Raw genomic sequence first — 72,089 nt, 5'->3', positions numbered from 1 at the left:
GATTTAAGGTAAATGGTGCGCCAAAGTCCTTATATATCTCTCGATTTGCACGAAATTTGGTACAACGTACTAAATTAGGTCTAGAATGATGTGTGCAAAGTTTCCTGCAAATCGGTCCTGATTTAAATTATAGCTCCCATATATATTTTCGTCCGATTTTATGTAAATGGTATACCAAAGTCCCTATATATATCTTACGATTTGCACGAAATTTGGCACAGCGTACTGAATTAGGTCTAGAATGATGTGTGTTAAGTTTCCTGAAAATCGGTCCAGATTTAGATATAGCTCCCATATAGCACAAATTTGGCCATCTGGTACCTCATACACAAATTGTCAATATTTCAAAAGCAAATTGGTATATTTGTTTGGTTCGATTCGAGCTTATTTTTAGTATCAAAAAGCACACATTAGGTGATCCGATAATTTCCATATCTCATCTATTGTTGGTAATGGGAGCAAAATGAGTACCTCTTCCGATTTTTTAAATACATTACTTGTAATACCATTCGTACACTTTTCCGTAACAAAAAGTAATTATTTTCTAAAAATTCTAACATTAAACATTTTCAAAACCTCCCCCCTGAAACAGCTATATAATTTCCCCATTTGTTGTTGTTGCTGCATTTATCCATCAAATCATGGCAGGCAGTCAGCCAGCCAGTCAACCAGCCATTGGTTTGGCTGGCATTGCCTGATTGTTCGTTTGTCAGTTTGTTGTTTTGTTTCCTTTGGTTGTCCTATTTTCAAATTACTGTGTGTATGTGTAATTGTAAACGTATGTGTGTGCCAATACTCTGGGTGTATGTATGTCTGCGTGTTATTTTGTCCTTGCTTCCAGTTCAGTTGTTGATGTTTACTTGCGCGTAGGTGTATCCCCATTTAGAACTGAAAAATTGAAATTATACTCGTAGTGTAAGGATATGTGAGGGAGCGAGCGTGTGTATGTGTGTGCGTATTTTGTGTTGTCCTTAATGGAATCGTTGTCTCTCTACGATATTGTGGAGCTAGCTGTTGTGGCTGCGGGTGCTACATGTTTATGCATTGGAATGTCGTATAAGGATGATTGCTTTAAATTTATTATTTATTGTGTCTGTGTAAACATGAACGATTGTGTCTGTATGTTTGGATGGATGTATATGTGTGTGTATACAGCTGTATTTATTTAATCATATTTTGCGATATGTGCACTTTCACTTACATACACATATAATATGAGTAAATCGATTTTCACAATTTATTGATGATGACGAGGGGGATTTGGCAGGACAATGTTTCGAAGGAAATATTTAATGGGGATTATATATTTTAAAACATATTTCTTAAAATACTTTTGAGAAGCCCTCAACCAAGGCGTGGATTTTTTAAAGAAGACATTTTGAGAACCCCTCATCCATGGCTCGGATTTTTTAAAGAAGACTTTTTGAGAAGCCCTCAACCAAGGCGTGGATTTTTTAAAGGATATTTTTGAGAAGCCTTCAACCAAGGCTTGGATTTTTTAAAGCATATTTTTGAGAAGCCCTCAACCAAGGCGTGAATTTTTAAAGAATATTTTTCAAGGGTCTTAACAAGGCTTGGAGTTTTTAAAGAATATTTTTCAAGGGTCTTAATAAGGCGTGGATTTTTTAAAGAATATTTTTCAGGGGTCTTAACAAGGCTTGGAGTTTTTAAAGAATATTTTCAAGGGTCTTAACAACGCTTGGAGTTTTTAAAGAATATTTTTTAAGGGTCTTAACAAGGCGTAGATTTTTTAAAGAATATTTTCAAGGGTCTTAAAATGGCGTGGATTTTCCAAAGAAGACTTTTTGAGAAGCCCTCAACCAAGGCGTGGATTTTTTAAAGAAGACTTTTTGAGAAGCCCTCAACCAAGGCGTGGATTTTTTAACGAAGACTTTTTGAGAAGCCCTCAACCAAGGCGTGGATTTTTTAAAGAAGACTTTTTGGGAAGCCCTCAACAAAGGCATGGATTTTTAAAGAAGACTTTTTGAGAAGCCCTCAACCAAGGCGTGGATTTTTTAAATAAGACTTTTTGAGAAGCCCTCAACCAAGGCGTGGATTTTTTAAATAAGACTTTTTGAGAAGCCCTCAACCAAGGCGTGGATTTTTTAAATAAGACTTTTTGAGAAGCCCTAAATAAGGCGTGGATTTTTTAAAGAAGATTTTTTGAGAAGCCCTAAATAAGGCGTGGATTCTTTAAAGAAGACTTTTTGATAAGCCCTCAACCAAGGCGTGGATTTTTAAAGAAGACTTTTTGAGAAGCCCTCAACCAAGGCGTGGATTTTTTAAATAAGACTTTTTGAGAAGCCCTCAACCAAGGCGTGGATTTTTTAAATAAGACTTTTTGAGAAGCCCTCAACCAAGGCATGGATTTTTTAAATAAGACTTTTTGAGAAGCCCTCAACCAAGGCGTGGATTCTTTAAAGAAGACTTTTTGATAAGCCCTCAACAAAGGCGTGGATTTTTTAAAGAAGACTTTTTGAGAAGCCCTAACTAAGGCGTGGATTTTTTAAAGAAGACTTTTTGAGAAGCCCTAAATAAGGCGTGGATTTTTTAAATAAGACTTTTTGAGAAGCCCTAAATAAGGCGTGGATTCTTTAAAGAAGACTTTTTGATAAGCCCTCAACCAAGGCGTGGATTTTTTAAAGAAGACTTTTTGAGAAGCCCTAAATAAGGCGTGGATTCGTTAAAAAAGACTTTTTGATAAGCCCTCAACCAAGGCGTGGATTCTTTAAAGAAGACTTTTTGAGAAGCCCTAAATAAGGCGTGGATTTTTTAAAGAAGACTTTTTGAGAAGCTCTCAAACAAGGCGTGGATTTCTCAAAGAAGACTTTTTGAGAAGCCCTCTAAAAAGGCGTGGATTTTTTAAAGAAGACTTTTTGAGAAGCCCTCTAAAAAGGCGTGGATTTTTTAAAGAAGACTTTTTAAGAAGCCCTCTAAAAAGGCGTGGATTTTTTAAAGAAGACTTTTTAAGAAGCCCTCTAAAAAGGCGTGGATTTTTTAAAGAAGACTTTTTAAGAAGCCCTCTAAAAAGGCGTGGATTTTTTAAAGAAGACTTTTTAAGAAGCCCTCTAAAAAGGCGTGGATTTATTAAAGAAGACTTTTTAAGAAGCCCTCTAAAAAGGCGTGGATTTTTTAAAGAAGACTTTTTAAGAAGCCCTCTAAAAAGGCGTGGATTTTTTAAAGAAGACTTTTTAAGAAGCCCTCTAAAAAGGCGTGGATTTTTTAAAGAAGACTTTTTAAGAAGCCCTCTAAAAAGGCGTGGATTTTTTAAAGAAGACTTTTTAAGAAGCCCTCTAAAAAGGCGTGGATTTTTTAAAGAATATTTGTCAATTGATTTTTTTTCCAGAATTATTCCTTTAAAATGAAATCCTCATTCTATTGTCTAATCAAAATTGCATATCAAGAGAAACATTGTTGTTTCAAAGAAAACAATCCACAATTGCCTGCAGCAAATATATTCATTGCTAAAGGATTTGATGTCCTTTTTTATTGGAACTTTTTATTGTTGCTATTTTACTACAAGTGTTTACACAAAAGTATTTGTTTAACAAAAGGACATTGTATGAATGTAAGGATGTGTGTGTGCGAAAATGTGCATTCAGATTTGTGTTTTGTTCTCTCACACATACTCGTATACAACATTGTTGCAATTGAACACAAGAATTGCTGACAAGTTTGAAATGTTTAGCAATGTATTTGGGGGTATGTCGGTGACAAATTTCTTATTTTGAGAATGTAATTCCGAAAAATTTCTTCATTAGATAGATGGAAGGAAGGATTTTAACAAAAAATGCTAATGATGAAATTTTGTGTATTTTTTCAAGGACCAATGAGGCCAAATGATAGGATTTTTTTAATATAATTTTTCAAGGCCTATCGTGGATTTTATAAAAATATTTTTTTCAAGGCCTATCTAAGGCGTGGATTTTTTAAAGACAATTTTTCATGGTCTATCCAAGGCGTGGATTTTTTAAAGACAATTTTTCAAGGTCTATCTAAGGCGTGGATTTTTTAAAGACAATTTTTCAAGGCCTATCTAAGGCGTGGATTTTTTAAAGACAATTTTTCAAGGTCTATCTAAGGCGTGGATTTATTAAATACAAATTTCCAAGGTCTATCTAAGGCGTGGATTTATTAAAGACAATTTTTCAAGGTCTATCTAAGGCGTCGATTTTTTAAAGACAATTTTTCAAGGTCTATCTAAGGCGTGGATTTTTTAAAGACAATTTTTCAAGGTCTATCTAAGGCGTGGATTTTTTAAAGACAATTTTTCAAGGTCTATCTAAGGCGTGGATTTTTTAAAGACAATTTTTCAAGGTCTATCTAAGGCGTGGATTTTTTAAAGACAATTTTTCAAGGTCTATCTAAGGCGTGGATTTTTTAAAGACAATTTTTCAAGGTCTATCTAAGGCGTGGATTTTTTAAAGACAATTTTTCAAGGTCTATCTAAGGCGTGGATTTTTTAAAGACAATTTTTCAAGGTCTATCTAAGGCGTGGATTTTTTAAAGACAATTTTTCAAGGTCTATCTAAGGCGTGGATTTTTTAAAGACAATTTTTCAAGGTCTATCTAAGGCGTGGATTTTTTAAAGACAATTTTTCAAGGTCTATCTAAGGCGTGGATTTTTTAAAGACAATTTTTCAAGGTCTATCTAAGGCGTGGATTTTTTAAAGACAATTTTTCAAGGTCTATCTAAGGCGTGGATTTTTTAAAGACAATTTTTCAAGGTCTATCTAAGGCGTGGATTTTTTAAAGACAATTTTTCAAGGTCTATCTAAGGCGTGGATTTTTTAAAGACAATTTTTCAAGGTCTATCTAAGGCGTGGATTTTTTTAAGACAATTTTTCAAGGTCTATCTAAGGCGTGGATTTTTTAAAGACAATTTTTCAAGGTCTATCTAAGGCGTGGATTTTTTTAAGACAATTTTTCAAGGTCTATCTAAGGCGTGGATTTTTTAAAGACAATTTTTCAAGGTCTATCTAAGGCGTGGATTTTTTTAAGACAATTTTTCAAGGTCTATCTAAGGCGTGGATTTTTTAAAGACAATTTTTCAAGGTCTATCTAAGGCGTGGATTTTTTAAAGACAATTTTTCAAGGTCTATCTAAGGCGTGGATTTTTTAAAGACAATTTTTCAAGGTCTATCTAAGGCGTGGATTTTTTAAAGACAATTTTTCAAGGTCTATCTAAGGCGTGGATTTTTTAAAGAAAATTTTTCAAGGTCTATCTAAGGCGTGGATTTTTTAAAGACAATTTTTCAAGGTCTATCTAAGGCGTGGATTTTTTAAAGACAATTTTTCAAGGTCTATCTAAGGCGTGGATTTTTTAAAGACAATTTTTCAAGGTCTATCTAAGGCGTGGATTTTTTAAAGACAATTTTTCAAGGTCTATCTAAGGCGTGGATTTTTTAAAGACAATTTTTCAAGGTCTATCTAAGGCGTGGATTTTTTAAAGACAATTTTTCAAGGTCTATCTAAGGCGTGGATTTTTTAAAGACAATTTTTCAAGGTCTATCTAAGGCGTGGATTTTTTAAAGACAATTTTTCAAGGTCTATCTAAGGCGTGGATTTTTTAAAGACAATTTTTCAAGGTCTATCTAAGGCGTGGATTTTTTTAAGACAATTTTTCAAGGTCTATCTAAGGCGTGGATTTTTTAAAGACAATTTTTCAAGGTCTATCTAAGGCGTGGATTTTTTAAAGACAATTTTTCAAGGTCTATCTAAGGCGTGGATTTTTTTAAAGACAATTTTTCAAGGTCTATCTAAGGCGTGGATTTTTTAAAGACAATTTTTCAAGGTCTATCTAAGGCGTGGATTTTTTTAAAGACAATTTTTCAATTGATAAATTTTTGGGTAGAATATTCCAGTATCCTGCACAATAAAACACCAGTGTCATGGGGACCAAATGTACGCTAACCATCTAACACACCCTTGGGACAAACACTTGAACATTTTCTTCTTGCTCTCTCTTTCCTCATGCGCCTTCACTGTCACTATCTATGCCTGTGTCTAGATACAGAGAAAATGTCCAACATAAATAATTTATTATATTCATTTTTAGTATGCTTGTTTTATACACACATATCTACACTTTCTAGTATAGTGGCTGTATGTGTGTTTATTTTCCAAAAAACAGTGTTTAGTTTTATTTTTCGGAAAATGGTCACTCTGTTGAATTCGTTGTAAACACGCAGGCACCGAAAAAATGTTTCCCCTAGTGCGTAGCAATGTCAAGTTCAAAGGCGTTTATTAGCCTGTCTGTCGGTCGGACGGCCTGTCTGAGAATAGGCTTTATATGTTGGCCATTTGTTTACATCAAACTGTTTGTTTGAGAGATATATTAATTTGTAGGAAAAAAACGAAAATATTATTGGTTGAAATATGTATATATGCATGTAACAATGTGCGCGTGTGTTTGTATATATTTTAAGCAGATAATAAAATTTGACAGAAATTGTTATTTTCTTTATCTTGTTGAAATATATGTATGTATGTATCGTTAACGAAAGTATATATATGTATATGTGACATAAGTCGGTATAAGATTCTGAAAGTCGTTGAACTTAAAAAAGTCTTCTTTAAAAAATCCACGCCTTGGTTGAGGGCTTCTCAAAAAATCTTCTTTAAAAAATCCACGCCTTGGTTGAGGGCTTCTCAAAAAATCTTCTTTAAAAAATCCACACCTTGGTTGAGGGCTTCTCAAAAAGTCTTCTTTAAAAAATCCACGCCTTGGTTGAGGGCTTCTCAAAAAGTCTTCTTTAAAAAGTCCACGCCTTGGTTGAGGGCTTCTCAAAAAGTCTTCTTTAAAAAATCCACGCCTTCGTTGAGGGCTTCTCAAAAAGTCTTCGTTAAAAAATCCACGCCTTGTTTGAGGGCTTCTCAAAAATTCTTCTATAATAAATCCACGCCTTGGTTGAGGGCTTCTCAAAAAGTCTTCTTTAAAAAATCCACGCTTTGTTTGAGGGCTTCTCAAAAAGTCTTCTATAATAAATCCACGCCTTGGTTGAGGGCTTCTCAAAAAGTCTTCTTTAAAAAATCCACGCTTTGGTTGAGGGCTTCTCAAAAAGTCTTCTTTAAAAAATCCACGCCTTGGTTGAAGGCTTCTCAAAAAGTCTTCTTTAAAAAATCCACGCCTTGGTTGAGGGCTTCTCAAAAAGTCTTCTTTAAAAAATCAACGCCTTGGTTGAGGGGTTCTCAAAAAGTCTTCTTAAAAAAATCCACGCCTTAGTTAGGGCTTCTCAAAAAATCTTCTTTAAAAAATCCACGCCTTGGTTGAGGGCTTCTCAAAAAGTCTTCTTTAAAAAATCCACGCCTTGGTTAGGTTGAGGGCTTCTCAAAAAGTCTTCTTTAAAAAATCCACGCCTTGGTTAGGTTGAGGGCTTCTCAAAAAGTCTTCTTTAAAAAATCCACGCCTTGGTTGAGGGCTTCTCAAAAAGTCTTCTTTAAAAAATCCACGCCTTGGTTGAGGGCTTCTCAAAACGTCTTCTTTAAAAAATCCACGCCTTGGTTGAGGGCTTCTCAAAAAGTCTTCTTTAAAAAATCCACGCCTTGGTCGAGGGCTTCTCAAAAAGTCTTCTTTAAAAAATCCACGCCTTGTTTCAGGGCTTCTCAAAAATATTCTTTAAAAAATCCACGCCTTTTTTCAGGGCTTCTCAAAAAGTCTTTTTTAAAAAATCCACGTCATTATTGAGGGCTTCTCAAAAAGTTTTTTTTTTTTAAAAATCCACGCCATTATTGAGGGCTTCTCAAAAAGTCTTCTTTAAAAAATCAACGCCTTGGTTGGGCCCTTGAAAAGATATTCTTTACAAAATCCACGCCTTGGTTGAGGGATTCTGCACAAATCTACTTATTGTTAGCTTCCTTTTTTAATTGCGGATTTTTGTATTTGTTATTGTTGTTATTCTCTATTTTCTCAGTGGGCCGTTAAATTATAAAAATTTGCATTTTAATTTAAGCAGAACAGAGGTATTGCTGCTTTGATTTCCTGCGAAGTGATTTCTGTTTTACATTCGGTTCTCTAGTGTTTTAAACTGCGTATCATAGGAGGAGGATGGCTGTTAGGATGACGATGATGATAATGTTGGCGCTGATGACGTCTTTCAGTTTGGAGGGAAACAAAGTGAAAACCATAGGCCTGTGTGCCAAATTTGTCTGTTGTTGTTGTTTCTTATTTAACATTTTTAAGACAATAATGCTGTTGTTGTAATTCTTCTTAATCTCAAAGGCCTTCTAGAGAATAGGAATACGACAAATAAATTAAAAATACAAACACAATACAAATAAACAAATACATGCACATATATGTGTGTGAATGAAGATAATGAAGGAGGCCTGCTTCTGTTTTGGGAGGCTGGCCCACTTGTTGTCACACATTTTAATCTTTGATACATTTTTTGGAATAATTTTATTGTTGTTGGAATTTTTTTTGGCACCCATTTCTAGACCTTAAAAAAGAGCAGAAGAAAAATAAAAAAATCTGTTGGGTGTGTGTGTTTACATTTTCAATTTTATTTTTTTATTCTCTTTTTTATTGGAAATACCGACAAAAAATATTTAACGCCTGAATTGCTTTTGATGAACTTGTTGGACTCGCCTAAATTATTTTTTTATTGACAATGATGACAATATAATTATTATATAACAATTATGGCCAGTCGACCCATTAAGGCAACAGTTGTTGTTTGGTCGCCAGCATCGAAAACCCAAACAACAAAAGATGTAATTAAGCGGCAATTGAATTGAGTAATAATGTTCCGGGCAACGAAATTTAATTGAACACAACAACAATAGTGTAATTTTTATAATTAAACGAACATGATGAAATGATAACGTAATAATATTTGAAATTGAAAATGAAATTATTCAGAATATTGAGAATAATTTTTAAATTTTTGTGAAGCCCTCAACCAAGAGATGGATTTTTTAAAGCAGACTTTCTGAGAAGCCCTCAACCTATCCAAGGCGTGGATTTTTTAAAATATCCACACCTTGAAAAATAGCTTTAACACCTATACAAGGCGTGGATTTTTTTAAATATCCACACCTTGAAAAAATAGCTTTAAAACCTATACAAGGCGTGGATTTTTTAAAATATCCACACCTTGAAAAAATATTTTTAAAAAAATCCACGCCTTGAAAAAATAGCTTTAAAACCTATACAAGGCGTGGATTTTTTAAAATATCCACACCTTGAAAAAATATTTTTAAAAAAATCCACGCCTAGAAAAAATAGCTTTAAAACCTATACAAGGCGTGGATTTTTTAAAATATCCACACCTTGAAAAAATATTTTTAAAAAAATCCACGCCTTGAAAAATAATTTTAAAAAATCCACGCCTTGAAAAATAATTTTAAAAAATCCACGCCTTGAAAAATAATTTTAAAAAATCCACGCCTTGAAAAATCTTCTTTAAAAAATCCACGCCTTGAAAAATCTTCTTTAAAAAATCCACGCCTTGAAAAATAATTTTAAAAAATCCACGCCTTGAAAAATAATTTTAAAAAATCCACGCCTTGAAAAATAATTTTAAAAAATCCACGCCTTGAAAAATAATTTTAAAAAATCCACGCCTTGAAAAATAATTTTAAAAAATCCACGCCTTGAAACAATATCTTTAAAAAATCCACGCCTTGAAACAATATCTTTAAAAAATCCACGCCTTGAAAAAATATTTTTAAAAAATCCACGCCTTGAAAAAATATTTTAAAAAAATCCACGCCTTGAAAAAATATCTTTAAAAAAATCCACGCCTTGAAAAAATATTTTTAAAAAATCCACGTCTTGAAAAAATATTTTTAAAAAAATCCACGCCTTGAAAAAATATTTTTAAAAAAATCCACGCCTTGAAAAAATATCTTTAAAAAATTCACGCCTTGAAAAAATATCTTTAAAAAATTCACGCCTTGAAAAAATATCTTTAAAAAATCCACGCCTTGAAAAAATATCTTTAAAAAAATCCACGCCTTGAAAAAATATCTTTAAAAAAATCCACGACTTGAAAAAATATCTTTAAAAAATCCACGCCTTGAAAAAATATCTTTAAAAAAATCCACGCCTTGAAAAAATATCTTTAAAAAAATCCACGCCTTTTTGGAGCCTTGAAAAAATATATTTTAAAAAATCTACGCCTTTTTGGAGCCTTGAAAAAATATATTTTAAAAAATCTACGCCTTTTTGGAGCTTTAAAAAATAGTCTTAAAATATTCACGCCTTTTTGGAGCCTAGAAGAAATATTCCTTAAAAAATGCAAGCCTTGAACAAATATTCTTTAAAAAATCAAAGCCTAGTAGGAGACTAGAAAAATATTCATTAAAAACCACGCCTTGTTGAGGCCTTGAAAAAATATTATAATCTTAAGTATTCTGGATAAGTTCGTGACCATTGTAATCGAATAACAGCTGTTAATTCCCCAATAAAGTCGAACTAATTATCCCCAATTAAAATCCATACAATACCATCAACACGCATATTTACATACACACAGAATGTGTGTGCGTGACTATGCATGTCTTCTTCCAATTACTCTAATTATTATATGACTGAAAAACTGACAAAACGAATTATGAGTATTTCATAACTTCGGCGTTCAATGTCATTGTCATTTTCGGAAGTCTGTTCATTCCGCAGGCAGTTTTAAAAGAACGAACACACACATTCCCACCCATCACACACATACACCCAGAATATGTACTTATAAATTACATTCTCAAGCTTCTGTCGGTATCCATTTAAAAGGATACCACAGTATCGTATAATAATTATTAATTGAATATAACTCATACGCCATATGGGGTCGAAGTAGAAGCATGGGCCCAAAACCACAAACTTTTTCAATGGCCCCCACATAAAAGGGTAAACTGCACAAAAATTTCAATTATGACCATTAAAAGTTTCATCTAATTAAGTCTTAGGTAAACAGCAAAGGCCTGATACGAAATTTTTAATTTGACATTTTCCACGTTCATTTCTTCTCCTTATTTCAATTATGCCACAGTCAAATAAGAACGAAAAACCCTACAGCAAAAAAGAAAGTAGTTAGAATTTTGTGTTAAGGTAAACAAAGGCTCAAAAACACACAGCCACTAAAATACTCGTGGTGTTAAAGTGTGGCAGAGAAAGAGTATCTCTAAGAAACCTGAGAGAGAGGCTGAGAGGTAGAGAACAGCAATACCACGAGAATTCCTTTACAATGTAGAACATTTTACGAAAAAAAATAGGTTATGTTAAAAGTAATTAAAGCAAACACACCCCCAATACCCCTGTCCTGACTGTCATTTTTCTTATTTGCATAGGAGGGGGAGGTATATATTCCCTCACTTTTGAGGGTGGGCAAATAAAGGAAGAAAACAAAACATTTTTTTTGTTGTTTGGAAAATTGTGTATATTCATGTCCTTTGACACATGACGGCTATGTAGATAACAAAGCTTTCACACAAATGGTTTTGGTGAGTTTGTATGAGAGAGCGAGTGGGAGAAAGAGAGAAAGTAACAGAACCAATGTTCTGTTAGAACACTAATGCACAAAATAGTACGATAGCGGTGATGGCTAACCATGTATTCTCTTTCTTTCTCTTTTCGTCAGTCGTTTTTGTTGATGTTCTCTCAGTTCCGCTCCCACACATTTACTCTTTATTTAATTCTGTTCAACTCTGTGTTAGAATGATAACACTGAGAGAATTATAAATTATGTTGTTTTTCTTGGTATAGTTTGTTGTTGTTGTTCTTTGCTAAAATCATATGTTGCTATGACTATGCTACACATGTGTGAATTCACTACAAAGCATGTTTATGTAGCTTTAAGACTACGGCTAAGGGATGATGATGAGCGTATAGGAATGTGAACAATTTGTTGGCACAATGCGTATGAATTTCACTCAGTAAATTTTTTTGGGGGTATCTATACACTGCTGAGAATTTGCGTGGGACCAGTGATTTTTTAAACACTATATATAAGCGAATATTTTTTGAACTACTATAAATAGGCTTTGATTTTTATACCCTTCTCCACACTGTGGTACAGGGTATTATGTCTTTGTGCATATGTTTGTAACAAGCAAGAGGAAACGAGTTAGACACATGGTTCCTTTTGAGAATATGCATAGAAAAAGTCGATTTATGCACGTCCGTTCGTCTTTCAGTCTGTTAAGGGCACCCCCCCCCCCCCAATTCTCAATTTTTTATTTTTAAGATTTTAAATGAGCTGGTAAATGAATACCAATGCATGTTAAGGTTTGTAACTTTTCACATATATATTTGAAGATTTAAAAAGGAAGAAAAATAATTTACAAATTTTTGTTGTTGTTTTTTGGGATCAAAGAAATGTCCTTATTTTTGATGGCGGGCATGACAACTCCTCACTGGAACATCGGAATCCGAAATTTCCAACGGTGTTAGAAAGAGTACATGTCTGGCTCTCGTATGAACTAGGATTATTGACTTCGCACAACAATTAACAAAATGGCGGAACTTTGAAAACATTTTTTTGAAAAATCGCCTATTTTTGACCACAAACTAAGTTATAGAGAAACGTCCCAAATTTTCAAATTGATTGGGTTATTAGTTTTTGAGTTATCGTGCCTGCCATTCGCAAAAACGATGTTTGGAGAAAAACGTGTTTAATGTTTGAGAAGCCCTCTTGCTGTCACCTGATGCTAACACAATAAATCGGCTATATCTTCAAAATTTTTTGAGATTTTCACTTGAAAATTTATAGGAACATTCTTGATTTAGTGTAGGTTCGAATTAAATCAAAAAAAAAATAAATTTTTTGAAACCGAAAATGGGTGGGGTCCCCTTAAATTGTAAACAAAGTAGAGTAACTTCGGGTAATGTGGACCAGGCGTCTAATGTGGACCACCCCCTATATCTAAGAAAATGCTTGAAATATGTCAAAGCCGCCTTGATAAATGTTTTCCTAATTAGTGAAAACAAACATCAAACTTGGTTTTTAATAAATAATTGCAAAGTTGAAAATTTAGTAGTATAAAATGTAGCTCTGATTGTAAAAGTGTGATTTGAACATTTTTTAGCACAATAGTCGAACGTTTCTTCAAAATAGTCGAACACTTGTTTTTTCTCGAATATAAAGTACTTATGTGGTTTTCTTGTCTTCTTTAACAAAAATCTACGTTTTAGCTGTAATTACAATCGGTGATTTTTTATTTTTATTCATGTTTGAAGCCGATAATTATTTTTAAATAAAAATATTCAATGTCGGATAAAATTGGATAAAATTTGGCATAGCTCATTATTTGGCCCAAGGACGAACCCTGTTGAAATTGGGAAAAATCGGTTCAAATTTACATATAGCTCCCAAAAATATTTTCGTCCGATTTCTGGCACAGCGTACTGAATTGAGTTTAGAATGTTGTGTGTGCAACGTTTCGTGAAAATCGGTCCAGATTTAGATATACCTCCCTTATATATTTTCATCCGATTTTATATAAATGGTGCACCAAAGACCCTATATATTCTTCGATTTGCACGAAATTTGGCATAACGTACTGAATTGAGTCTAGAATGATGTGTGTTAAGTTTCGTGAAAATCGGTTCAGATTTAGATATAGCTTCAATATATACTTTCGTCAGATTTTATGTAAATGGTGCACCAGAGACCCTATATATTCTTCGATTTGCACGAAATTTGGCATAGCATACTGAAATGAGCCTAGAATGATGTGTGCAAAGTTTCTTGAGAATCGGTCCAGATATAGATATAGCTCCTATATATATTTTCCTCCGATTTAAGGTAAATGGTGTGCCAAAGTCCCTATATATTCTTCGATTTGCACGAAATTTGGTATAGCGTACTGAATTGAGTCTAAAATGTTGTGTGAAACGTTTCGTGAAAATCGGTTCAGATTTAGATAGAGCTCCCATATATATTTTCGTCCGATTTTATGTAAATGGTGCACCAAAGACCCAATATATTATTCAATTTGAACGAAATTTGGCACAACGTACTGAATTGAGCCTAGAATGATGTGTGCTAAGTTTCGTAAAAATCGGTCCACATTTATATATTGTTCCCGTATATACTTTCGTCCGATTTTATGTAAATGCTACACCAATGTCCGTATATATTTTTCGATTAACACGAAATTTGGCATAGCGTACTGAATTAAGTGTAGAATTATGTGTGTTAAGTTTCGTGAAAATCGGTTCAGATTTAGATATAGCTCCTATATATATATATATAGAGTATATATATTCATCCAATTTAAAAAAATGGTGCACCAAAGTCCCTATATATATTTCGATTTATACGAAATTTGGCACAGCGTACTGAATTACGCCTAAAATGATGTGTTCTAAGTTTCGTGGAAATCGGTTCAGATATAGATATACCTCCCATATATACTTTCGTCCGATTTTATGTAAATGCTACACCAATGTCCCTATATATCCTTTGATTTGCACAAAATTTGGCATAGCGTAATGAATTAAGTCTAGAATGATGAGAGGTTAGTTTCAGGAAAATCGGTCCAGATTTAGATATAGCTCCCGTAATTATTTTCGTCCGATTTAAGGTAAATGGTGCGCCAAAGTCCCTAAATATCTTTTCATTTGAATATCGGTTCAAATTTAGATATAGCTCTCAAATATCTTATATATCTTTCGTTCAATTTCATGTCAATGTTCTTTCGAAAAGGCGGAGTCTGTTCGGAGATATAAGTACAATATACCCAAAGTGGTGAAGGGTATTATATAGTCGACCCAGTGCGACTTTACTTCTTTCCTTACTGGTTTTAATACCAGTGAGCGGAGCAGTATTTTCCGATTTTTATTCCGAGCCTGGGCAATATTTCGTGATATTTGCACCCTCTTGCCCGATTATAGGTAAACAGCACCTCTTCCTCACATTGACATATTTTCCGAATTTTACGAGTATTCAGTACAGCTATTGTCCAGATTCCCTTCTCCGTGGGTTGTGTTGTGATGTTCGGCTTTCATTTGTGGTCTATAGATCGACTCGAAAATAACACAAAAAATTAAGTTTTCGGTCCACTTCATTCCAAAATTATTATCTGATCTTCACCGAAAATTATAGGCGTTGTCCTTGACCATAACTAGAACCTCATGGAAAATTTCAAAGCGATCAGCGCTATAGTTCCGCTACAAGCAGAATTTCGTGAAGATTGGTCCATAACTGTGGCCTGTATCGTGTTTACAAATTATAATGGACAGACGGACGGACACACATGTCTAGATCGACTCAGCTAGTCGAGATATGACGATCGGTATACTTAAAGGTGGGTCTAGGACCAATATTTCGCGGAATTACAAACTTTTAGTGGTGTACAAAGCTATAATACCCTGACAACATAGTTGTGTAGGGTATAATTATTTTAACACTGTGCCCAACCATATTTTCCGCCGCTTTTGAAAAAATCAACAACAATTTTTCCAATTACCCAATAACAACTTATATTCTTACACAACAACAAAACAAGTATTGAAAATAACTTACCATATTCGAAATGCGAACAGTGTACACATACAATGAAATTGTTTTGAGTGTGTTACGCATAGTGTTGAGTGTTTTGTTTCGTATTCTGCTTCTTCTTCTTCTTTGCTGCTGTTTTTAGGGGTTAAAAACGTGGTCAGATACATTTTTATCTGAAACGAAAAAAAAAACAGAAAACTTTTATTGTGATGTTAATGTTTTTGCTAATGTTGCTGTTGTTTGTGTTGTTGTTCCTGCCACTATTACAGTTTCGAATTTTCATCAAACAAAAAAAATGTTTTTTTGCCATAGCAGAGAGAGTTTTAACAACCAAGTTGCTGTGGATTTCAGTCTGGCAGTCAGTCAGTGTTGGTCATTCATTGCGGGGTGTTGGATATTCACTTATCCAGTGTTTAGCAAAAATTGAAAATAAAACTAAATAAACAAAAAAAAAAATTGAAACAATAAAAAAATTAATTTGTTAATGAAACAATTGTTAAAAAATTTGATGATTAACAATTTGTTAAATAATTAACATATAATAAAACAATAGTGTTTGGAATTTTTTTTAGAAAAAAAAATCGAAAATTTGCTGAATTAAAAAAATTAACCAAATTTGTATAAAAAATTAAATCTATCTAATTTATTGTGGATTACACTGCTGTTTTCTTGGAGTCCTTATATCCTTGCGTGAAAAATAACTTATCTTCTTCTTCATCGTCTGTGTGTCAAGTAAGTATATTTCACTTTACTACATTTTTTGAAAGTACCCACCCATTTTTGTAGTACTTATGTAAGCTATCTCCTGACATTCAGACAAGGCGATGTTTGGCTGTTATCCTTTGGCGTTTTTTTACGATTTTCTTTAGGCATCAAATATTTATATATGTCAGTGTCAGTCTAGCCAGTAAATGCGAATGTGTGTGCGTTTTTTTGCGAATAAGAGTTCGTGTGTTTTCTAAGGAATATATGTAGATACATATATACACACGTATGTGTGTATGTATGATTTCTGTTTTATCCTTCCCAAAAAAATGTGCCTTCATAAGAAATTCGCTTTGGGATGTCTTATTTTTCTGATATCTGTAATGAAATCAATATTCTTTGAAATTGTAATTTATTTTTGTTATTGTTGTTTCTGTCTTTTTTGACAATGGCTTAATACCACATTTGCCCCTCAATCTATACATCTCCTTATTGAAATGACGGATTGTTTGTTTGTTTGTTTATCAAACATCAACACCTGTCGACAGCAAATAATGGCAACACTTATCAGGGGTGTTGGTAATTGGAAAATTTGCAAATTAGAGATATCATTCAGAATATGTGGGATATTCTAAGAAGAAATTTGAAAAAGTTTGGAATGATATCATTCAAGGGTATTCAATTATGTATGAAGAATTAATCATCTCCAAAGGGATAGATTGGATAGGAGGTATGGAAGCTAAAACAACATTTTGGAATGTGAAGATTCGCGAACTGCGAATATTGAAGTAAAATATTTTATCCTTAATACAAAGTAACAATTTTGATAAGAGGCCTACAACTCACTTAGTAGACGCAATTTGAAATTATAGCAAAATGTTGCATAAAATCAGACGAAAATAGATATGAGAGCTATATTTACATCTGAACCGATTCTCACGAAACTTGGTACACATCATTCCAGTCTCACTTTAGAACGCTATACCAAATTTCGTGCAAATCGAATGATATATAGGGACTTTAGTGCACCAATTACCTTAAATCAGAAGAAAATATATATGGGAGCTATATCTAAATCTGAACCCACTTTTAACGAAAGTACCACATACCAAATTTCGTGCAAATCGAAATATATATAGGGACCATTTACCTTAAATCGGACGAAAATATATATGGGAGCTATATCTACTTTTGAACCGATTCTCACGAAACTTAGCACACTTCATTCTATACTTAATTCAGAACGCTATGTCAAATTTCGTGCAAATCGAAAGATAAATAAGGACTTTGGTGCACCATTTACATAAAATCGTAGACAAATATATATGGGAGCTATATCTAAATCTGAACCGATATTCACGAAACTTAGCACACATCATTCTATACTTAATTAATTACGCTCTGCCAAATTTCGTGCAAATCGAACGATATATAGGGACATTGATGCACCATTTACATTAAATCGGAGGAAAATATATATATGCGAGTTATATCTAAATCTGAACCGATTTTCTGGAAACTTAATACACACAGATCTAATTTATTACGATGTGCCAAATTTCGTGCAAATCGAACGATATATAGGGACTTTGGTGGACCATTTACTTCATATCGGACGAAAATATATATGGGAGCTATATCTAAATCTGGACCGATTTTTCCCAATTTCAATAGAGTTCGTCCTTGGGCCCAATATGTTACCTACGTCAAATTTCATTCAATTCGGATCATAAATGCGACCTGTACTTTGTTTACAATTTAACATGAACAGACAGACGGACGGACGGACGGAGGGAGGGACATGCACAAGTCGACTTAGAAAGTGATTCTATGCATATTCTCCAAATGAACCATTTGTCTATCTCGTTTCCTTTTGCCTGTTACAAACATATGCAAAGTTCAAAAGTCGGAAGGGGTATACCCTTCACCACACCAATCTGAAATTTATGAAAAATTGAATGTCAATAATTGAGCAAAATATGTAAAATATATATATATATATATATATACATGGAAGTATTGAGCACCATTTGCTATGCTGCAACACAGTGCGCTATCCAAAATTTATCTCGACACAAAGTCCAATACAAAACTAGACATGCATCAATCTAGACCTAATTCAGTACACTGTGCAAAATTTTGTTTCAATCGGACAAACATCGATGGTATGGTGCAACATTTACATAAAATCGGAGGAAACTATATATGGGAGCTATATCTAAATCTGAATAGATTTCAACAAAACTTCGCATACATAAATTTCGACCTAATTCAGTACGCTGTGCAATATTTTGTCTCAATCGGCCAACATTTTACTCTTTGGGGCATCATTTACAGAAATTGGACGAAACAATATTTATGGGAGCTATATCTAAATCTGAACCGATTCCAACGAAACTTGGCACGCATCAATCTAGACCTAATTCTAATTACTCTGTGTAAAAATTTGTCTCAATCGGACAAATATTGGGAGTTTGGTGCACCATTTTCCTAAAATTGGACGAAACAATATATGGGAGTTATATTTAAATCTGAACCGATTCAAACAAAACTTCGCACACATCTATCTGGGCCTAATTCAATACTCTGTGCAAAATTTTGTCCCAATCGGACAAATATTGGCAGTATGGTGCTCCATTTACATCGGACGAAACTACATATGGGAGCTATATATAAATCTGAACCGATTTTCATCAATTTCAATAGGGATCGTCCTTGGGCCAAAAAAATGGGTTATGCCAAATCGGATTATAAATATGACCTGTACTTTGTTTACAATTTAACACCAACAGACGGACGGACATGCATATATCGACTCAGAAAATGATTCTATGCATATTCTCAAAAGGAACTATGGTTCTATCTCGTTTCCATTGGCATGACACAAACATATGCACAAATATATAATACCCTGTACCACAGTATGGTGAAGGGTATAAATAATCTTGACAAAACGTGGAACAAATATTTGGAACTTTTCTGTGATATGAAAAAATGTTTTGCAGAAATTCACGCCTTAGTCTAGCCTAGAAAAAATTGCACTTCCACTTTTTTAACATTGAGAGCGATTATAGCCACAGTTGGATCTGGAAAAATTTTGTATTTTTGAACCTATAGAAAAGAGTCTTAAAAGTGCACCCTAATCATCTTTGAAGCATTAAACGTACTCTTGAAACCCCAAAATTATGAATATTCCTGAGATAAAAAAAATCCTTAAACAGGATTTTTTAATTCACTATCAAAATATCGAAAATGGGTTGGGATCGTGGGAGCTATATTAAAATATGGATCTATTTTGATCAGTTTCTGCAAACCTGTATGTAAGCACTGGGCCTATATCGAACATTTTAAAAATGTTTAGCATCCTTCGAGAACCCTGGCTGCCAAATAATATATACTTCGGTAAGGGAATCCATTTGAAACCGTAGAAATAGTCAAGCCTTGTTATGGGGGTTATGACAAGATGTCGTTCACCCATCATGAATGCAGAATAATGGGTTACTAAATAATATCCGAATACGTAGACGATACGATTCAAGTACACTGCCACATCCGAGTAGATACATCACTATAATTGGTACCAATTTAAAGGTCAACTCCTCTTGGATATATTATAAACTTATTGTTTATAATTTTTCAGTAGTTTTTCGACGGATCTCTTATCAAAACAGTGATTCCCTGTGTAAAATGTTTTTGACGTTCGGGTTAAAATTGTGGCCTCTAGAGACCAGGAAAAGTTGTTTTTCCATTAATATAAACCGATGATTACCAAAAGCAATAGTGGTCTTCTTTGACCAGATCCCAGTACTACATGTGTGGTCTGTATGGTGTTTTAAAATTATAACGGACAGACGGACGAACATACATGTCTAGATCGACTCAGCTAGTCGAGATATGACGACCCGTATACTAAAAGGTAAGTCTAGGACCAATATTTCGCGGAGTTACAAATTCTTGGGTCCACACAACGAAGTGTGTAGGGTATACATATCATTAGATTTAAATCGATTAAGAATGTTCTTCTGATTTCGAAGTTATAACCAGTGGGCCGAGCTGTATAGTCGGACGGGGCCGACCATATGATAACCTACTCAACTTCTACGACAATCTGACTTCATGTGGTTCTATATTCTTAGCTTGGGCAATATTTCGCGATATTTGCACCCTCTTGACCGACTAGAGGTCAACAAATATTATTATATTAATATATATTAATATTCAGTACAGCCCTTCTAAATACTCGTACTTGCCCAGATTCCCTTCAAAAAATTAAGTTTTCGGTCCACTTTATCCTAAAATTATTATCTGATCCTCACCGAAAATTATAGTCGTTGTCCTTGACCATTACAGAAACCTCATGAAACATTTCAAAGCGATCAGCGCTATATTTCCGCCCTCTAGTGTGATAATGGGTTACTAAACAATATCTGAATTTGTAAGCACCTGTAAATATTTAAGTGTAACTCCCACATCCGAGAACCTACGATAATATAATTTGTATCAACTTCTCGGGACTATGTCCTTCAGTGGTAAATATATACGCTAAAGAATACAATTTTTGCAATTTTTCACACAAAAGTCAGGGTCCATTTGACCCGCTAAATATTAATCGATCTTTATCAAAATAGGCATGCTTTTTTTTGGCCCGATCCCATTCCCCATGTAAAATTTTACGAAGTTTGGGCAATAAGTGTGACCCCTGGAGGGACCAAAAAAACCGATTAAATTTAGTATTTGGTCCATTCCATCCCCTAAATATTAACCGATCTTTACCAAAAACAATAGAGGTCTTCATTGGCCAGAACCCATCCTACATGCAAAATTTCGTGAAGATTGGTCCATAACTGTGGCCTGTATTGTGTTTATAAATTATAATGGACAGACGGACTTACGGACACACATGTCTAGATCGACTCAGCTAGTCGAGATATGACGATCGGTATACTTAAACGTGGGTCTAGGACCAATATTTCGTGGCGTTACAAACTCTTGGGGCTGCACAAAGCTATAATACCCTGACAACAAAGTTGTGTAGGGTATAATTACTCATTTAAGGTAAATATTTTCATGATGTCATTTCACCAGCTAAATGCTGTTTAAATACAAATTTGTCAAAAATACAACCACAAAAAATATCAGTTCCCAAATTTAATGACAATTTGTATTTTTCCATTCCCAACAATAAAAACAACATCAAAGAATATACCGAAGGACAAACAACAAAACTACTTTAGTTTATGAACGAAAAGCAAACTTGAACACCTGTAATTTGCCTTTGAACGACAACAATTGGATTTTATCGATTTGGTGGAGGACGATTAAAGTAATTGCCACCCAAAAAGAAACCTGAAAAGGGTACTTCTGCCATAACCTGGTGGGGTACTTCTTCCATTAACAACAAAAGAAAGAAATGAACACATTTTTATTTCATCTAATCGATTTTCTTTTTTCCTTTGTAGTTTACCTTCAAAGGTACTATTTTGTGAATGTTTCAAGGGCCGGTGAAAGGTTCGAAAGTAGTAGTAGCACAATAATTGTTTGTCGGTTGGTAGTTAATAGTACCAAGGACGTGGCCGCAAGAGCAAAATTTTTGCAATTTTAGAATTTAAATTTCAATTGCCAGCCACTGTGACAGTACTTTAATAATTCGCATAATTGATATTTTTAGTTATTTAAATTTTCCCCCGAAAAAATGCGTGTAAATCAAATTACAACAACTTTAATTGAAGGTACTTAAAATTTCCGAAAAAATACCCTCGAGATCTAAAACACACCTGTGTCACTTCAAAATGGGCAAACACACAAAAAAGGCCTTTGAAATTGTGTAATTGAAATTGACATTAAGTGAAGTAATTAATTAAATGGCAATGCAAAGCTGAGAAAAAAAATAAATAAATCGCTGCTCTTTGCGAAATGAACAGCTGCTGCTGTATTACCTCCGACTATTATTTGGAAAGTAAATATTAGTCGGAACATAACTGCAAGGTTAAAAGGGTGTGTTGTTTGCACTACATTACTGCATTGTTATATACATAGGTAATATAAATGTAAACATACACACACAGATATATGAACAATTTAAGCCGACAGCAAATAGAGTACATTAAAAACCAGTAAGGAAAGTAGTAAAGTCGGACTGGACCAACTATCTGATACCCTTCAGCACTTGCGTATATAGTACATATGTATCCTTACAATTGTATGCAAATGTTCCCTCGAAGGAACATGGTCATGTCTTTCTGCGACCTACGATAAATTTACTTTCATTCCGGCAGATTTAGAGTCGTCTGCGTACCATGGGACAAATTTATGGAAAAGGTTTATAGCAAAATTGATAAACGCTATTCGGTACGCCGCACTGTTAAATATTTAATCTTAATCAGACACCCGTTCAAAATGCATATGGAATCTATGGCTGGATCTGCACCAATTTCAAATCTCAATTTGATACGTTGTGTAGGAGTTTGGTGCACCATTTATGTAAAATCGGACGAAAATATATATGGCAGCTATACCTAAATCTGATCGGATCTAATTTTAGAGTTAATTCAGTACGTTATGACAAATTTCGTGCAAATCGAAATATAGACTTTGGTACACCATTTACCTTAAATCGGACGAATATATATGTGGGAGCTATATCTAAATCTGAACCGATTTTCACGAAACTTAGCACATCATTCTAGAATCAATTCAGTACGCTGTGCCAAATTTCGTGCAAATCGAGAGGTATATAGGGACTTTGGTGCACCATTCACCTTATATCGGACAGAAATATATATGGGAGCTATATCGAAATCTGAACCGATTTTCCGGAAACTTAGCACACTTCATTCTATGCTTAATTTAGTACGTTGTGCAAAATTTCGTGTAAATCGAAATATATTTACGGACTTTGGTACACAATTTACATTATATCGGACGAAAATATATATGGGAACTATATCTAAATCTGAACCGATTTTCAAAAAATTTTAGACAAATCGTTCCAGGGTTAACACAGTACGCTGTGCCAAATTTCGTGCAAATCAAAAGACATTTAGGAACTTTGGTACACCATTTACCTTAAATCGGACGAATATATATATATATATATATATATATATGTGGGAGCTATATCTAAATCTGAACCGATTTTCACGAAATTTAGCACACATTATACAAGGATCAATTCAGTACGCTGTGCCAAATTTCGTGCAAATCGAAAGACATTTAGGGACTTTTGTACACCATTTACCTTAAATCGGACGAATATCTATGTGGGAGCTATATGTAAATCTGAACCGATTTTCAAAAAATTTTACACACATCGTAACACAGTACGCTGTGCCAAATTTCGTGCAAATCGAGTGGTACATAGGGACTTTGGTGCACCATTCACCTTATATCGGACAGAAATATATATGGGAGCTATATCTAAATCTGAACCGATTTCAATAAAACTTGGCACATGTTAGGCTACACCAACTTCAGTACGTTGTGCAAAATTTTGTGCCAATCGGACTAAATTTGACTCTTTGGTGCACCATTTGTTAAAAATCGAACGAAAATATATATGAGAGCTATATCTGTACGTGAACCGATTTTTTTTCAATTTCAATAGAGTTTGTCCCTGGCCCAAATAAATGAGCTGTGCCAAATTTCATCCAATTCGGATAATAAATGAGACGGACATGCCTAAATCGACGCAGAAAGTGATTCTATGCATATTCTCAAAAGGAACCACGTGTCTATCTCGTTTCCTTTTGCCTGTTACATACATATGCACAAAGACATAATACCCTGTACGACAGTGTGTTAAAGGGTATAAAAATCCAGGCCTATTTATAGTCCCTGTATTTTTTTTAATCCACGTCTAGTAATAGCCCCAAAAAATATTTTTAAAAAATCCATGCCTACTAATCCACGCCTCTGGCACCGTTCTCATAATTTTCCATTTCATAAATGTGAAAGGTTATATCAAATGTAGGCCATAGTATATATACATTCAATAGTACATAAGTATATTTATACATAGTCCTACATATGTATGTAGGTACATACATATGTCCTGAATAATTAAAAACCGTCATTTATGACAGAAGCAGGAAATTGAATGAATTTGTTTATGACTCAAAAATGGTTGTAATGTGAAAGTATTTATATGACAGTTACTAACTGACCAATATACGAACATAAAAATAATTACATATTTATATTTACTAATGGGAAATTTACCTCATTGTGGTTGCTGTCAGAGAATTTGTAATCTGTATTTATCAAACGACCACATAATTTTATTAACATTTAAACAACGATTATTAAAATAAATTATAAATATAAAATATTCTGCAAAGGTATCGAAAAAATAATCTTTAAAAATCCACGCCTATTTATAGTCCTTCTCCAAAAATATTCTTTAAAAATCCACGCCTATTTATAGTCCTTCTCTAAAAATATTCTTTAAAAATCCACGCCTATTTATAGTCCTTCTCCAAAAATATTCTTTAAAAATCCACGCCTATTTATAGTCCTTCTCTAAAAATATTCTTTAAAAATCCACGCCTATTTATAGTCCTTCTCCAAAAATATTCTTTAAAAATCCATGCCTATAAATAGCTCTTAAATATATTCTTTAAAAATCCAAGCCTTGAAAAATATTTCTTCAAAATTTTAATTTTCTAAAAAATACATTTTTACCTTACCTCCATATTCTCCTACTATATTAAATAGCTTCCTCATCTATCATCTGGCAGCTTTGGTTGTTTGTTCTCGGTAGCCTCATTTATGTTATGATTTATGTTTAGGGGATTACCTCTCAAAGTTATGCCATATTCTCCAAGGCAAACTAAGCTATCAAGAAGAAAAACCTTTGAAAAAAATGATGACACAACATCACATAACATAAACGTCGACTACAATGGATTTTTCTTTTCACATTATATTCATGATCGTCATCATCATCGTGGGAACTGTCATTTAAACGTCATTATTATCATCGTCCTAAAGACTTGTAATAAATAATTGTTTTCTGTCAAGGCAGAAAAAATAAAATGAGAAACGTAATTCTACCCTAGGCTAGCAGTCCTGTCGTATTGTGCTGCATAGCCAAAATAAATGGCAAGGAAAAGGAAACGGAAAACAAAATATGTCCATATAAGCATATCATTATGTTTTATGTTTATATATGTATATTACAAGAAGAGGCAAATGTATGTATGTATGTATTTGAATGCCAAAAATGGAATTTTAGTAAATTATACTTATGTACATATTGTGTATCAATGTGTATTGTACTTCAAGGACTATCAATAGGCGTGGTATGTTTGAACAATATATTGTGTTGCTTGGTGGTCCCGGTTTGTAATAGGCAAAAGGAAACGAAATAGACACATGGTTCCTTTTGAGAATATGCATAGAATCACTTTCTGAGTCGATTTATGCATGTCCGTCTGTCTGTCCGTCTGTAGATGTTAAATTGTAAACACAGTACAGGTCGGATTTATTACCCGATTTGGATGAAATTTGGCATACGTCACTTATTTGGCCCAAGGACGAACCCTATTGAAACTGAGGAAAATCGGTTCAGATTTAAATATAGCTCCCATATATATTTTCGTCCGATTTAATGTAAATGGTGAACCAAAGTCCCTATATGTCTTTCGATTTGCACGAAATTTGGCACAGCGTACTGAATTAAGACAAGAGTGATATGTGCTTCGTTTCGTGAAAATCGGTTCAGATTTAGATATGGGAACTATATATTGCGCCAAAGTCCCAATATATCGTTCGATTTGCACGAAATTTGGCATAGCATACTAAATTAAGTCTAGAATGATTAGTGCTATGTTTCGTGAAAATCGAATCAGATTTAGATATAGCTCCCATATATATTTTCGACCGATTTAATGTAAAAGGTATACCAAAGTCCCTATATATCTTTCGATTTGCACGAAATTTGGCATAGCGTACTAAATTGAGTCTATTATGATGTGCCTACGTATTTCGAACGGGTGAAAATCGGTCTAGATTTAGATATAGTTCCCATATATATTTTGGTCCGATTTAAGGTAAATGGTGCGCCAAGTCGTTAAAAATCTTTCGATTTGCACGATGTTTTGCATAGCGTACTGAATTGAGTCTATTATCATGTATGTTAAGTTTCGTGAAAATCGGTTCAGATTTAGAAATAGCTCCCATATATATTTTCGTCCGATTTAAGATAATTGGTGCACCAAAGTCCCTAAATATGCTTCGATTTGCACGAAATTTGGCACAGCGTACTGAATAAGGCCTAGAATGATGTATGCTAAATTTCGTGAAAATCGGTTCAGATTTAGATATAGCTCCCATATATATTTTCGTCCGATATAAGGTAAATGGTGCACCAAAGCCCCTAATTATCTTTCGATTTGCACGAAATTTGGCACAGCTCCAATATATATTTTTTCGTCCGATATAAGGTAAATGGTGTACCAAATTCCTTACATATCTTTCGATTTGCACGAAATTTGGCACAGCGTACTGAATTAACGGTAGAATGATGTGTGATAAGTTTCGTGAAAATCGATTCAGATTTAGATATAGCTCCCATATATATGTTCGTCCGATTTAATGTAAATGGTGTACCAAAGTAGGTAAATACTGCACCAAAGTCCCTAAATACCTTCCGATTTGCACGAAATTTCGCACAGCGTATTGAATTGAGTGTGGAATGATGTGTGCTAAGTTTCGTGAAAATCGGTTCAGATTTAGATATAGCTCCCATATATTTTGGTCCGATTAAAGGTGCGCCAAAGTCCCTAAATATCTTCCGCTTTGCACGAAATTTGGCAATGCGTACTGAATTAACGGTAGGATGATGTGTGTTAAGTTTCGTGAAAATCGATTAGAATTAGATACAGCTCCCATATATATGTTCGTCCGATTTAATGTAAGTGGTGTACCAAAGTCCCTATATATATTTCGATTTGCACGATATTTGGCATAGCGTACTGAATTAAGCCTAGAATGATGTGTATAAGTTTCGTGAAAATCGGTTCAGATGTAGATGTAGGTCCCATATATATTTTCCTCCGATTTTAGGTAAATATTGTCCCTAAATATCTTCCGATTTGCACGAAATTTGGCACAGGGTGCTACATTATCGGTTGAATGATGTGTGCTAAGTTTCGTGAAAATCGGTTCAGATTTAGATATAGCTCACGTATATATTTTCGTCCGATTTAAGGTAAATGGTGCACCAAACTCTTATTATTTGTCTGATTAACACGAAATTTAGCACAACGTATCAAATTGGGACTTGAATGCCGATATTGGGTTTTGTAGAAATTGGTGCAGATGCAGCCATAGCTTCCAAATGTATTTCGAACGGGTGTCTGAATGAAATTAAATTATTAACAGTGCAAACTTGTCCCAATCTGCCCGAATGAAATTAAATGTATCATATGTTGCAGAAAGACATGAGTTTCCTTCGAGGAAACATTAACATACGATTGTAAGGATACCTATGTACAATATACCCAAAGTGGTGAAGGGTATCATAAAGTCGGCCCAGTCCGACTTTACTACTTTCCTTACTGGTTAGGCATAGATATTTAATACAAATTTTTGCAGATATATTTTTAGGCCTGGATTTTTTTTTTTTTTTTTGGGAGGTTTTTTTTATGGATTTTTAAGGAATGTTTTTTTCGATGACAAGATATTTTTTTTGTACCCTCTGTCATTGACCATAGATTGTTTGTTTGTTTTGTTGGACCACAATATTGCAGTCACGTATAAAATAATATTTGAGTTATTTTGAAGGAGAATACAATTTTGTATAATCAGGAAACATGAATGTCCTTAACGTGTTGTAGGACGCAATAGGAAATTTTGTTGTATTTTCGAGCACTTGGCATGCAATCGTAATTTTCAAAACTAACAAAAGTCTGATTAAAGTATCTCCATTGGAGAATTGGATTTTCAGAATACCAAACCGTCAACCAACTGGCACAATGCAGCAACAATAATAACAACAACAAAATAGTAAACAAAAATAGAAGACAAGGATAAATTGCCCAAAGTTATGCAGGCAAGACACGTAAACAATGGCTAAAGTTGGGGACATGTTTCAACGTCAAAAGTACAAAACAATGTCAACAGACACACTACATATATCTATACACATCCATACATACATATATAGAGACAGATTGCCATAGCCAATTTGTATGAGAGTGTGTTTGTGTTACATTATACAGGTGTTATTTCATTGGAAATTTCATAATATGATTTGCATATGTAGTAGTGGTGTGTGTGAGCATGTGTTTGTATACATGTGTGATTTTTTACTTCAGGACGTAAAGGTACGAAATTATGAAAAACAGCGCAGGGGTTTGAAAATTTTGTTGGCCTTGCTGGGATTAGTGTGTTGTCGTCGTTGTTCGGCCTTTTTTGAGTTTTCGTAGCTTTTTTTTGTTTTTGGAAAAGTTCAAGGTCGATTTTCGAAGAATTTTGTGTTGTTGTTGTTATTATTCGTTTTAGGGGCCCAAAAATTGTTGTTATTTGTAGGTTTGTGTGTATATGTGTGTGAGTGCTTTTTGGTAATACTTGTAATAGGTATATTTGTACAACAGCTTTTATAAATTTTTTAGAGTTATACTTGCTATGGGATTAACTTATTTTTTTGGCAGAACAACTATTTGAGTTTAGTGGTTGGCTTTCTAGGGATTCGTTGTTGTTGTTATTGGTTTAGTGGTTTATACAACATAAATGTGGTAATATTATATTTATTACGAATTTATGACATAAAATATTATTATGGTTATGCGGTAATATTTATGTAATCTCTAAGGGGTAATAAATCCATTCAAATTAATGAATATTTTATCAACGATAAATATTCCTGAATTTTTAAAGAATATTCTTTCAATGACTATAAATAGACGTGGATTTCAAAAGAATATTTTTTCCGAGGTCTATAAAGAGGCGTGGATTTTTAAAGATTATTTTTGAGAAAGACTATAAATAGACGTGGATTTGTAAAGAATATTTTTTCTGAGGTCTATAAATAGCCGTGGATTTGTAAAGAATATTTTTTCTGAGGTCTATAAATAGCCGTGGATTTTTAAAGAATATTGTTTCTGAGGTCTATAAATTACTTACTTACTTACTTAGATGGCTTGTGACAGAACTTTCGTTCCATAAGCCGAGCTTAGAAGATTTCCAGGCGCGTCGGTCTTTTGCGCAGTTTTTCCAATTTGAAAGACCATTTTCGGCGATGTTGTCTTCGACTTGATCTTTTCAACGTATTCTTGGCCTTCCCCTTCTGCGTGAACCATTAGCTGGTTCGCTTTTATATGCCTTCTGGACTGGTGCTTCTTTATCCATTCTCACAACATGACCTAGCCAACGTAGTCGCTGCAGCTCAATACTAACAATGTCGATGTCCGAGAATAGCTGGTACAACTCATGGTTCATTCGACGGCGATATTCACCGTCAACGCAGATCGGCCCATAGATCTTTCGGAGAAATTTTGAATACATCGAAAATCTTTGAATACATCGAAGCTGTAGATCTCATGTTCCACAGTTGGGCCGAGTCTACTGGACGTCTTGCGCGTTGATACCATCTGCTTGGTCTTCTCGCCGTTTACTGCCAGATCCACATTGGCAGACTCCTTCTCAATTTGTTCAAAGGTGGCTGTTAACGCTCTCAATGTTCGACCCATTATCTCGCTGTCATAGGCGTAGGCGAATAACATGAGTTGTTTGGTGTATAGAGTGCCATTTCTGTTCACTTTTGCCTCTCGTATGACCTTTTCCAGCAGCAGGATGTTAAAAAGGTCACACGACAAACGATCATCTTGTCTGAATCCTCGTTCGGTATTAAAGGGCTCCGAGAGGTACTTTCCGACTTTTACTGCTGATCTTGTGCCTGTTAAAGTTATCCTGCATGGCCGAATTAATTTTGCAGGAATGCCAAACGCAGACATGTCTCTATACACCTCTGAACGGATAGGGCTGTCGAATGCGGCTTTATAGGCGGAATGTGTCGATGTGTTTTTCGTGGGTCTTATCTAGGATTTGGCGCAGAGTGAAAAATTGGTCAATAGTGAATTTGCCATGTCTGAAGCCACATCGGTATGGTCCAATAATGTCATTGACCATTGACTTCAATCGTTCACACAGCACACTGGAGAGCACTTTATATGCGATGGGAAGGAGACTTATTCCTCTATAGTTGGCACATATCGTTTTGTCTCCTTTTTTTGTGCACGGGACACAGGATGGTGAGGTCCCAATCATTGGGCATGCATTCTTCTAGCCAGATTGTACTAATCAGCTGGTGCATGCCCCTTACCAGCATCTGACCACCAGTCTTGAATAGTTCGGCTTGTAACCCATCGGCCCCTTCTGCTTTATTATTCTTCAACCGATTGATTGCTATTCTGACTTCTGCTTGCTAAGTGGTATACACTCTATACCGTCATCTATTATTTGTTCTGGGGTATCCACTTCACTGCTACTATTTGATACCAGAAATTTCAAAATGCTCCTTCCAGATCCTCAGAACGCTGTCTGTATCTGTCTCCAGGATACCTTCTTTATCTCTAAAGGAGGATGTGCCTGCCCTAAAGCCTTCGGTTTGGTGTTTTACCCGTTGGTAGAATTTTCTGACTTCATCCTTACTCTTGCTCTGTCTTCTTTTTTCTGAAAATACGTTTCTCCTCTCCGTGTTACATTAGATCGCACCTTTGCTGCTACATTAAGACGGATGCCACAAGGTCCGAATCGATATTCGATCCCCGGATCGATCGGACGTCTAGAACACTGGATGAATGCCTTCCGTCTATCACAACATGATCGATTTGATTTCTCTTTGTTCGATTGGGAGAAATCCAAGTGGCCCTTGTGTATATCGAGATGCTTGAATCTGGTGCTGCTAACTACCATGTTTTTTGCTGCCGCGAAGTCAATGAACCTCATGCCATTGTCAGATGTTTCTTCATAGAGGCTGAATTTTCCGACGGTGGGACCAAAGATATTTTCCTTTCCGATATTTGTATTAAAATCTCCTAACAGAATTTATATGTCATGGTCAGGGCAACGATCATTTGCTGTTTCTAGGCGCTCGTAAAATATGTCTTTGGTTTGTTCACCTTTGTTTTCGTTCGGAGCATGGGCGCAAATGAGACTGATGTTGAAGAACTTCGCTTTTATGCGGATTATAGCAATTCGCTCATCTACTGGAGTGAATCTGGAGGCGAGATATTTTATTATCTTGTTGACCATAAATCCGCAACCATATTCATGTCTCGTTTCATGGCAGCTATAATACATCGCATTTCCTGTAGGGCAATAATATCGGCTTTGTACTTCTTGAGTACATCCGCCAATGCGAACACTGCGCCTGTTCTGAACAAAGTGTGCACATTCCGAGGTCTATAAATATACGTGGATTTTAAAAGAATATTTTTGGAGAAGGACTAGAAACAGGCGTGGATTTTTAAAGAATATTTTTGGAGAAGGACTAGAAATAGGCGTGGATTTTTTAAAGAATATTTTTGGAGAAGGACTAGAAATAGGCGTGGATTTTTAAAGAATATTTTTGGAGAAGGACTAGAAATAGGCGTGGATTTTTAAAGAATATTTTTGGAGAAGGACTAGAAATAGGCGTGGATTTTTAAAGAATATTTTTGGAGAAGGACTAGAAATAGGCGTGGATTTTTAAAGAATATTTTTGGAGAAGGACTAGAAATAGGCGTGGATTTTTAAAGAATATTTTTGGAGAAGGACTAGAAATAGGCGTGGATTTTTAAAGAATATTTTTGGAGAAGGACTAGAAATAGGCGTGGATTTTTAAAGAATATTTTTGGAGAAGGACTAGAAATAGGATTTTTAAAGAATATTTTTGGAGAAGGACTAGAAATAGGCGTGGATTTTTAAAGAATATTTTTGGAGAAGGACTATAAATAGGCGTGGATTTTTAAAGAATATTTTTGGAGAAGGACTATAAATAGGCGTGGATTTTTAAAGAATATTTTTGGAGAAGGACTATAAATAGGCGTGGATTTTTTAAAGAATATTTTTGGAGACACCATGTCAGTTATAGGCGTGGACCATGGACCATGGGACCATGTCAGTTATAGGCGTGAATTTTTTAAAGAATATTTTTGGAGGGACTATCAAATATAGGCGTGGATTTTTATAGAATATTTTTGGAGAAGGACTATAAATAGGCGTGGATTTTTATAGAATATTTTTGGAGAAGGACTATAAATAGGCGTGGATTTTTAAAGAATATTTTTGGAGAAGGACTATAAATAGGCGTGGATTTTTAAAGAATATTTTTGGAGAAGGACTATAAATAGGCGTGGATTTTTAAAGAATATTTTTGGAGAAGGACTATAAATAGGCGTGGATTTTTAAAGAATATTTTTGGAGAAGGACTATAAATAGGCGTGGATTTTTAAAGAATATTTTTGGAGAAGGACTATAAATAGGCGTGGATTTTTAAAGAATATTTTTGGAGAAGGACTATAAATAGGCGTGGATTTTTAAAGAATATTTTTGGAGAAGGACTATAAATAGGCGTGGATTTTTAAAGAATATTTTTGGAGAAGGACTATAAATAGGCGTGGATTTTTAAAGAATATTTTTGGAGAAGGACTATAAATAGGCGTGGATTTTTAAAGAATATTTTTGGAGAAGGACTATAAATAGGCGTGGATTTTTAAAGAATATTTTTGGAGAAGGACTATAAATAGGCGTGGATTTTTAAAGAATATTTTTGGAGAAGGACTATAAATAGGCGTGGATTTTTAAAGAATATTTTTGGAGAAGGACTATAAATAGGCGTGGATTTTTAAAGAATATTTTTGGAGAAGGACTATAAATAGGCGTGGATTTTTAAAGAATATTTTTGGAGAAGGACTATAAATAGGCGTGGATTTTTAAAGAATATTTTTGGAGAAGGACTATAAATAGGCGTGGATTTTTAAAGAATATTTTTGGAGAAGGACTATAAATAGGCGTGGATTTTTAAAGAATATTTTTGGAGAAGGACTATAAATAGGCGTGGATTTTTAAAGAATATTTTTGGAGAAGGACTAGAAATAGGCGTGGATTTTTAAAGAATATTTTTGGAGAAGGACTAGAAATAGGCGTGGATTTTTAAAGAATATTTTTGGAGAAGGACTAGAAATAGGCGTGGATTTTTAAAGAATATTTTTGGAGAAGGACTAGAAATAGGCGTGGATTTTTAAAGAATATTTTTGGAGAAGGACTAGAAATAGGCGTGGATTTTTAAAGAATATTTTTGGAGAAGGACTAGAAATAGGCGTGGATTTTTAAAGAATATTTTTGGAGAAGGACTAGAAATAGGCGTGGATTTTTAAAGAATATTTTTGGAGAAGGACTAGAAATAGGCGTGGATTTTTAAAGAATATTTTTGGAGAAGGACTAGAAATAGGCGTGGATTTTTAAAGAATATTTTTGGAGAAGGACTAGAAATAGGCGTGGATTTTTAAAGAATATTTTTGGAGAAGGACTAGAAATAGGCGTGGATTTTTAAAGAATATTTTTGGAGAAGGACTAGAAATAGGCGTGGATTTTTAAAGAATATTTTTGGAGAAGGACTAGAAATAGGCGTGGATTTTTAAAGAATATTTTTGGAGAAGGACTAGAAATAGGCGTGGATTTTTAAAGAATATTTTTGGAGAAGGACTAGAAATAGGCGTGGATTTTTAAAGAATATTTTTGGAGAAGGACTAGAAATAGGCGTGGATTTTTAAAGAATATTTTTGGAGAAGGACTAGAAATAGGCGTGGATTTTTAAAGAATATTTTTGGAGAAGGACTAGAAATAGGCGTGGATTTTTAAAGAATATTTTTGGAGAAGGACTAGAAATAGGCGTGGATTTTTAAAGAATATTTTTGGAGAAGGACTAGAAATAGGCGTGGATTTTTAAAGAATATTTTTGGAGAAGGACTAGAAATAGGCGTGGATTTTTAAAGAATATTTTTGGAGAAGGACTAGAAATAGGCGTGGATTTTTAAAGAATATTTTTGGAGAAGGACTAGAAATAGGCGTGGATTTTTAAAGAATATTTTTGGAGAAGGACTAGAAATAGGCGTGGATTTTTAAAGAATATTTTTGGAGAAGGACTAGAAATAGGCGTGGATTTTTAAAGAATATTTTTGGAGAAGGACTAGAAATAGGCGTGGATTTTTAAAGAATATTTTTGGAGAAGGACTATGTTTTTTTCGTATTTCAACAATTTGAGATCCATAACAATATCGATTATTTACCTAGAAAAATATCAATTTTCATTTTTTTCTTTCTCCTTTTTCTTTTCAGCTAAACCAACAATAAACAAAATGTCTTTGTTAACCAGCAACAGTCACTCAATGTCAGAGGAGGAGGTTGATGAGTAAGTACCGAAAAAATGATAATTTATTTGTTTTTTTCTTCCTTCTCAAACATTCAAGGATAAACAAATTGTATTGTCCTTAATAGTCTTTAAATTTTGTTTTCTAAACTATCCTAAAACAACACGCTCTTCGAACATTTATGACCTTTTTGAAATGTTATCGGAAAACTTTTTATTTTTTTATTTCTAAAAAAGGGGGGCCAAAACTTTGGCTGCCATAAAAAAAAACCTTTTATGTGTTGAAAGCAAAAAGAAAACTTTTAAAGAAAAGTTTAAAGATACCATAAAATATAAAAATAATCTTAAGGCTGAAATGTTCGGAATTTATTAAAATAATAAAAATAGGCCTTAAAAAAATGTGTTTAAAAATCTATGCCTATTTATAGGCCTTGAAAAAAATGATTTTAAAAAATCCAATAGTTCCTGAAAAAATAGTTTTAACAAAACCACACATATTTATGGTCCTTGAGCCACAAGCCAAAAGTGCCAACATTTCTTAACCACACCAGTATTTGCTGAGACACCTTCTCACCTCACAAAACTGAGAAATATTTTAATTTTACAAATCAACAGCTTCCGGTTGATTTCGAGCCATGAAGTGAGAAACCTCAAGCCACACAGACACATACCTTCACACCGACACACACATAATTCATTATTCTGAAGAAATAACAATTTCCATTTGGTTAACCACAGCCACCCTATCCCACACCCCCTCTCTATCACCCTCTCCAACTCAGATTTTTCCATTATCCTTCTCAGTCGTTTCTGAACCACTCCCATTTAAATAAACCGGAAATTGGTTTGAATTCAATGCAAAAAACAATGAAAACAGGTTTCCTCTTCCTTCCCGTCCCCCTTGTCGGGTGGGATATTAGTAATTTTCTGTTGTTTTTGATTCTGCAGCTCCTGTCGTATTCGCCTCAGCTTTTGTTTCGAAATGAATGACTGATGATGATTTTCATGAAACAAAGAATTTCTGAGTTTTTTTGTTATTGGAAGAAAGTTTTACTTTTGTGCGGATTATAAAGGATGCTTGCAGGTATGGGGGCTCAGAAAATCTGTGTGTTACATAATACAAAACAAAAGCAATGCAAATTGAATAAACATATTTTTATTCTAAAGGAAAAAAACTTAGTTCATTACCCATCGATATGAGAAAGTAGAACAATATCGTGACTGGTTTGATCTGCTAAGCTATTTAAGTTTTTTTCTGCAAAAAAATAGAAAAATAAATGAACATCTGCTGTTCCATAGAATAATGGAAATAGAGAGCACGAATGAATGGAGAATGGAGTAGAGAAAACATTAAAAATGGATAATTGAATTTGAAAGGAAGACCTGTGGTGTGGATTTTAAAAATAATTTAAATATATTTTCCAAGACATTCACAACCGTAGATTTTTTAAGAATACCTTTTCAAGGACTATTAGAAGGATAGATTTTTATACACTTCACCACACTGTGGTACAGGGTATTATGTATTTGTTCATATGTTTGTAACAGGCAAAAGGAAATGAAATAGACCCATGGTTCCTTTTGAGAATATGCATAGAATCACTTTCTGAGTCGATATATGAATGTCCGTCTGTCCGTCCGTCCATGTATTTTTGTGAACAAAGTACAGGTCGCATTTATGATCCGATTTGGATGAAATTTGTCACATCTTATTTATTTGGCCCAAGGACGAACCCTATTGAAATTGGGAAAAATCGGTTCAGATTTAGATATAGCTCCGGTTCAGATTTAGATATAGCTTTCGTGAAAATCAGTTCAGATTTAGATATAGCCCTCATATATATTTTCGTCCGAAAGTCCCTAAATATCTTTCGATTTGCACGAAATTAGGCACAGGGTACTGACTTCAGCCTAGAATAATGTGTGCTAAGTTTCGTGAAAATCGGTTCAGATTTAGATATAGCTCCTATATATATTTTCGTCCGATTTAATGTAAATGACGCACCAAAGTCCCTAAATATCTTTCGATTTGCACACAATTTTGCATAGCGTACTGAATTGAGTCTAGAATGATGTGTGCTAAATTTCGTGAAAATCGGTTCAGACTTAGATATACCTCCCATATATATTCGTCCGATTTAATGTAAATGGTGCACCAAAGACCCTACATATTCTTCGATTTGCACGAACTTTCGCATAGCGTAGTGAATTGTGTCTAAAATATACCTTGAAGAAATCCACGCCTATAATAGGCTTTGAAGAAATCAACGCCTAAAAAATGCCTTGAAGAAATCCACGCTTAAAATAGGCCTTAAAGAAATCCACGTCTAAAATAGGCCTTGAAGAAATCCACGTCTAAAATAGGCCTTGAAGAAATCCACGTCTAAAATATGCCTTGAAGAAATCCACGCCTAAAATAGGCCTTGAAGAAATCCACGCCTAAAATAGGCCTTGAAGAAATCCACGCCTAAAATAGGCCTTGAAGAAATCCACCCCAAAAATAGGGCTTGAAGAAATCCATGCCTCTTATAGGCCCTGAAAAAATATTCTTTAACAAATCCACGCCTTGTGTAGGCCCTGAAAAAAAAATATTCTTTAAAAAATCCACGCCTTGTGTAGGCCCTGAAAAAAAAATATTCTTTAAAAAATCCACGCCTTGTGTAGGCCCTGAAAAAAAAAACTTTAAAAAATTCACGCCTTATATAGGCCCTTAAAAAATCATCTTTTAAAAATCCACGCCTTGTGTAGGCCCTGAAAAAAAAAATCTTTAAAAAATTCACGCCTTATATAGGCCCTTAAAAAATCATCTTTTAAAAAATCCACGCCTTGTGTAGGCCCTGAAAAAAAAATATTCTTTATAAAATCCTGGCCTTGTGTAGGCCCTGAAAAAAAAAATATTCTTTATAAAATCCTGGCCTTGTGTAGGCCCTGAAAAAAATCTTTAAAAAATCCACGCCTTATATAGGCCCTTAAAAAATCATCTTTTAAAAAATTCACGCCTTGTGTAGGCCCTTGAAAGATCTTCTTTTAAAAAATCCACGCCTTGTATAGGCCCTGAAAAAAATATTCTTTAAAAAATCCACGCCTTGTGTAGGCCCTGAAAAAAATATTCTTTAAAAAATCCACGCCTTGTATAGGCCCTGAAAAAAATATTCTTTAAAAAATCCACGCCTTGTATAGGCCCTGAAAAAAAAAAATATTCTAAAAAAATCCCCTCCTTTTTGAGGTTTGGACTTTGAAAAAATATTCTTTAAAATTCTCAAAATTTCTACAATACGACCTAATGTCCAAGTCACGCTCGGTACATACCAGTTTGTGTGTAATTGTACTTAGTTCTACTAAATGAAAATAATTCCACTCTTCTGATTAAGTGCTTCATGTTCTCTTAAAAACAAAGACGTTTTGCTCACGACTATGCACATAATGCACAAACACACCACATGCAAGCGAACCCGCACATACTCTGTGTGTAAATACGAACATATGTATGTATGTATTTTCATTATAACTTGTCATTCTGCTTTTCTCAATGCGGCAACCTTCAAAAAATGGGGGCCTGGCTATATCCGACCGACCACATATCAGCAAAACGTGATATGTGGTGTGTATGTACCCCGCCAGATACGACAGGGTATGTACACAAAAATTGAGAGTGCGTGCTTGAACGGGTGTTCGGTGAGGTACATGCTCTTGTTTATAATTAAAATTTTATTTGAAAATATTTTTGTTTATTTTCTCTCCTTCTCTTTGACTTCTTCGTCTTCTATGTTGCTGCCGATGTTGTTTTATTTACTTTTTTGCCATTTATGAATGCAGTTAATGGATATTGGCCCCTTTATTGGTTCAGAGAACACGACGAAGTGAAGATAATAAAACGGGGACTTTTTTATGAGTTTACCAAGAAAATGTTTACAAACATACATAGCGATCGACCGATTGACAGACTGACATACACACAGATGTGTGTATGTCCATGAATAAGTGTTTGGGAGTTTTGAAGTTGAAATTATGACTGACGTTGTGTAAATTCTTCGTTTGAAGCGACGAAGCGGAGGTCTACGTGAGTTTTGCGGCACAGCCGTAACGAATCACTTTCCGTGTGTTTTGGCTGATTATTCATGTTAACGGATTGTGAATCAGCAAAACTAAAAAAATGAAATCGATCTATATGACTATAAAGAGAGGCAGAGTGGTCAGGTATTGGAATGAATATGAGGTTTTTAAAGAAGAAATTGTGAAATACGAGAATGCGATCACACGAAAATAGGCTTCTCAAAAAGTCTTCTTTAAAAATCCACGCCTTAATTGAGGGCTTCTCATAAAGTCTTCTTTAAAAATCCACACATTGGTTCAGGGTTTCTCAAAAAGTCTTCTTTAAAAATCCACGCCTTGATTGAGGGCTTCTCAAAAAGGCTTCTTTAAAAATCCACGCCTTAATTGAGGGCTTCTCAAAATCTTATTTAAAAATCCACGCCTAGTTTCAGGGCTTCTCAAAAAGTCTTCTTTAAAATATCCACGCCTCTGTTGGACCTTGAAAAAAATATTCTTTAATAAGTTCACGCCACTGTTGGACCTTGAAAAAAATATTCTTTACGAAGTCCGCGCTTCCGTTGGACCTTGAATAAAATAATCTTTACGAAGTCCGCGCCTCCGTTGGACCTTGAAAAAAATATTTTTTAATAAGAAGTCCACGCCTCTGTTGGACCTTGAAAAAAATATTCTTTAATATGTTCAAGCCTCTGTTGGACCTTGAAAAAAATGCTTTAAAAAGTCCACGCCTCTGTTGGAACTTTGAAAAAACATTCTTTACGATGTCCACGCCTCTGTTGGACCTTGAAAAAAATATTCTTTAATAAGTTCAAGCCTCTGTTGGACCTTGAAAATAAAAAAATTTTTAATAAGTTCACACCTCTGTTGGACCTTGAAAAAAATATGCTTTAAAAAGTCCACGCCTCTGTTGGACCTTGAAAAAAATATTCTTTAATAAGTCCACTCCTCTGTTGGACCTTGAAAAAAATATTCTTTAAGAAGTCCACGCCCATGTTGTACCTTGAAAAAAATATTCTTTAAAAAGTCCATGCCTCTGTTGGACCTTGAAAAAAATATTCTTTAAGAAGTCCAAGCCTCTCTTTGACCTTGAAAAAAACATTTTTTAAGAAGTCCACGCCTCTGTTGGACCTTGAAAAAATATTCTTTAATGAGTTCACGCCTCTGTTGGACCTTGAAAAAAATATTCTTTAACAAGTCCACGCCACTTTTGGACCTTGAAAAAAATATTCTTTAAAAAAATATTCTTACAAAAAATTGTTTAAGAATTCTACGTCTCTGTGGACCATTACAAAAAAAATCGTTAACAATTCCACCTGTCTGTCCCCTCTGTATTCATAAAATATTTTTATAAGATTGTACATTTCATATCTCCTCATAACGAATACATTGAATTTCTCAATGCGATGACGACAGCTGATGCCTACCGCTCCTTCCTCCACAGCAAAATGCAATAATTTCCATTCATGTATTCGTTCAGTCATTCACAAAATTGTCATGAGCAAAATTGCTCTTAAATACGCATTAAAATGCATTTATCTGCAATTGAGAAGGAAATTCTATAAACAAAATAAATACATATGACTGTTTGCCCTCCTAGCACAAGCAGGAGAGGTGGGTGGACAGGACGAGGCGAAGGCATTTACTGAAATCGCATATAAATATTATATTCGAAGTGGATGTAGATGCTCATGATGACCTGTCAACGGGCTTTATTGCACACTTAACTGTGTACACACATATTTTCCATTACATATAATTTCCAATTTACATACATCAGCCTCCGATCATTACCCCCACCCCACATAACTGCCAGCCTGCCTATCAATGTAAAAAAAAATATTACACAAAATTCAATCTGACATTACTGACGTAATAAATGCAAATTACAATTTATTTTTATGACTGCATCATCGGTATCGGAATCAGACCGACGTACCGTCCGTCCAACCACACGACATTCGTCGGTTTATCAGCTGTGAGTAACGGTGTGGTATCTTATCGGATGACAGTCATATACTTGTACATACACACATACATATGTCCCAGACACATTGGGTCTTCTGTAATGGAAATGTAGGAAATATTACGCCGTACGGTATATATTCTCTTTCCGAACCTACTTTTTTGGGGGAAAGTGGAGGGAAACCTGAGTAGCCCAGTAATGTAATATAAATTTTTACAAAATATCAACCAATGCCAGCGACAGTTATACTGGCAGGCTATTAAAAAAATGCAAAAAAATGACAATTTAACTACGACGTAAAATCATTTGCAGAACATTTTTTCTAACTAGGCGCGGATTTTTAAAGAATATTTTAGAGAAGCCCTCAACCAAGGCGCCGATTTTTTAAAGAAGACTTTTTGAGAAGCCCTCAACCAAGGCGTGGATTTTTTAAAGAATATTTTGAGAAGCCTTCAAACAAAGTGTGGATTTTTTAAAGAACATCTTAGAGAAGCCTTCAAAAAGGCGTGGATTTTTCAAGAATATTTTAGAGAAGCCCTCAACCAAGGTGTGTATTTTTAAAGAAGACTTATCGGACTTTTTGAGAGGCCCTCAACCAAGACGTGGCTTTTTTTAAAGAATATTTTAGTGAAGCCCTTAACCAAGGCGTGGATTTTTCAAAGAAGACTTTTTGAGAAGACCTCAAATAAGGCCTGGATTTTTTAAGAATATTTTTGAGAGGCCCTCAAAAAGGCGTTGATTTATGGTCTATAACTATGCGTGGATATTTTAAAATATTTTTTTCAAGGCCTATCAAGAAATCCGTGGTTCGATCAGAAGTGTTGTAATGCTACTGATATAAAAAACGCAGCGTATAGGGCAACCCTGCGGACAGTAGTAGCAACACGTAATGGGATGGAAAACTATCGGGAGAAAAGGAGATAGGGGAAACGTGTTTTCAGAAAAAAAAGAAGAAAGAGCAAGAAAAACGTGAGCGTGAGCAAATCCAGATGTACAGGAGTCAGAATGACGCCCGAAAATTCTACCAACGGGTAAAACACCAAACCGAAGGCTTTGGTGCCGGCACATCCTCCTGTAGAGATAAAGAAGGAAACCTGGTGACAGATACAGACAGCTTGCTGAGGATCTGGAAGGAGCATTTTAGAGAAACATCTGGTGTCAAATAGTGGCGGTGAAGAAGTTACCCCACAACCAATAAGAGATGACGGTATAGAGTGTATGACGGTATGAAGTCAGAATATCAATCAATCGGCTGAAGAATAAGCCGAACTTTTCAAGACTGGTGGGTTATAAGCCGAAATTTTCAAGACTGGTGGTCAGATGCTGGTAAGGAGAATGCACTAGCTGATTAGTACAATTTGGCTAGAAGAATGCATGTCCAATGATTGGAACCTCAGCATCCTGTGTCCCGTGCACAAAAAAGGAGACAATACAATATGTGCCAATCATAGAGGAATAAGTATCCTTCCCATCGCATACAAAGTGCTATCCAGCGTGCTGTGTGAACGACTGAAGCCAATGGTCAACGACATTATTGGACCATACCAATGCGGCTTCAAACATGGCAAGTCCACCATCGACCAGATTTTCTCTCTGCGCCAAATCCTGGAAAAAAACTCACGAAAAACACATCGACACTTTTCACCTATTCGTCGACTATAAAGCCGCATTCGACAGCCCTATCCGTTCAGAGGTGTATAAAGCCATGTCTGCGTTTGGCATTCCTGCGAAATTAATTCGGCTATGCAGGATAACTTTAACAGGCATAAGATCAGCAGTTAAAGTCGGAAAGGACCTATCGGAGCCCTTTAATACCGAACGAGGATTCAGATAAGATGATAGTTTGTCGTGTGACGTTTTTAACATCCTGCTGGAAAAGGTCTGTATACCAAACAACACATGCTACTCGCCTGCGCGGATGACATCGATATAATGGGTCGAACATTGAGAGCGATAACAGCCACCTTTGAACAAATTGAGAAGGAGTCTGCCAAAGTGGGTCTGGCAGTAAACGGCTAGAAGACCAAGCTGATGGTATCAACGCGCTAGACTTCCAGTAGACTCGGACCAATTGTGGAACTTGAGAAGTACAGATTCGAGGTGGATAAAGATTTTATATATCGTATATATCTAAACCGAATGACATCAGTTTTGAAATTCGGAGAAGGATTGTGTGCAAACAACTCAAAAGCAAGGCCACCTCTCGCCAGACCAAACACTCTACAAGACGCTGATACTACCCGTGCTGTTATATGGATCTGCAGCATGGGTACTTACGCAAGCAGATGAGGCAGCTCTTGGAGTGTTTGAGAGAAAAATCGGAAAATCGGAAAGATCTATGGGCCGATCTGCGTTGACGGTGAATATCGCCGTCGAATGAACCATGAGTTGTACCATCTATTCTCGGACATTGACATTGTTGGAAATATTGAGCTGCAGCGACGACGTTGGTTAGATCATGTTGTGAGAATGGATGAGGATGCCCCAGCCCAGAAGGCATACAAAAGCGAACCAGCTGAAGGCCACGAAACCGATGGATATATCAAGGCGAAAACAACATTGCCGAAAATAGTCTTTCAAATTGGAAAAACTGCACAAAAGACCGACGCGCCTGGAAATATTTTCTCAGCTCGGTTTATGGAACGAAAGTTCTGTCACAAGCCAACTAAGTAAGTAATCTAAGGCGGGGATTATTTAGGAATATTTTGGAGAAGCCCTCAACCAAGGCGTGATTTTTTTGAATAATATTTGCCATCATTAAGGAATTTAGTCAGATGTCCTTTGTAAATGCTCCAGATAAGGCCAATTTATATTTGTGAAATATCTTATTGGAAGCAAACTATTTGCAGTACTACAAGTTCCTACTACGTTCAAGGGTATTCCCCATATTTGTTTCTCCATAGCTAACTGCAATCGCAATTCAAAATGTATTTTTTTACAACCTGTAATTGCCACAACACATCATCGAAGGTTACACGAGCCAGTATGCCGTTGGACATATTAGGGCCACCAACAATTACATCGATTGAATAATACATTTCGTTATTTATTTCACGATAATGATCACGAGAAGTGTTTGTGGTCTTACCTCAACATCCGACAAAAAAATATTCAAATGGCTATCCACTATTTATTTTTGAGTAATAAATTATTTAAATAAAAGCAAGTACGGTATAAACAAACATTATAATTAATTTGCCGAGTGATGTAAAAATACAAACAGAGATTATTTTTTTTAAATCGCTGCATTCCAATTCTGCAGAAATTCTGCCTCTTAAAAATTGCAGTTAAGTCATTTGCCATTTTGGTTGCCTTAGAACATATAAAAATTCCGAAGAGATGAATATAATCTGCGGGAGAATCACTGCATTATTTTAGAGAGCAGCAACAATTGCAAAATCAGCTGCTGCATCAACTTCGTTGGCAGTGAATTTAAACCTGAACTTGTTCTCGTTGTCGGACAATTGACCCCCTCTTAAAGTGCAAAAAATGATGTTTATAGGACGCACGGACACACGAACACACAGGAACAACCACAATGAACAAATTGATGAATCGTCTAGGCAGATGCAAAAAATATATATTGTTACAGAAGGCGTATGAAATTGATGCACAGACATTTTAATAAAATATTTGAAAAAATATAAAATAATTCTAATAAATCCACCCCTTGTATAGGCCCTGAAAAAAATATTCTTTAATAAATCCAGGCCTTGTATAGGCCCTGAAAAAAATATTCTTTAATAAATCCAGGCCTTGTATAGGCCCTGAAAAAAATATTCTTTAATAAATCCAGGCCTTGTATGGGCCCTGAAAAAATATTTTTTTTAATAAATCCACGCCTTAAAACAAATATTCTTAAAAAAACACATTGGTTGAAGTCTTCTCAAAAATAGCCTTTAAAAAATCCACGCCTTGGTTGAGGTCTTCTCAAAAAGTCTTCTTTAAAAAATCCACGCCTTGGTTGAGGTCTTCTCAAAAATGATCTTTAAGAAATCCACTCTTTGGCTGAAGTCTTCTCAAAAATATTCTTTAAAAAATCCACGCCTTGGCTGAAGTCTTCTCAAAAATATTCTTTAAAAATCCACGCCTTGGTTGAGGTCTTTTTTATACCATTCACCACACTGTGGTACAGGGTATTATGTCTTTGTGCATATGTTTGTAACAGGCAAAAATAATCGAGATAGACTCATGGTTCCTTTTTAGAATATGCATAGAATCACTTTCTGAGTCGATTTATGCATGTCCGTCCGTCCGTCTGTCCATGTTAAATTGTAAACAAAGTACAGGTCGCATTTATGATCCGAATTGGATGAAATTTGGCACAGCTCATTTGTTTGGCCCAAGGACGAACCCTATTGAAATTGGGAAAAATCGGTCCAGATTTAGATATAGCTCCCATTTATATTTTCGTCCGATTTAAGGTCCAAAGTCCCTAAATATCTTTCGATTTGGACGAAATTTGGTACAGCCTACTGAATTAGGTCTAGAATGATGTGTGCCAAGTTTCGTGAAAATCGGTTCAGATTTAGATATAGCTTCCATATATAGTTTCGCCCGATTTTAGGTAAATAGTCCACTAATGTCCCAATACATCTTTCGATTTGCATGAAATTTCGCATAGCGTACTGAATTAAGTCTAGAATGATGTGTGCAAAGTTTCGTGAAAATCGGTTCAGATTTGTGCATATGTTTGTAACAGGCAAAAATAATCGAGATAGACTCATGGTTCCTTTTTAGAATATGCATAGAATCACTTTCTGAGTCGATTTATGCATGTCCGTCCGTCCGTCTGTCCATGTTAAATTGTAAACAAAGTACAGGTCGCATTTATGATCCGAATTGGATGAAATTTGGCACAGCTCATTTGTTTGGCCCAAGGACGAACCCTATTGAAATTGGGAAAAATCGGTCCAGATTTAGATATAGCTCCCATTTATATTTTCGTCCGATTTAAGGTCCAAAGTCCCTAAATAATCTTTCGATTTGGACGAAATTTGGTACAGCCTACTGAATTAGGTCTAGAATGATGTGTGCCAAGTTTCGTGAAAATCGGTTCAGATTTAGATATAGCTTCCATATATAGTTTCGCCCGATTTTAGGTAAATAGTCCACTAATGTCCCAATACATCTTTCGATTTGCATGAAATTTCGCATAGCGTACTGAATTAAGTCTAGAATGATGTGTGCAAAGTTTCGTGAAAATCGGTTCAGATTTAGATATAGCTCCCGCTTATATTCTCGTCCGATTTAAGGTAAATGGTGTACAAAAGTCCCTATATATCTTTCGATTTGAATTAAATCTAGAATGATGTGTGCAAAGTTTCGTGAAAATCGGTTCAGATTTAGATATGGCTCCAATATATATTTTCGCCCGATTTTAGGTAAATATTCCACTATGGTCCCTATATATCATTAGATTTGGACGAAATTTGACACAGCGCAATGAATAAGGTCTAGAATGATGTGTGTTAAGTTTCGTGAAAATCGGTTCAGATTTAGATGTAGCTCCCATATATATTTTCGTCCGATTTAAGGTAATTGGTGCACCAAATTCCCATATATCTTTCGATTTGCACGAATTTTGGTATAGGGTACTGAATTTAGTCTAGAATGATGTTGCTAGGCCGATTGACACAACGTACTGAAGTAATATAAATTAGTCTCTGGCAAGGTTTCCTGTAATCGGTTCAGATATAGACATATAACAAACACGCTACATCTGTTAGGATACATATGTAGAATATACCGAAAATGGTGAAGGGTATCATATAGTCGGCCCAGTCCGACTTTACTACTTTCCTTACTGGTTTATTATTCAAATTTACTTTCGACGCTTATGGTATAATTTCGCAACGTAGTGCATCTGTTGCATTTTCTGTTCTGTCCTCTCAACGTTTGCAGCTGTGTGTGCGGATTAAGGGTGATTACCCGAATTTAAGGTATGCAAAATTGCTAATATTGGGAAGCCATAGGGGAGATTTAAATTTTACACACACATACACACACACATGTATGTGTGTGGGAGTGTTAAAGTCAGACTTGCTTACATATGGTCATCACTGGAATGCAGCTATAATTGACCAGAAGTGCATCTGTCATGCAATTTATTAAAGAGAGCCACAGAGAGAGACTAATTACTTATGGTTGATGTGTATGTGTAGACTTTCTGCACCTTTGTGCAAATGTGTATGTGTGTGTGTTTGATTTAAATTGTTATATTTTGTTCACTTTTTTGTTTTTGCTTGCCATTCATCATCAAGTATTTGCTCATAACGGCTGCATACCATGCAGATAGATAGCTACGTATGCATGAGAGCTCACTCTCTCTCCATCTAATTTTCAAATATGTGTGCATGTATGCACACATATAGCACATGGGGAACCGTATCGCATCTAAAACACTTTTTAGTCTCATTGGTTAGAGGTAGAGGAGGTATAGCACTGTTGCTGTTTGTTTACCCACCTTAACAACCCCTCAGGCACCTCTGTGCCTACGACGACCCTCCGTGGCTGTGGCTTGGTTGTGTTTACGTTTTGTGTGTCTACTTTTTGTTTAATAAAAGATCATTAAACAATGCTAAAACACATCAGTTGATATTTAGACGTTGACGCGTTCGTATCATCCGGTTTTGTTCGTTTCGTTTTCGACCAGACCGTAACCCAAACTGTTGCAATTGAGCGCTGTGCGTTTTAAACTGAAGTGAAATATACCAAGCTCTAGAAATTTCTGTGCACATAACTCACATTAAAAAGAAGAAAATATAAATTTTGGAAGTGCCCTTTCAAAAAGATCGAGAAAAAATCACAAACACATCACACAATGCCACCCACCGGTATACAACTCGATGAAGTCGATCGCCACCATCACTCACATCATGACTATAAAAATCGTTTTGATCCTGCCCATGCCAACGGAAATGGTAGCCAAGTAGCTGCCGCAGATGATGAAGAGGATATCTACGAAGAAGTTCGCAAACACACAAGGTAAGCAGGGAGGATATGGCAAAATTTCGACATGGTAACAGCTGGCCGCACAGTTTTTTGTATATAAAATAAATGGCGGTGAATGGTGGTGGATCAATGTCCAATGTTAAAAATGTTGAGAGGTGGTCAAAAAAATAGGGGTGTCAGTCAGAGATGTAACTGTTGAAAGACCCAAAAGGAAACACAAGTGTGCATCGTTATATGAAGAACCTTTGTAAGGAATATTTTTAAAAACGCACGCCTTATTGACGCCTTATTATTTAAAAAAATCCCTCTGAAAAAATATTTTGAATAAAATTCACGTCTTATTGAGGATTTCTCAAGAAAATATTGAAAAAATATACGCTTTTGTAGGCCTCTCAAAAATATTCTTTAAAAATACACGATTTAATTAAGCCCTGAAAAAGTGTTCTTTAAAAATATTTGCCAAATAATTCTGTAAAAAATGCACGGCAGGATGCCCAAAAAATCATTTTTAAAATTACGACTTATTAAGAGTTTTTAACAAAAAAAGAGATATTTAAACAAATTGACGCCTTATTAAGGGGTTTTCAAAAGAAAAGGGTTTCTCAAAACTATTCTTTAAAAATCCACGCCTCGTAAATATTCTTTAAAAAAATTCTTCACTAATAGGCCTTGGAAAAAAATATAAGCCTTGCGGATGCCGTGGAAAAAATGTTATTTAAAAATGAACCCCTTGCTGAGGCCTTGGAAAAAATATTCTTTAATAAACAAGTCCACGCCTTTTATAGGCCTTCTATAAAAAATTCCACCTCTGATAGGCAGTAGAAAAAATGTTCTTTGAAAAGTCATACCTTGCTGAGACTTTGGAAAAAAAAATTTTTCTAAAAAAGAAATCCCAAACTGAGGATCCAGTGAAAAACATTGTTAAAAATGTTTGCTTTAGGAGCTAAGGATATTCCTAGTTTTTAAAATCAATAACTTTTAAAATCAATAAGGCTTCAAAAATCCAAGAATATTACACTGATAGTCCATTCAAAATATTCAAGATTTGTGCCCTGATTGTCCTTCAAAACATATTCCTAAATAAAAATCCTAAAAGTCCTTAAAAAAATATTTTTTTTAAAAATCCTACAATTTGACCCGGAGAATCCTTCTAAAAAAAATTCAGAACATTTCGCTGATAATGTTCAAAATTCCATATTTTTGACCTAATAAAAATATATATTATGGCTATGGCTCTTCTGGGCCTTAAAAAATATTCTTAAAAGAAACCACGCCTAAGTCTCTTCTGGGCCTTAAAAAATAGAACACGCCTAAGTCTCTTCTGGGCCTTAAAAAATAGACTGCGCCTAAGGCTCTTCTGTGCCTTAAAAAATATTCTTAAAAGAAACCATGCCTAAGGCTGTTCCGAACCTTAAAAATATTCTTAAAAGAAACCATGCCTAAGGCTGTTCCGAACCTTAAAAAATATTCTGAAAAGAAACCACGCCTAAGGCTGTTCTGAGCCTTAAAAATATTCTTAAAAGAAACCACGCCTAAGGCTGTACCGAGCCTTAAACATATTCTTAAAAGAGGCCACGCCTAAGGCTCTTCTAGGCCTTAAAAATTTTTCTTAAAGGAAACCACGCCTAAGGCTCTTTTGGGCCTTAAAAAATATTCTTAAAAAAGACCACGCCTAAGGCTCTTCTGGGACTCAAAAAATATTCTTAAAAATACCACGCCTAAGGCTCTTCTGGGACTCAAAAAAAAATCTTAAAAGAGACCACGCCTAAGGCTCTTCTGGGCCTTAAAAAATATTCTTAAAAGAGACCACGTCTAAGGCTCTTCTGGGCCTTAAAAAATCCACGAGATTAGAGCCTTAAAAACATATTTCTGAAAGTAACCATCTCTTAAGCTCTAGTCTTTAAAAAATCCAAGCCTATAGCTGCTCTGAGCATTAAAAATAGGATTACAAGAGACCTTGAAAAATTATTCCTAAGAAAACCACCACGGTTAAGCGTTGAAAAAATATTATTTAGCGAAATCACGCCTAAGTCTGATCTTAACTTTTCATAAATATTTAAAAATTAAGCAATGCCTAGGGTTGTTTAAAGCCTTAAAAATATATTTTAAAAATACGACTGTTCTTTAAAAGCGCTCAACTCTGTTTCTGTTGAGCCTCAAAAAATCAACGCATGTAGCTCTGTTGAGGGGAATGCCTAGAAGAGGCTAAGGTATGGTTGTTTTGAAAGAAATATTTTTCAAGGTTTAACAGAGTCTAAAGCATGGCTTTTTGAAAGGAATATTTCAAGACCCAACAGGGGCTAAGGCGTGGTTTTTGTCTGTCTTATGCGTACTTTCTTTTAAGAAGACTCTACACTGCCAGAGTCTTGATTTTAAGGACAGCGTTGAGCCTTGGAAAATATTTTCTATATATTCTTTAAAAAATTATTCAGCCCTAAAAATTGTATCGAGTCGCAAAATGTTCTTTTTTAATTCATCACATATTGTCATCTCTCTTCTGCCATTTTTTGTTTTTCTTTTGCAATTCTGCGGTAAAATTTGTTTTCTGTTTTTTTTTTCGGTTGTACAGCTTTCAACAATTTGTCTTCTTCTTTTTCTTTGTATAATACTATAGTTTTTGTTTTCCTCGTGGGAAATATATATTTTTGGCGGCATCGTCACAATTTGGCTCGTGTTCAAAATTTAATTTTATTTATTAGGTATTTAAAAATATTTGTTTTTTTTCTCGATTATTTCTGAGAACAAGCAACAAATAGGAAAAAACGTGATTTGTCTGAGAAAATTATAATTCAGTAGAGTAATATGCGGTTGAATTAATTTAAATCCAGAGCAAAATGTTATGAACACTGACTGTTCGAAATAATTATAGAAAAAATGACACATAAGGGATTTCTCCTTCTAATGAGGGGTATTAGAAGGAGAAATCCCTTATCCCTTTACCTTGAAATGTCAATGTAGGTATATTTAATAGTTTGTATGTGTGCACTTTCGATCATCGAAGTCATCTGCCTCATTAGCCTTAAGGGTCTATGACCAATACCCTTTTCTCAATGTAAACAGTTTTCATTTTCATTTCATGTTGTTGATTTTTCTTGTTTTTTTTTTGTCTGTTATTATTATTTATATTAATGGTCCGTCTGCAAAAAAAAATTGTCATACGATTTTCTTCTGTTTATAAGAAAATTATAAACAAATAAATATTAGGAAAAAAACGACAACAACAATTCAATAACAATAATAGCAACAACAAAAAATAAGATGAAATAAATTGAAAAAGTCGCATCATTTTTTTATAGTCATAACATACATTTTATTGACGTCAGTAGTAGTTTTGTTTTTGTAAATTCCAATTAGTATTTATATGAATATAGAATGTGTTATGGTACGATGTGGTATTTATTAGTAGTACCCCCAATATTTTGTTGAATTATGTTTTGACATCTGAAATTAGAAAAACATAACACATTGTCTGCAAAAAAAAAAAGATTCAAGGTACCTATCAGGTTTCAGAAGACCTATCAGGTTTCAAAAAAATAAATAAATAAATAAAATAAAAAATAAAAAAATGTAAGACTCAACATTGCCAAATGCGGGATTTTTGAGTGTATTTAAAAAAAAAAAATGAAAGCTTAGACAATTGGTGTGATTTTTTTAAACGAATGTTTTTGTAAAGTCTCAACGCATCGATGGGCGTGTTTTCTTTTAAGAATATTTTTTTCCAAGGTTCAACAGAGATTTAGGCTTGACTTTTTTAAAGGAACAAAAACAATTGTAGAATGCTCAGCGCAGCCTAAGAATATTTTTATGGCGTGGATTTTAAAAATATACGTAATTTTCAATGCTCACCACAGTCCCAGGCCTTAGGCGTGATTCTTTAAAGATTTTTTCCAAGGCTAAACAAATCTAAGGCGTGGTTTCTTTAAAGATTTTTTCCAAGGCTCAACAGAAGCTAAGGCGTGGTTTCTTTTAAGAATATTTTTTCGAAGGCTCAACAGAAGCTAAGGCGTGGTTTCATTTAAGAATATTTTTTCGAAGGCTCAACAGAAGCTAAGGCGTGGTTTCTTTAAAGATTTTTTTCCAAGGCTCAACAGAAGCTAAGGCGTGGTTTCTTTAAAGATTTTTTTCCAAGGCTCAATACAGCCTTATGCGTTTCGAATATTTTTTCGAAGGCTCAACATGAATATTCAACATAGTTTTTGTGGTTTCTTTTAAGAATATTTTTGGCAAGGCTCAACACAGCATTAGTCGTAATTTTAGACACCCTTAGAAGTTTTTTTTTTGGCAAGGTTCAACACAGCCTTAAGCGTGGTTTGTTTAAGAATATTTTTTTCCAAGGCTCAACATAACCTAAGGCATAGGTTTTTGAAGGCTCAACACAGCCATAGGTGTGGTTTCTTTTAAGAATATTGTTTTTAAGGCTCAAAATAGCCTTAGACTTGGTTTTTGAGACCTCAACATAGCCATAGGCGAGATTTCTTTTAAAAATATTTTTTCCAAGGCTCAACATAACATAAGGCGTAGTTTTTTTGTAGGCTCAACACAGTCATAGCCTTGGTTTATTTTAAGAATATTTTTTCCAAGGCTCAAAATATCCTTAAGCGTAATTTTAAGGCTTTTTTCCAAGGCTCAACATTGCCTTAGGCATATAGTTTTTTTTTGAAGGCTCAACACAGCCTTTTTAATAATATTTTTCCAAGGCTAGACATAGACTAGGGCGTAGCGTTAGGAGGCCCAACCCAGTCTTAGGCGTGATTTCTTTATGAATATTTTTCCAAGGCTCAACACGGCCTTAGACGTGGTTTTTAATGAAATTTCATTCAAGGCTCAACACAGCCATATGCGTAGATTTTTAAACGAATATTTTCAAGACTCAACGCAGTCTTAGGCTCAGATTTTTAAATGAATATTTTTCAAGGCTCAACGCAGTCTTTGGCTCAGATTTTTAAAGGCTCAACGCAGTCTTAGGCTCAGAGTTTTAAAGGAATATTCTTCAGGGCTCAACACAATTTTAGGCTCGGATTTTTTATATTTTTCTAACTCCACGCCTCTGTGAATCTATGAAAAAAAAATTTAAGCATCGCGTGGATGAGGATCTATGAAAAAATATTTTTAAAAAAATCCAAATTTTTTAACCTAGAGCATTCTGGACGGTCCCCGTAATGAACGATTTTTGAAAAAATACGCAATTTTGTTATCAGTCCCCTTGACACTGACTTTGTTGTGAATCATATTTACATATATATGAACATATATGTATATATATATATATTTCAGATTATATGCTATTAATTTCATTTAGCTTGCGGTAGGTAGTCGTCCATCATCATTGTAAAAAAATCCTTATCTGTGAATTTTTTTGGCCTCACCTTAATACGAATGTTCGTTAAGTTCAAAAAAAGCTTCGAACATGAAAAAATCCGTAGGTTCTTATCGCCCAACAAATGAATTAAAATGTTGTTGTTTTTTTATTAATTTGTATTCATTAGGTCACAAGGTGAGCTTACTGCGTTTTAACGTCATTGCATTTATTTTTAATTACTTTGTTTCCTAAACCAACAAAAAAATAGTTTTGTGGGAAAATGATCGCATTTGGCTTTAGAGCTCTTTCGAGCCTTAAAAAATATTTTTTAAAAACTCTGAAAGATATTCATAAAAGAAACCACGCCTAGAGCACTGGTGAGCCTTCGGGTCTTGGTAAATATTCATAAAAGAGAAAACGTCTTTGGTAGGACTTGAAAAAAGCATTAACAAAATAAACGCTTTGTTAGGCCTATTGAGCCTTCAAAAAATTGTTATTTAAAAAATCAAAAAAAATATAAAAGTGTTATAAAAAAATGTTATATAAAAAATCTTTGAAGGAAATATCCTTTAAAAAACCAACCCTGCATAGAGCTCGACTGAGCTTTGAAGAAAATATTTTTATTAAAAAATCCACACCTGTGACTTTTTTGAAATATTAATGTATTTGGCTATGTTGAGCCTTTATTGAATTAAGCTATTCTCGATCTCAACACCACCACATGATGCATTGTATTGTATGACACGGTTCTGATTGCATTATCTGCAAAAATCTCGAACATTTTTTGATAGGTGGAAGGTACAACGGTTATTTTGTTATTATTGTTTTTCGAAATCACAAAAATTGTTAGCGGAACTAGATAGCATTTTTATTGTCGCATTTTCTATTAATTGTTCAAAAGTCAACACCTTTATCACATTTTTTAAATTCCACCGAAACGTGAGTAGTTGAGATAAGAGGGCAGGTGAGCAATTTGGCGACCCCCCCGAACTGAACGTATCAATTAAATTGTAATTGCTCTACAAACTAATATTCATAACAAAGTAAAATTTAAATTAAAAAAAAATTATATTTAATTATGGAACAAATACAAATTACATGGTACAGTTTGATTATTTTTAATAGGCCCAGTTTTTTGTAAATTTTTATACCCTTCACCACACTGTGGTACAGGGTATTATGTCTTAGTGCATATGTTTGTAACAGGCACAAGGAAACGAGATAGACACATGGTTCCTTTTGAGAATATACATAGAATCACTTTCTAAGTCGATTTATGCATGTACGTCCGTCCGTCTGTCTGCCCATGTTAAATTGTAAACAAAATACAGGTCGCATTTATTATTCAAATTGGATGAAATTTGGCACAGCTCATTCATTTGGCCCAAGGACGAACCCTACTGAAATTGGAAATTGAAAAATCGGTTCAGATTTAGATATAGCTCCCATATATATTTTCGTCCGATTTAAGGTAATTGGTGCACCAAAGTCCCTAAATAGCTTTCGATTTGCACGAAATTTGGCACAGCGTAATGAATTAGGTCTAGTATGATGTGTGCAAAGTTTCGTAAAAATCGGGTCAGATTTAGATATAGCTCCCATATATATATTCGTCCGATTTAATGTAAATAGTGTACCGAAGTCCCATTATATCTTTCGATTTGCACGAAATTTGGCACAGCGTACGAAATTAAGTCTAGAGTGATGTGTGCTAAGTTTCGTGAAAATCTGTCCAGATTTAGATTTAGCTCCCATATATATTTTCGTCCGATTTAGGGTAAATGGTGCACCAAAGTACCTATATATCTTTCGATTTGCACGAAATTTGACATAGCGTACTAAATTAAGTCTAGAATGGTGTGTGTTAAATTTCGTAAAAATCGGTTCAGATTTAGATATACCTCGCATATATATTTTCGTCCGATTTAAAGTAATTGGTGCACCAAAGTCCCTAAATAGCTTTCGATTTTCACGAAATTTGGCACAGCGTACCGAATTAAGCCTAGAATGATGTGTGCTAAGTTTCGTAAAAATCGGGTTAGATTTAGATATAGCTCCCATATATATATATATATTCGTCCGATTTAATGTAAATAGTGTACCGAAGTCCCATTATATCTTTCGATTTGCACGAAATTTGACACAGCGTACGAAATTAAGTCTAGAGTGATGTGTGCTAAGTTTCGTGAAAATCGGTTCAGATTTAGATATAGCTCCCATATATATTTTCGTCCGATTTAGGGTAAATGGTGCACCAAAGTACCTATATATCTTTCGATTTGCACGAAATTTGTCATAACGTACCGAATTAAGGCTAGAATGATGTGTGCTAAGTTTAGTAAAAATCGGGTGCGATTTAGAAATAGCTCGCATATATATTTTCGTCCGATTCAATACAAATCGTGCAATCAATTTTGCTATAAATCGTTTCCCAAAAATTTGTCCCATGGTACGCAGACACTCTAAATTTGCCCGAAATGTGCCTTCAAGAGAACATTGATATACAATTGTATGGATACATATGTACAATATACCCAAGTGGTGAAGAGTATAATATAGTCGGCCCAGTCCGTCTTTACTACTTTCCTTACTGGTTCTAATTGGAACAGTAGTCTATCGGTGAACAAACAGAAATTTATATTTGTTATATAAAAACACTAATAATAATAAATCAAATTCTACTATGATACACGTATTAATGTCTGATAACACGGTGATTTATGGTTATGACACACCCTTCTATACCTGCACAACCAGCCACAGCGTTTGATATGCCAAACTTGATACTTTGTTATCAACATTCTTATATGTCAATTAGTCAGATAGGGATATTTCAATGTCACAAAAATTCTTTAAAAAAAATCCACACCTGTGGATAGCCATTTAAAAAATATTTTAAAAAAACATTGTTTAAACAATTTAATTTTTTGAACTTAACCCATTTTTACTCTCAGCGTAAGTGTAAATATTTATCTATCTGTGAGATACAAATAACCACTTTAAAATGCACCGCTCTATGCGGTACACAGTGCATGGTAAAATTATAACGTTGTCGATTTTCTGGTAATTAACTAAAATTTCATAAGAAAAATAAAAACAACAACAATAAAACACGAAATGTCTAAAAATTAGTCACTCACACACATACAAAGCAAACAAGAGCAACATAACACCATTAACTTGGTGCTGCAATTGTCGAACCAAAGAATTCAATCAGCATGACAATCTGATGACGATACGTTTTTAACGACTCCAATTTTTTTCATTTCAATTTTCATTATTTCTTCACAAAATTTTGAACCACAGTAATTACATAGTTTGTTTTCATTTTCAATTGTATTTTCAAGTAGTTTTTGTTGTTGTTGTCTGAAATGCAGTTTGTTATGCGTTTCACTTGTAAAGTGAAACTAAATTGCGGAACACCGCAAAACAATAGCTGTGATAGCTTTGAATGTGATTGCAAGCGTAGCCGGAAATGCAATTGACAAACGTTAAACAAAAAAAAACAGCACTTTCCATTTTAGAAAAAAAAAACAAAGACAATAAAACGAAATAATTGGTAATATATATATATTTTTTTTTTTTGATTTATACATAAATTTCTAGATTAAAAATGGTGGGGAACATATATAAAAAAATTTCTTCTTATATTAACTCTAGAGGCTTGCGAAACATTTTATAAACCCCTTTCAATAAATATTTTTAAACAATCCATGCTTGTGTGTAGTCCTCAGGAAAATATTATTAAAAAATCCACACATTTCAATCAATAGACCTTGAAAAACTTTTTTCAAAAAATCCGCACTTGTGGATATGCCTCAGCAGGCCTTAAAACATTAATAGACTATAATAAATATTTTTAAAAATTCCAAACTTAGTTAGGCTTAAGAAAAATGTTTTTAAAAAGACCAGGCAGTTTGGTCTGAGTCTCATATAAATATTTTTTAATTATATGTATATATTAAAAATTTTCTACATAATTAAGTATTATTTATTAAAATTAATAACTATTTTTAATTATTTTTTTCATTTTAGATATTCCGATGGCACCGTCAAATTGCGTAACCCCAACATTGAACTCATGGATCAAGATATTCTATATCATTTGGCCTTGGGCAGTGAATCTCACGATTTGAATGAAATGTTCGGTGATGTTAAGGTGGATCTGATCTAAATATTTCAGAAGAATCCGACAGTTTTTTTCATAATCAGACATCTATAGGAAATTTAGTAATATACATAGACCCAAAGTTTTATGAGCAAGGATCGGGGAATATTGGATTTCTTGACAGTGGATTGGATTTCTTCCCAGGTCAACATTTTGGCATAATATTTGGATGTCAAAAAATTTGGCCTTACGGTACTTATTTACGCTTCAAGAAAATGATGCAAAAAAAAAAATTACACTCAACGAGTTGAATATATTCATCTCAAAAACAAAAAAGAGAAATGAAACAGAGGTGGGGAATCTTCATTTCTAGGTTCTTAATATAATTGTCAAGGGCGATATAATTGTTTCACTCCCCAAAATCTTGCTGTACAGTTTAAAAATTCCATGTGTATTACTCTGATAATTTTTCAGAGTGAGTTCAGCCATGCCGAATTTGTACCCCCTGATCTACGAAGTTTGCATTAAAAAAACCAAACATGGAACTTTATTAAACATGGAACCTTCAAAACATGGAACTTTATTTAAAATGTTCTTAAAGAGGGTTTTATTATTTTATATATATATATATATATATATATATATATATATATCGATGGATATATAGGGACTTTGGTGCATATAGAATATATAGAAATCTAAACCGATTTTCACGAAACTTAGCACACATCACTCTAGACATAGTTCAGTACGAAATTTCGTGCAAATCGATAATTATATAGGGACTTTGTTGCACTATTTTCCTAAAATCGGACGAAAATAAATGTGGGAGCTGTATCGAAATCTGAAACAATTTTCACATAACTTTATGTACGTCATTCAAGTACCAATTTAGTATATAGGAACATTGGTGCACTATTTACCTAAAATCGGACGAAAATGGCTATATCTAAATCTGAACCGATTTTCACGAAATTTAACACACACCGTTCTTTGCTTTATTCAGTACACTATGCCAAATTTCGTGCAAAACTAAGGATATTTAGGGACTTTGGTGCACTATTTACCTAAAATCGGTCGAAAATATATATGGGGCTATATCCAAATCTGAACCGATTTTCACGAAACTTAACACACATCACCTTAGGCTTAATTTTTTACGCTATGCCAAATTTCGTGCAAATCGAAGGATATTTAGGGACTTTGGCACATCATTTCGATTAAATCGGCCGAAAAATATATGGGAGCTATATCTAAATCTGAACCGATTTTCAAGAAACTTGACACACATCATTCTAGACTCAATTCAGTACCCCATGCAGAATTTCGTGTAAATCGAAAGATATATAGGGACTTTGGTATACCATTTAGATTAAATCGGACGAAAATATATATGGGAGCTATATTCAAATCTGAACCGATTTCTAGGAAACTTAACACACATCATTCTAGACCTAAATCATTAGGCTGTACCAAATTTCGTGCAAATCGAAAGGTATATAGGGATCGTTTACATTAAATCGGGCAAATATATAATGGGAGCTATATCTTAATCTGAACCGATTTTTCTCCAATTTCAATAGGGTTCGTCCTTGGGCCAAATAAGTGACCTATACCAAATTTCATCCAATTCGGAACATAAATGCGACCTGTACTTTGTTTACAAAGTAACATGGACAGACGGACGGACGGACAGAGGGACATGTATAAATCGACTTAGAAAGTGATTCTATGCATATTCTCAACAGGAACAATGTGTTTATCTCGTTTCCTTTTGCTTGCTACAAATTCACGCCTTATTAGAGCACAGAAAAAATATTCTTTAAAAATTCAGGCCTCATTTGAGCTCAGAAACAACATTCTTTAAAAAATCAACGCCTTATTTGATTAAAAAATCCACGCCTTGTGTAGGCCTCTAAAAATATTCTTTAAAAAATCCACACCTTGCATAGCCCCTGAAAAAAAGTATTTATAAAAAATCCCCTTTTTTTTTGGCCCCCCAAAAATATTTTCTGAAAATCTATCTGAATTTATTGCAAATTCCTAACGGTATTCAAAATTCATTTGACCACTTTCAATTCTATCAAACCTGATATTCACGGCTTATGCAATAATTTGTAAATTATTAAAATTTGTTTTGCACTAATTTCGAAATTTCATTCAACAAAACAAGTAACTACTCTTCTTTACTGATTGCAAATTCGAAACAAGACCCATATTCTAACCTTGATATTGAAACACAATTCAAAAAAAAAAAATAAATAACAATAACAACAATCAAACAATAGATAATAAAATTATAAATAAAATAAATGCAAATTAAATGTTTATAATGGAATGCGCATAATTATAATAAATTGAATAAAATAGAAAAAATGCAACAACAACAAAATGAATAATTTATTTTTAATTTGATAATTAATCCAAATACTAATCGTATGACAAAGAAAGCGAGCGGAGAACGTACACTCATCAATAACAGCAGTAGTTATTGATTGATAGAAAACTGTAGCGTAGATAGGTCCCTGGGAGGTGTACCCCAAAGACCCCCAAGGCATTTTTTTCTATTTCTGGCTACGCCAATTTCAAATCTAATACGTTTCAATATTTCTTATTTCATTTTGTTTCTTCTTCTTGTGAATGACTTAGGTAATCGCAAACTGTAATAGTCAACCCCTTCCCATTTACAACACCTACAAAGATCTGTCAATTGGTTTTAAATTCAAAATGCAAAACTTGTAAATATTTACATCGGCTGTTGTTTTCTGAGCGGATTGTGTAGCCTCATCACGAGATTTGATAACAGGCCAAACACGGGTATTTTCAATGATTGCGCATTTTCATAACAAACTGCACGGAAATAAATCAGATTCAAAACGTGCCTTTATATTACAACAAACATATGATGTAACTGACCCGCAATTAATGAACCTTGAAAAAATATTCTTTAAAAAATCCACGCCTTGGTTGAGGGCTTCTCAAAAATATTCTTTAAAAAATCCACGCCTTGGTTGAGGGCTTCTCAAAAATATTCTTTAAAAAATCCACGCCTTGGTTGAGGGCTTCTCAAAAATATTCTTTAAAAAATCCACGCCTTGGTTGAGGGCTTCTCAAAAATATTCTTTAAAAAATCCACGCCTTGGTTGAGGGCTTCTCAAAAATATTCTTTAAAAAATCCACGCCTTGGTTGAGGGCTTCTCAAAAATATTCTTTAAAAAATCCACGCCTTGGTTGAGGGCTTCTCAAAAATATTCTTTAAAAAATCCACGCCTTGGTTGAGGGCTTCTCAAAAATATTCTTTAAAAAATCCACGCCTTAGATAGGACCTTGAAAAATTAATCTTTAAAAAATCCACGCCTTCTAAGGACATTGAAAAATGAATCTTTAAAAAAATCCACGCCTTATTAGGACCTTGAAAAATGAATCTTTGAAAATCCACGCCTTATTAGGACCTTGAAAAATTAATCTTTAAAACATCCCCGCCTTATTAGGACCTTGAAAATGAATCTTTAAAAAATATTCTTTAAAAATGCCTGATTAAAAATTTTTTCTAATCATTTTTTCTTCTTCTCTAATTCCAGTTCGTTTGCATGGGCGGGACACCAAAGCGTATGGAGAACTTTGCACATTTCATTATGAATGAGATCGGCTACAAATTACCTGCAGGCACGATGTTGCAGGACATCAGCGCCTACTCGTATCGGTATTCGATGTACAAAGTTGGGCCAGTGCTTTGTGTCAGTCACGGCATGGGAACGCCCTCTGTTAGCATTCTGATGCACGAAATGATCAAACTGATGTATCATGCCAAGTGCCATGACCCCATCTTTATACGAATTGGCACTTGTGGTGGCATTGGTGTAGAGGGTGGCACTGTCATCATCACCGAGGATGCCCTCGATGGGCAGTTGAGAAATTCGCATGAGTTTGTAAGTGAATGGAAAAAAACTCCACCCCATAAAAATTCAAAATAAAAAATTTAAATCATTTTTTTTCAGACCATTTTGGGTAAAACCGTACATCGTCCCGCCAAATTGGATAAGAAATTGGCCCGTGAACTTAAGGCCCTGGCCAGTCCCGATGATCCCTATGACACCATTATTGGCAAGACATTGTGTACCAATGATTTCTATGAAGGTCTGTAATAAAAAAATATTTTTTAAAAGAGAAAATTATAAAAAAATATATTATTCCCCCTATTTCAGGTCAAGGCCGCTTGGATGGCGCATTCTGTGATTTTACCGAAGCCGATAAAATGGCCTATTTACAAACGCTGGCGGACAACGGTGTTGTCAACATCGAAATGGAGAGTACCATTTTTGCTGCCCTTACATATCATGCTGGCATTAAGGCTGCCGTTGTCTGTGTGGCCTTGCTGAATCGTCTCAACGGTGATCAGGTAAGATAGGGGGTGACCAAGGAGTGCTGAATTTCTTAAACAATTTTCTCACACTCTGTAACGTTTTTTCCCAAAATGCGGCATAATTTTTGTGATGGAGTTTGAATTCTCAATTGATATTAATATGGAATAGAATAGAGAGTAGATCCCTTATAGAGTAGACATTTAGAAGGATTTTCCCCAAAAATCATACAAAAACCAGTAAGGAAAGTAGTAAAGTCGGACGGGGCCGACTATATGATACCCTTCACCACTATGGGTATATTAAACAGAACTATTAACATGAAATTGGATGAAATAAAATATGTGATATTTATCTAAATGTGAATCTACCTAGATCTATCCATAAAGTATGTAAATCGACTTCAAACAAATATAAATAGGTCATCCGTTGGGCTATGTCTGTCAAATTTCGTGCAAATCGAAAGATATATAGAGACTTTGGTCCACCATTTACATGAAATCGGACGAAACTATATGGAAGCTATATAGAAATGTGGACCGATTTTCACGAAACTTGGCAGACATAATTCTAGGCTCAATTCAGTACGTTTTGCCAAATTTGGTGCAAATCGAAAGATATATAGGGACTTTGGAGCACCATTTACATGAAATCGGACGAAACTATATATGGGAGTTATATCTAAATCTGGACCGATTTTCACGAAACTTGGCAGACATCATTCTAGACCTAATTGATTAGGCTGTACCAAATTTCGTGCAAATCGAAAGATATATAGGGACCGTTTACATTAAATCGGTTAAATATATATATGGGAGCTATATCTAAATCTGAACCGATTTTTCCCAATTTCAATAGGGTTCGTCCTTGGGCCGAATAAGTGACCTATGCCAAATTTCATCTAAATCGGATTATAAATGCGACCTGTACTTTGTTTACAATTTAACACCAACAGACGGACAGACGGACGGACGGACGGACATGCATAAATCGACTCAGAAAGTGATTCTATGCATATTCTCAAAAGGAACTATGGGTCTATCTCGTTTCCTTTTGCCTGTTACAAACATATGCACAAAGACATAATACCCTGTACCACAGTGTGATGAAGGGTATAAACATCTACGACCTTGAAAATATATCAGACGAAAATATATATGGGAGCTATATCTAAATCTGAACCGATTTTCACGAAACTTTGCACACATTATTCTAGACTTAATTCTGTACGCTATGACAAAATTCGTGCAAATGAAAAGAATTCCAGGGACCTTTGTGCACCATTTACGTATATCGGACGAAAATATATACGGGAGCTATATCTAAATCTGAACCGATTTTCACGAAACTTTGCACACATCATTCTAGACTTAATTCAGTACGCTATGCCAAATATCGTGCAAATCGAATGATATATAGGGACTTTGGTACACCATTTAACTTAAATCGGACGAAGATATATATCGGAGCTATATCTAAATCTGAACCGATTTTCACCAAACTTTGCACACACTATTCTAGACTTAATTCAGTACGCTATGCCAAATTTCGTGCAAATCGAAAGATATATAGGGTCTTTGGTGCACCATTTACCTAAAATCGGACGAAGAGATATATGGGAGCTATATCTAAATCTGAACCGATTTTCAGGAAACTTAAAACACATCATTCTAGACCTTATTCTCGTTTCATTTTGCCTGTTACAAACATATGCACAAAGACATAATACCCTGTACCACAGTGTGGTGAAGGGTATAAAAATCCAGGCATTAATTAGGCCTTGGAAAAATATTTTTAAACAAATTACGCCTTATTTAGGCATCCTAAAAATATTCTCCAAAAATCGAGTCCTGACAAAAATATTCATTAGAAATCGAAATTGAATGCCTTATCCGATTAGTTTAGAATTTTCGTAGTACCCAAGAAGTCTTTTCATTTTTTAATTGTTTGTATTAATTTATTTTTTCTATTTTCCGATTTTCCAGGTCAATGCCCCCAAAGAAGTGATGAACGAATGGCAGGCGCGTCCACAAATTCTGGTGGCGCGATATATACGCAAAGTATTAGCCCAAAAGGGCCAGCTGAAGAGTCTGTTCAATGCTCAAGGATCGATTAAATCGCCCAGACGTTTTAAGCTGGTGCAGCAGGAATCTCAGGCCCATGAATAGAGGATGAGCTCGCAGGCAAGCAGGCAAAATTCTCATCACATACATACATATATAGGATACACTGAAACTAAAGAAACCTACATTATTTTTTCTCTCTATAAACTTTAACTATACAACAAAAAACATAGGCATATATACAACAACAACAAAACATACCTACCTAGTGTTATATATAAAAAATATGTGTACAATTTGCAAAAAACAACTCTCTTTTCTAATGTAGTTAAATTATTCACTTACATATATATACATAAATAAATATGTATTTATTATTAAATAAAACAAAAAGAAACAAAAAAAAAACAAATTAAAAAAAATTATATGTATATTTGTATACATATATATTGTTGTGAACTATGAAGACAGGTGACAAGACAGACTACCAGCAGTTCAATGTGAAGGACATTACATTAACATGGAATTATATATACATACATATATATAAATACACACACAGACAGACAGGCAAGCAAAGCAACCAATCCATACATACATATAAATAGCAACAACCAAATGTTTTTCTTTATATATAAATAACTTCGAAAATTTTTGGATGACAAAACTGATCTATACACAAACATACATACATACATACACAATATACATAAATATATATATACATATAAAAAATACTTATATAAATAGTTTTATCTTTAACTTAATAAAAAAAATACCAAAATGAATAAAAAATCTATTCTGAAAACCACAACAAATTTCAAAAAAAAAAAAAAAATAAAAAAACACCCACACAAATAAATATGTAATATATATAAAAAAATTAACTAAAAAAAACAATAACAGAAAAAAATAAACAAAAAATTAAAATTAAAAGAAATATGGCATCTTCTTAGGGCCAGTGGTCAGAGTGGATGTTCGAAAATGACATCAAAAATATTCGCAAATTGTAGTCAAACACACATTTTATTGGACGAAAAAACTTGGTCATTAAAATTAGCCCAAAAAAATTGGTCATTGAAGATTGGTCCAAAAAATACAAAAATGTCCCAAATTAATTAAAAAAATTCTAAAACACACATACACACATTTTTAGGGTCTCAGATTTCAGAAAATGTTTTTTTTTTTTTAATTTAGACCAGTTTTTTTCGACCAAAAATTTTTCCCAAACACATGCACATAATGTCCTCAAATTGATCGAATAATACAAAAACACACTCCCTTATGTGTTTTTGAATTCCAAATTGTAGTCAAACACACATTTTATTGGACGAAAAATTTGTCCAATTTTTTTCCGACCAAATTTTTTTCCAAACACATATACAAAATGTCCCCAAATTGATCGAACAATATAAAAACACACTCCCATATGAGTTTTTGAATTCCAAATTGTAGTCAAAACACATGTTATTGGACGAAAAATTCCTCAAATATTTTCCGACCAAATTTTCCACCAAAAATTTGTCAAATTTAAATTTAATATAATAAAAATATATAAAGGTCGTTTGTGATTGTAAATACAATCATATTTCAATCAAGGCAATTTTTTCAAAATCCTCCCAAAAAAATTCCTAAAATACGACCAAAATTGTTACGGAAATTGTTAAGGGGCAAACTGAAATATACCGTAATAATGAAATATAAAAATTATTGTAATATAAATATTATAAAATTTGAATATATCTAAATTTGGAATAAATTTCTAACATCCACTCTGACATCCCTCCAAACCCAAATTGTCAGATTTTCGTAACATTTTTTGTTACTCCAAAAAAAAAGAAAATTGTTTTCTTTAAGATTAGTTCCACACTTATTTTAAAAATAAGCATTTCATAGCTAATTATTTTTATTTAATATTTTGTGTTATATATAATTATTTTTTTTTTAATTTTGGTTTATATTGTAATTGTAATATTTTATTTGTTTTAATAAAACAAACAAGCATTTAGCAAAAATTGAGTTTTTTTATATATATTTATTTATAATTTGTATAGCCTACATCACTAAAATATTAGGTTAGGGAAAAATAAATCTATTTTTTTAGGAGTGTATTTTTTTAAATATTTTAAACGACTACATTTACTTACTTACTTAGCTGGCTTGTTACAGAACGGTTGTTCCATAGGCCGAGCTTAAAAAAATATTTCCAAGGGCGTCGGTCTTGTGCGCAAATCCACCAATTTGGAAGACCACGTTCCAAGATATTGTTTTCTACTTGGTCTTTCCATCTAATTCGTGGCCTTCCCCTTCTACGGGAACCATCAATAAGCTCGTTTTTTTTATATGCCTTTTGAGCTGGGACATTCTCATTCATCCGCACAATATGGCCTAGCCACCGTAGTCGCTGCAGCTCAATACGATGTCCGCGTATAAATTGTAGAGCTCGTGGTTCATTCGACGCCGATATTCACCGTCGAGGCAGATCGCCCGTAGATCTTTCGGAGAATTTTTCTTTCAAATACCCCAAGAGCTTCCTCATCTGCTTGCGCAAGTTCCCATGCTTCTGATCCATATAATAGCACGGGTAGTATCAGCGTCTTGTAAAGTGTGAGTTTGGTCTGGCGGGATGTGGCCTTGCTTTTGAGTTGTTTGCTCAGACCATAGTAGCATCGGTTGGCCATTACAATCCTTCTCCGAATTTCAAAACTGGTGTCATTTGTTTTATTTATGTCGGTACCAAGGTATATAAAGTCTTTAACTACCCCGAAGCTGTAGTTCTCAAGTTCCACAGTTGTTCCGAGTCTACTGGATGTCTTGCGCGTTGATACCATCAGCTTGGTCTTCTCGCCGTTTACTGCCAGACCCACTTTGGCAGACTCCTTTTCAATTTGTTCAAAGGTGGCTGTTACCGCTCGCAATGTTCGACCCATTATATCGATGTCATCGGTGGAGGCGAGTAACATGTGTTGTTTGGTGTACAGAGTGTCATTTCTGTTCACCGTTGCGTCTCGTATGACATTTTCCAGCCGGATGTTAAAAAGATCACACGACAAACTGTCACCTTGTCTGAATCCTCGTACGGTTTTGAAGGGCTCCGATAGATCCTTTCCGACTTTAACTGCTGACCTTGTGCCATTTAAAGTTATCCTGCGTATCCGTATTAATTTTTCAGGAATGCCGAACGTAGACATGGCTTTAAAAACCTCTGAACGGACAGGGCTGTCGAATGCGGCTCTATAGCCGACAAATATGTGGTATGTGTCGATGTGTTTTTCGTGGGTCTTTTGTAGGATTTGGCGCAGAGTGAAAATCTGGTGAATGGTGGATTTGCCAGGTCTGAAGCCGCATTGGTATTGTCCAATGATGTCATTGACCATTGGCTTCAATCGTTCACACAGCACACTGGATAGCACTTTATATGCGATGGGAAGAAGACTTATTCCTCTATAGTTGGCACATATCGTCTTGTCTCCTTTTTTGTGCACGGGACACAGGATGCTGAGGTTCCAATCATTGGGCATGCATTCCTCTAACCAAATTGTACTAATCAGCTGGTGCATGCTCCTGACCAGCATCTGACCACCAGTATTGAATAGTTAGGCTTGCAACCCATCGGCACCTACTGGTTTATTGTTCTTGAGCCGATCAATTGCTTTTATGACCTCATCTTGGCTAGGTGATATACACTCTATACCATCAGCTCTTATTGGTTCTGGGGTATCTTCTTCAACGCCACTATTTGATACCAGAAGCTTTTCAAATGCTCCTTCCAGATCCTCAACACGACTTCATTTAGGCGTCGATTTTTTAACAATATTTTTAGGCGTGGATTTCTTAAAATATTTTTAACGACTATTAATAGGCGTATACATGGGCACAGATTTTCTTAAAAATATTTTTTAAGGACTTATAGATTTTTTTAAAAATATACCCCGTTTTCGATATTTTGGGGTTATTGAGCGTGTTTTTTAACCGAATACGCTGAAATTTGGTACATTGAGTTCTTATTGGGTACTAAATGTCTCCACAAAAAATTAGAAATATAGGTCCACTTTTTCTGGTAGCCCCCATATAACGGTACCTCCTAATTTTCAATATTTTGGGGGTTTTGATCGTATTCTTCCACCGAATTTGCTGTAAGTTAGTATTGGCTGTAAGTTAGTATCTTTCCATTTGCCTAGAGTGATATCTGCCAAATCTATAGGCCACAATTAGAAACCGAACATCACAACCCAATCCACAGTGAAGGGAATTTGCACAAGTAATTAAAAGGGATGTACTCAATATTGGGAATATTCGGAAAATATGTCAGTGTAAGGAATAATTGCTGTTGATCTCTAATTGGACAAGAGGGTGCAACTATCACGAAATATTGCCCAGGCTTAGAATAAACGTCGGCAGAAAGTTAGAGTTCCGTGGTAGTTGTGTAGGGTATCGTATGGTCGGCCCCGTGCTTCTATAATGAATCTCCATTGTTGTTAATGAATCTCCATTGTCGTGAATTTGTTAGACTTATTTTCTAAGGGACTGTGCATAAGTATGGATTTTTTTTTTTTAAATATTTTCTTAAAGGGCTATCCGTAAGAGTGAATAGTGATGCAGGCTATACACCGTATCTGTCCCACTGACTATGGCCTTTTTTAATACTATGATAATTGTTTTTTAATGTTGCTTATTTTTATCCTTGCTTTTCTAAAACATGTATTTATTATTTTATTTTAATTTTATGGGAATAAAAAAGCTGAATTCTCCTCATCTCTGAATGGAGAACTTAAAACAAATTATAACTCCCCACAAAGGATTTGCATTATTAAGAAACCAAAACCAAGCAACGAACAATTTTTTGAAAAAAAAACTACACACAAACAAACCTAGTTACCAGAAATAAAAAAATAGAAAAATAACCGATTATATTTATAAAAAAAATAAAATAGTAAAATAATAATAATTATTATTATTAAAAATATAAAGCAATGTATTTATTTTTGTGTGTGTCTTTGTTATTATAATTAGCGAATTGTTTTTCTGTTATAGTTATTTTATATTACCATTGGCAAAAACGAAATGTTTACAAATACAAATACAACAACAAGAAACAAAAATCCAACAAAAAATTAAAAAAATATAAAAAAATAAATATATATATAAATGTTAATTTATACGAAGAGAATCGTGTAAAAAAGCAAATAACTTTTTTAAAAGTCGTTTATTTAAGGGCGGGGGTAGGGAGGGTTCTGAATCCATAGGCGTGGAGTAAAAAACAAATTAAGGTATATTAATTAATTTTAAAGAGCCATTCCACAGGCGTGGATTTTTTTAAAATTAAATTTAACGAGCCGATCCACTGGCTGGGTGGCGTAGGGGATGATAGATACCAAGCAAAGGCTCTGATTGCCTTTAACATGTAGACACTGACCTCCCCGCGGTGTCAGCTGGGGTAGCTATTTTCATCACCCGTTGAAATAGTGAGCCAATATGTGCCGCGAGTTCACCCATTGTTACGTGACCCTTTTACGTTGCTGGGAATGCGGGATGGGACCCCCCTTATGAGAGGCGGCGGAGCTAGCTAGGGTTACCTGAACATCTCCCAGCAGCGTAAAATGGTCACGTAACACCATAAGAACTAATTAAAAAAATTGGTTGAGGCGTCGGGTTAGTTGCCCACACTCGGAAAACCCCGCCTACTATGAAAAAGCAAAGAAAAACAACCAAACCCCCCTAATGTTGACGACCCTCGAAAATGTATAAAGGACCACGATCTGCATTTTGAATGTGCGCACGTTGTACAGGACAGCCGCAGTTCTCGCTCTGGCGGATGTACACAAAAAGTACAAAGCCGATATTATTGCCTTATAGGAAATGCGATGGAAAGGGACAGGCGTAAGTAAATCAGACGATTACGCCCTGTATTATAGTTGCCATGAAAGGAGACATGAATTTGGCTGCGGATTTATGGTTAACAGGAGAATAAAAGACCTTGTCTCCAGATTCACTCCAGTAGATGAGCGAATTGATATAATCCGTATAAAAGCGAAGTTCTTTTACATCAGTCTAATTTGCGCCCATGCTCCGACCGAAGACAAAGATGATCAGACCAAAGATATATTTTACGAGCGCCTAGAAACAGCATATGATCGTTGGCCTGGTCATGATATTAAAATTCTGCTAGGAGATTTTAAATCAAAAATCGGAAGGGAAAATATCTTTGGCCCCACCGTCGGAAAGTTGAGCCGCCATGAAGAAACATCCAGCACCAGATTCAAGCATCTCGATATACCCAAGTCCACCTGGATTTCTGCCGATCAAACAACGAAAAATCAAATAGATCATGCTGTGATAAACGGAAGGCATTCAACCAGTGTTCTAGACGTCCGATTGATCCGGGGAGCGAATATCGAGATTTTAATGCAAAAATCGGAAGGGAAAATATCTTTGGCCCCACCGTCGGAAAGTTGAGCCACCATGAAGAAACATCCAGCACCAGATTCAAGCATCTCGATATACCCAAGTCCACCTGGATTTCTGCCGATCAAACAACGAAAAATCAAATAGATCATGCTGTGATAAACGGAAGGCATTCAACCAGTGTTCTAGACGTCCGATTGATCCGGGGAGCGAATATCGAGATTTTAATGCAAAAATCGGAAGGGAAAATATCTTTGGCCCCACCGTCGGAAAGTTGAGCCGCCATGAAGAAACATCCAGCACCAGATTCAAGCATCTCGATATACCCAAGTCCACCTGGATTTCTGCCGATCAAACAACGAAAAATCAAATAGATCATGCTGTGATAAACGGAAGGCATTCAACCAGTGTTCTAGACGTCCGATTGATCCGGGGAGCGAATATCGAGATTTTAATGCAAAAATCGGAAGGGAAAATATCTTTGGCCCCACCGTCGGAAAGTTGAGCCTCCATGAAGAAACATCCAGCACCAGATTCAAGCATCTCGATATACACAAGGCCACCTGGATCTCTCCTGATCAAGCAACGAGAAATCAAATTGATCATGTTGTGATAGACGGAATGCATTCATCCAGTGTATTAGACGTTCGATCGATCCGAGGAGCGAATATCGATTCGGACCACTACCTTGTAGCAGTCAAGGTTCGCACCTGTCTTATTGTTGCAGCAAAGGTGCGATCTAATACAACACGGAAACTCGACGTCGAAAAGCTGCAAACACAAGAGGTAGCCGAGGTCTACTCCGCTCAAATTACCCATCTGCTTGACAAAAGCACCGCTTGTCCCGATAATAGTATAGAAGCACAATGGCAAATAATTGCCCACTCCCTACAAAATGCAGCAAAAGCAACACTTGGATACCAAAAACCACCACCAAGAAACCCATGGTACGATCAGGAGTGTCGTAATTCTACATATGTGAAAAAGCGTGTAGGGCAACCCTGCAGACAGTAGCAACACGTAATGCGATGGAGAATTATCGGGAGAAAAGGAGAGAGGAGAATCGTTTTTCAGATCGAGATGTACCTGAATCAGAATGAAGTCCGGAAATTTTACCAACGAGTAAAACACCAAACCGAAGGCTTTGGTGCGGGCACATCCCGTACACAAAAAAGGAGACAGGACGATATGTGCCAACTATAGAGGAATAAGTCTACTTCCCATCGCATATAAAGTGCTATCCAGCGTAGTGCGTGAACGACTGAAGCCATGGGTCAATGAAATTATTGGACCATACCAATGTGGCTTCAGACCTGTCAAATCCACCATTGACCAGATATTATTCGTCGACTATAAAACCGCATTTAACAGCCCTATCCGTTCAGAGGTGTTTAAAGCCATGTCTATGTTTGGCATTCCCGCAAAATTAATACGGCTATGCAGGATAACTTTAAGTGGCACAAGATCAGCAGTTAAAGTCGGAAAGGACCTATCGGAGCCCTTCAATACCGACCGATGATTCAGACAAGGTGATAGTTTGTCGTGTGATCTTAACTTAACATCCTGTTGGAAAAGGTCATACGAGACACAAAGGTGAACAGAAATGGCACTCTGTACAACAAATGTTACTCACCTCGGCCGATGACATCGATATAATGGGTCGAACATTGCGAGCGGTAACAGCCACCTTTGAACAAATTGAGAAGGAGTCTGCCAAAGTGGGTCTGACAGTAAACGGTGAATGATGTCATTCATCACAATCCTTTTCGGAGGAGGATTGTGATGACCAACAGATGCTACACTTTACAAGACGCTGATACTACCCGTGCTTTTATATGGATCTGAAGTATGGGTATGCACGAATCAGATGAAAAAACCAATTACAAAACAACATCTTGCAACGTGGTCTTTCAAATTGGAGGAGATGCGCACAAGTCCGACGCGCTTGGAAATCTTTTTTATGCTCGGCTTATGGACAACCGTTCTGTAACAAGCCAGCTAAGTAAGTATGAAATCCACTGGAGTGGATTGGCGTTTTTAAATATTTTTTTAAACAAATTTCACCTTTACATAATTACGTATAACTCCCACATCAGAGTACATACAGCCATATAATTGGTATCAATTTGAAGGTCAATAACTCATATTGGACATACTATCAACATCTCGAGTATATGTCCTTCAGGAGCAAGCATATACGCCTCAGAATAAAAATTTTGTAATTTTTGACACAAAAGTCAGGCTCCATTTGACCCGCTAAATATTGATCAAAACGGGCATGCTTATTCTCAGGCCCGATCCCCTTCTCCATGTAAAATTTCACGATGTTCGGACCATAACTGCGGCATAATTACGTATAACTCCCAAAAACCGACAAAAATTTAGT

At 34.8% G+C, this 72,089-nt stretch overlaps 1 protein-coding gene across 1 annotated transcript; it reads left to right on the top strand.

Annotated features, from left to right (window-relative positions):
- Positions 1-34,489: 34,489 nt before the first annotated feature.
- Positions 34,490-63,406, top strand: LOC133326296 (uridine phosphorylase 1). The gene is made up of 6 exons (XM_061534972.1): positions 34,490-34,542; positions 56,802-56,925; positions 60,456-60,803; positions 60,873-61,011; positions 61,080-61,273; positions 63,221-63,406. The coding sequence occupies exons 1-6, from the start codon at positions 34,490-34,492 to the stop codon at positions 63,401-63,403; spliced, it is 1,041 nt and encodes a 346-aa protein (XP_061390956.1). The 3' UTR covers positions 63,404-63,406.
- The last annotated feature ends 8,683 nt before the right edge of the window (positions 63,407-72,089 follow it).

This window comes from Musca vetustissima, unplaced genomic scaffold (genome assembly GCF_032173495.1).
Source record: "Musca vetustissima isolate MV318-11 ecotype Yass unplaced genomic scaffold, APGP_CSIRO_Mvet_v1 utg22703, whole genome shotgun sequence".
In the NCBI taxonomy this organism is placed as follows: Eukaryota; Metazoa; Arthropoda; class Insecta; order Diptera; family Muscidae; genus Musca; species Musca vetustissima.
Note: the sequence above shows the minus strand (reverse complement) of the source record. Positions and strands in the feature narration are given on the sequence as shown.

Bases quoted from the DNA above. Each gene is read 5' to 3' on its own strand.
- LOC133326296 (XM_061534972.1), top strand. From the start codon at position 34,490: ATGTCTTTGTTAACCAGCAACAGTCACTCAATGTCAGAGGAGGAGGTT. The intron at 34,543-56,801 runs GTAAGTACCGAA...TTTTCATTTTAG, and splicing joins TCAGAGGAGGAGGTTGATGA to ATATTCCGATGGCACCGTCA. The intron at 56,926-60,455 runs GTGGATCTGATC...CTCTAATTCCAG, and splicing joins AAATGTTCGGTGATGTTAAG to TTCGTTTGCATGGGCGGGAC.